Source organism: Rhinoderma darwinii, chromosome 10 (genome assembly GCF_050947455.1).
Source record: "Rhinoderma darwinii isolate aRhiDar2 chromosome 10, aRhiDar2.hap1, whole genome shotgun sequence".
NCBI lineage: Eukaryota > Metazoa > Chordata > Amphibia > Anura > Rhinodermatidae > Rhinoderma > Rhinoderma darwinii.
This window is the reverse complement of record NC_134696.1, coordinates 91,352,300-91,424,388: the sequence shown is the minus strand read 5'-3', so window position 1 is coordinate 91,424,388 and position 72,089 is coordinate 91,352,300. Positions and strand designations below refer to the sequence as shown.

The window sequence follows — 72,089 nt, the reverse complement described above, 5'->3', positions numbered from 1 at the left end:
CCTAAATAAATACAGACCCCAAATCAGACCCATTAATACCGACCCAGACCAAACTATTCCCTTATACAGACCTCAGACTGTATTACCATTTACAGACCTTAGACCAGGGGTCTCAAGCACGCGACCCAGCGGGACACAGAGCCGCTAGTACAGGCTCTGCTTCGGGACTCTGTGGAATTCCCTGACATCGCTGTCCATATATGGACAGTGTTGTCGGGGTGTTCCCCTGAGCGGAGTCCCGGGCAGAGCGCTAGTATAGGCTCTACTCCGGGACTCTGTTGTATTCCCTGACATCGCTGTCCATATATGGACAGTGTAGTCGGGGTCTTCCCCAGAGCGGAGTCCCGGGCAGAGCGCTAGTATAGGCTCTGCTCCGGGACTCTGGAAACCCCTGACATCGCTGTCCACATATGGACAGCGATGTCTGGGGCTTCCACAGAGCGGAGTCCCGGGCAGAGTGCTAGTATAGGCTCTGCTCCTGGACTCTGGGGAAGCCTCTGACATTGCTGTCCATTCATCGACAGTGATGTCAGGGGCTTCCCCAGAGCAGGAGTCCCAGTCATGTCATGGGCACAGCTGGAGTCCCAGGAAGAGCCTACTAGCACTCTGCCCGGGACTCCAGCTCTGTGGTTGCCCCTGACATCCATGTCCGTATATGGACAATGATGTCAGGAGCAGAGCTGGAATCCCAGGCAGAGTGCTAGAAGTGGCTCTGCTCCAGGACTCCAGCTCTGGGCATATATGGACACTGATGTCAGTGGCTTCCCCAGAGTTCCGGCGCATGGCCTATACTAGTGCTCTGCTTCAGGACATCGGCTCTGGGTTTGCCCCTGATATCACATTCCAGTCCAGGAGGATCCCCTGACGTCACTGTGTATAGACAGTGACGTCAGGGGCGCCAACAGAAGAGGAGTCCCCAGCCAAAGCGTCGGCAACTCTCTGGCTGGGGATTACACTCCTAGAGGGAGCCCCAATGGAGCTATCTACTTGGGGTGTGTGTGGCACTATCTGCAGAGGGCACTGTGGCAGCATCTACAGAGGGCACTGTGGCAGCATCTGCAGAGGGCACTGTGGCAGCATCTGCAGAGGGCACTGTGGCGGCATCTGCGGAGGGCAATGTGGCAGCATCTGCAGAGGGCAATGTGGCAGCATCTACGGAGGGCACTGTGGCAGCATCTACGAAGGACACTGTGGCAGCATCTACGGAGGGTACTGTGGCAGCATCTACAGAGGGCACTGTGGCATTATCTACAGAGGACTCTGTGGCACTATCTAAAAAGGGGCTGCCCAATCTTGACATGTGTGTCTGCCAAGCGCTGCCAACTGAGCTGCCAGACTGCATAAGGTGACACTTAAACTGGAAAACTGGATTGTTGAAATAAGCACGTGGCGAATTCTTTCAAATTTTAAACATAGCGGTATTATTGTAGTAATGTAGTATTATTATTATAGTAATATAGTGTTATAGTAGTTCAAATAACTAATTGATTAGCAATATTTTTGTATTATATCAAATTTGTAAGTAATGCGTCCCGTCAACTTCACATTTTTTCTATATGTGGCCCACTTACCCGGCCGAGTTTGAGACCCCTGCCTTAGACCAGACTTTTCCCTTATACAGACCCCAGACTAGACTATCCCCTTTAATATTGACCCCAGATCATACTATCCATTATATAGACCCCAAACCAGACTATCCCCTTAATAGACCCCAAACCAGACTATCCCCTATACAGACCCCATACCAGACTATCCTCTATACAGACACCAGACCAGACTTTCCCCTATACTGACCCCAGACCAGACTTACCCTTATACAGACCCCAGACTAAACTATCCCCATAATACAGACCCCCACACCAGACTATCCCCTTAATACTGACCCCAGATCTTACTATCAACTCTACAGACCCCAGACCAGACTGCTATCCCCTATACTGACCCCAGACCAGACTATCCCCATAATACAGACTCCATACCAGACTGCGATCCCTTTAATACTGACCCCAGACAAGACTATCCCCTATACAGACCCCAGACCAGACTACTATCCCCTATACAGACCCTAGACCAGACTACAATCCCTATACAGACCCCAGACCAGACTACTATCCCTATACAGACCCCAGACCAGACTACTATCCCCTATACAGACCCCAGACCAGACTACTATCCCCTATACAGACCCCAGACCAGACTACTATCCCCTTATACAGACCCCAGACCAGACTACTATCCCCTATACAGACCCCAGACCAGACTACTATCCCCTATACAGACCCCAGACCAGACTACTATCCCCTTATACAGACCCCAGACCAGACTACTATCCCCTATACAGACCCCAGACCAGACTACTATACTCTATACAGACCCCAGACCAGACTATTATCCCCTATACAAACCCCAGACCAGACTACTATCCCCTAAACAGACCCCAGACCAGACTACTATCCCCTATACAGACCCCAGACCAAACTACTATCCCCTATACAAACCCCAGACCAGACTACTATCCCCTATACAGACCCCAGTCCAGACTATCCCTTATAGAGACCCCAGACCAGACTACTATTCCCTATACAGACCCCAGACCAAACTACTATCCCCTCTACAAACCCCAGACCAGACTGCTATCCCCTATACAGACCCCAGTCCAGACTATCCCTTATAGAGACCCCAGACCAGACTACTATCTCCTATACAGACCCCAGACCAGACTATTCCCTATACAGACCCCTGATCAGACATATAGATACGCACCACTCCCCGTTCCTGCACTCCTCTTCACTCCCGGGCAAGTCCTGATGGTAGGATTAGCGTCAGGGCATTGTTTGCAGTAGCCGCTGGGAGAGCAGGGACAGGGAGAGATGAGTATATTTGGCGCCCGGGATATTTGGCATATACGGGTAAGAAGGAGTGTGTCGTTTATATTCCCATGTCCGGCATTCCGGCTGGCACTCTGCTTTCTTTCCACAGACTATAAATATACTGGCAGGTACTGACTGTAAAATTGGCTTCAGCACTGGAGCAGTCATTTTTTTTGCTACTATGATAACAAATAAGACGGGTGAGAACCCCCGGTGACAGGACAGACTGATGTGAATGACGTTCTCTGCACCCTGATGATGATTCGTTCCGACAAAAAATTACATTAAATTTCTTATAGTAAAAAAGAAAGATGGTGGTAACCTTGGCGGACTGACAGCGGTCTTGGCCCCAGGGCATTAAAGGTTATGGGCCCCTTAAGAACCCCTTTAACCATGATACACTTGTTTTGGGTAATAGCTCAGTTCAAAAATGAATGCTGCAATACCAGTCACAGCCTGTGGAGAAGAGTGGTGCTGTTGCTCTAAGAAAAAAAATCCATGTTTTTTTAATCTCATGCAACCCCTTTCATTAAATTCAAGTGTAGAGATGTAGCAGAGCTAAATTTGTCATTTAAACAGATTATGGAGCTATTTATTTTGAACGGAGGGAGACCACCAAGTAATTTATGGGACAACTGCTTTAAGTCTTTGGGAATTATCTTAACTATAAATTGTCCAGTCCAATATAAATAAAGCTTAATCACTGTATAATGAAATGTCTAAAATATTCTGAAATACTTTGAATTTTAAGTCCTCAGCATTTTAAGATTACTGCTTGTTGTCAGTGAATGAAAACATTCTTGTTTACATTTAAAGGCCGAAAACCTTACCTGACCTAAACTAGTTCTGCTCACACAGCTGCTTGGAGTGTAGGATTATCTACTGCTGCTATATTTCGTTAAAAAGGATTGTACTTGCTCCAAATTCACATTTCTAAATATCATACAATCCGCACCAGCAAAAGGACACTTTTTTTTTGTTATATAAATGTGCATCAAAGTACATTAAAAAGCTTCAAGTGAATGTTAATCTTTTAACAACATGTTATTTTTAGGTCCAAAAATATGTGCTGATTTATTTCAGAGCTCCAAATCCCCCCACATAGACATAAAGATAAACTGTAACATTCTGGCTGTTTCAGTCACCACTAGGGGGAGCTCCAAGTCCTATTGCACTAAGCTCCTCCTATTGGTAACAGCCAGAATTTTATCATTTAACTCTATCTCTATGCAAGGGATTTGGAGCTCTGTATCAGAAAAAAACAGACCCTTATAAAAAAAATATAAAAAATTAATCAGCACAAAATGTTGGACGGAAAAACGACAGTTATAAAAAGTGGACATTTCCTTTAAGCTTTATGTAGGTAAAATTGGACGACCCCTTTAAGGTAATGCAGCAGACTAATCTGCAATCCTATGGAAATCTACGGGTGAATTGTGCCAAATGACAAACACAGCTCTGCCACATCCGTACTTGCATAGTGAAATAATTATGGGGCTGCTTTTTAAAACATTGTCTCAATCGGTTACCTTTCCAGTTTCAGATAACGGTAAGAATGTGGAAATCTTATCATTTCTTAAAGGAACAGAAACTGATATAAATATACAATATGGTAGAAATGTGCCAAGTGATAAGCACATTCATGGAGACTGGGGAGGTTTATATACATATAAGGTCAGTTATAAGATGGGTGGGTCCCCTTGGCACGCCTGGCCACCCCTCCATGTACTCGCCCTCCCTCCCTCCTTCTATATTCTCCCTCTGTTCTCATTCTTCTTTCTTCTTTGGAATTCCAAAAATGTGATAAGAGATGCAAAAAACCGAAGCAACGAAATGCTCTTCACTCCAGGAGGGGGAAGGAATTAGAGAGTCAGTGAATTATCAACATGGAGTCTGCACCTGACCTGAAGTTCTTCAGCCGCACCGGGGGAGGCGTTCATACTCAGCATACAGTATACAGACTGCTTATGGCTGGCATTCCTTGTTACACTGCTTCTCATCATACCCTGGCATCTTATAAACACACGGGGGGCACTTGTATGAAAGTCTTTTTTGGCCGTCCGTTTCTTTTTACTTGTGGAATCAGTTGAGACATTATCGGACGCTCACAATATTCAACTAAATGGCACAATCACGTAGATGAATACAGAGCATGTACTTGACTTTTGACATAAACCCTCAAAAATCGTATAGGACAAAGAGGATTGGAAGTATTCCAACATTTATGGCGTATTCACAGGATCCTCAAGAACGAGGGTACCCGAAAAACCTGTCTCATGTGGGGAGTCAGCCGCCACATGTGGGTTAGGGGACCCTGTTCTCGGAATAGGTGTGGTACCCAGAAGTGGGACCACACCTATCATACATTTATGTCATATACAGAAGATATGCAATAATTCTCTATAGTGGGAATACCCCTTTAATTAGGGTACTAGGTATAGCAACCGCTATGGCGCCCGGTAGATGAGGTCACCAATCTGTACTCTTTAAATGGGTTGTCCACATAAACGACAAGCAAGTATCCTGGCAGTGAGTTGATTGCTTGGGAACATAATATTACATGGCATCACGGTCCACTGAAATCTTTTTTGTTGCTCCAATACAAAATTTTTGTTGCTCCAATACATCTAAAATAGAAAATTAAAACAAATTTGCATAGTTTTGATTAAAAATCCTTTTACCGTTTTGTGTCTATAGCTCCTATGCAGACCTATGTATCTCTATGGTAACAGACTACAAACAACCTGTGTAGTCTGATCCTGCAACTAAGTGTCATTTTTTTTCCATCTGCCCCTTTCTATTCTAACCTGCAGAGAGCAGCTGTGGGGGATGAGGCAGTGGAGTAACACATGACTGCAGGATCAGACTACACACTGAGTTTGTTTGTAGCCTGTAACCATGGAGACATACGGGTCAGCATTAGAGCTGTAGACACAGAATGGTAGGAGACTATTTGATACATTGTGTTTTGGATGCACTGGAGTAATAACTAAATGATTGTAGCATTTGGGCAATATGTTATTAACCTTGCTTTAATATAGAACAACTACACAGGGATTGTTTATAGTCTGAAACCATGGAGACACATAGGTCTGTATAGGGGCTGTATGCAGAAAACGGTTGGAGATTTTTCATCAAGATTATTTGCAAAGTTGCTATTTTTTTTAATTGTATTTTAGATGCATAGGAGCAATTTTAAAAAAATGCAAAAGTCTACATACCCTTTAATGAAGCCTAAATTGTTTATTATAAAGTGACTACGAAACAAATTACATTTTCTAGCAGAAACAACTCAAATTCTCTGAAAGGGCAACAATAAAAACCATCCATTAGCACCGCGTTATACATAAATCACAATATTCGGCTACCACAAGACGCAATAAACCATCACATGTTTTCCCACAAATGTCTCTATTAAACTAATGTATCTTCACGCCTTGTCACCAGCGACTGTACACAACCAGGCAGACGATATATTCAGCAGAGGCGTTAATTAACATAATTAAGATTTACTAATCAGCAGCTACTTCTCCTGCACAATGAAATATTCATGTAACAGAATTGGTAATGTTTCCGCATCGCTCCTCTGAATGTACTGATCAAAAAACATGATTATGTGTTTCTTGTATGGGGCACGACTGACGGCGACGATCATAGGGGACCTGTTCTACCTTACACACAGCGAAAGCTGCCATATTGTGTTCCAAATGGCCGTAATACAAGTGCATTTTAGTGCCTGTATTACGGAAGTAACAGCTGGACCACCCACGGTTCTACTAAACCAAACATAGATCATCATAGACTTCTCTAATATGTATTTAGGGCAGGTCTGGTCTTAGGGGTGTGTGACCGGTGCGTTCGCACAGGGCGCATCAGCTGTCCTTGCTGTAGAGGGTGCCACCAATAGCCCTGCACCCAAGGCTTCTGACCATTACAAATCTTTATTTAGACATAACTAGTATATAGCACTGTTACTGGATTACGTTATGTATGGAGCTGTTTTTTCGTCACTGTATGGTGGTGTTATTTGAACATTTTATGGTGGTATTGCTTGAGCACTGTATTTTGGTATTATTTGAGCACTGTATGGTGGTATTATTTGAGCATTGTATGTTAGTATTATTTGGGCACTAATGTGGTATTATTTGAGAACTTTATGGTGGTATTATTTCAGCACTGTATGGTGGTATTATTTGAACATTGTATGGTGATATTATTTGAGCACTGTATGGTGATATTATTTGAGCACTGAATGGTGGTATTATTTGAACATTGTATGGTGGTATTATTTGAGCACTGTATGGTGATATTATTTGAGCACTGAATGGTGGTATTATTTGGTCACTGTATGTTGGTATTATTTGAGCACTGTATGGTGATATTATTTGAGCACTGTATGTTGGTATTATTTGAGCACTGTATGTTGGTATTATTTGGGCACTGTATGGTTGTATTATTCAAGCCCTGTATGGTGGTATTATTTGAGAATTGTATGGTGGTTTATTAGAGTATTGTATGATAGAATTATTTGAGCACTGTGTGGTGGTATTATTTGGGCATTGTCTGGTGGTATTCTTTGAGCACTGTATGGTGGTATTACTTGAGCACTGTATGGTGGTATTACTAGAACGCTGCATGCTGGTATTATTTGAGAACTGTATAGTGGTATTTGCTTGGCATTGTGTGGCACTGCTACTGATTTAGAGTGAGATGAGTGTCAACAGAAGGTACTGCAAAGGGCACATTTTAATGTAGGGTTGGCACTGATATAGAGCAGTGGTGGTCAACCTGTCATTAAGGGGCCCCCGATTTATCTCTTGACGATATCTGGTACATTTAGTATCAATGTTTGCTGCAGAGAGGTTGGAGCACATGGACAATTACTGTCCATTATGGGTCAGGCACATGGCAATATGACGGATTTGTGTTATATGGATCCATACTACTGCATCTATAGAAATCTTTATTTCCATACTGTATCATTTATTTCATATGGAGGCATACTGAGGTTTTTCTCATGAGTTTATACACAGTCCATGAGAAAACAATGTGGCACGTTCCATCGGATGCTGTATTACAGAGATATTTCCCCTTGTTCCATTGCCTCTAAGGGAGGATACAGTGCTCTATATAGGCACCATACTATGGCACACAAAGTGTCTACGAATCTGTAGTACTAAACCATAGGGACTCCATGGGCTGCCATACAGGGTCTACGCAAAAAGGCTTTTCCTTGTACAAGGCTAACATCTTTAAATGGGTATTCCCAGAATCATAAATTATCACCTATATACAGTGAAGGAAATAAGTATTTGATCCCTTGCTGATTTTGTAAGTTTGCCCACTGTCAAAGACATGAACAGTCTAGAATTTTTAGGCTAGGTTAATTTTACCAGTGAGAGACAGATTATATATAAAAAAAAAAAAAGAAAATCACATTGTCAAAATTATATATATTTATTTGCATTGTGCACAGAGAAAAAAGTATTTGATCCCTTTGGCAAACAAGACTTAATACTTGGTGGCAAAACCCTTGTTGGCACGCACAGCAGTCAGACGTTTTTTGTAGTTGATGATGAGGTTTGCACACATGTTAGATGGAATTTTGGCCCACTCCTCTTTGCAGATCATCTGTAAATCATTAAGATTTTGAGGCTGTCGCTTGGCAACTCGGATCTTCAGCTCCCTCCATAAGTTTTCGATGGGATTAAGGTCTGGAGACTGGCTAGGCCACTCCATGACCTTAATGTGCTTCTTTTTGAGCCACTCCTTTGTTGCCTTGGCTGTATGTTTCATGTCATTGTTATGCTGGAAGACCCAGCCATGAGCCATTTTTAATGTCCTGGTGGAGGGAAGGAGGTTGTCACTCAGTATTTGACGGTACATGGCTCCATCCATTCTCCCATTGATGCGGTGAAGTAGTCCTGTGCCCTTAGCAGAGAAACACCCCCAAAACATAATGTTTCCACCTCCATGCTTGACAGTGGGGACGGTGTTCTTTGGGTCATAGGCAGCATTTCTCTTCCTCCAAAAACGGCGAGTTGAGTTAATGCCAAAGAGCTCAATTTTAGCCTCATCTGACCACAGCACCTTCTCCCAATCACTCTCAGAATCATCCAGATGTTCATTTGCAAACTTCAGACGGGCCTGTACATGTGCCTTCTTGAGCAGGGGAACCTTGCGGGCACTGCAGGATTTTAATCCATTACGGCGTAATGTGTTACCAATGGTTTTCTTGGTGACTGTGGTCCCAGCTGCCTTGAGATCATTAACAAGTTCCCCCCGTGTAGTTTTCGGCTGAGCTCTCACCTTCCTCAGGATCAAGGATACCCCACGAGGTGAGATTTTGCATGGAGCCCCAGATCGATGTCGATTGACAGTCATTTTGTATGTCTTCCATTTTCTTACTATTGCACCAACAGTTGTCTCCTTCTCACCCAGCGTCTTACTTATGGTTTTGTAGCCCATTCCAGCCTTGTGCAGGTCTATGATCTTGTCCCTGACATCCTTAGAAAGCTCTTTGGTCTTGCCCATGTTGTAGAGGTTAGAGTCAGACTGATTAATTGAGTCTGTGGACAGGAGTCTTTTATACAGGTGACCATGTAAGAGCTGTCTTTAATGCAGGCACCAAGTTGATTTGGAGCGTGTAACTGGTCTGGAGGAGGCTGAACTCTTAATGGTTGGTAGGGGATCAAATACTTATTTCTCTGTGCACAATGCAAATAAATATATATAATTTTGACAATGTGATTTTCTTTTTTTTTTTTTTATATAATCTATCTCTCACTGGTAAAATTAACCTAGCCTAAAAATTCTAGACTGTTCATGACTTTGATAGTGGGCAAACTTACAAAATCAGCAAGGGATCAAATACTTATTTCCTCCACTGTAGAGGACCCTCACCGATCGCAAGAACGGGGGTCCTGCTTGATTACAGTAAGGAGGACCTTGAATGGAGCGGCGGTCAAGCATGCACGCTGCCGCTCCATTTAAAGTCTATGGAAATTACGGAAACAATCGAGTACAGGATTATTTGGGCACTGTATGGTGGTGGTATTTGAGCACTGTATGTTGGTATTATTTGAGCACTGTATGGTGGTATTATTTGAGCACTGTATGTTGGTATTATTTGAGCACTGTATGGTGTTGTTTCCGTCAATCTTATAGACATTGAATGGAGTGGCGGGTACATACTAGACCGCCGCTCTATTCAAGCTCCTCACTACAGTGAGTGCAGTGAAGAGGATCCGGGGGTTTGGGACCCACGTTCTTGCGATCATTGGGGTCCCCAGGGGTGGGGCCCCATGTGATCAGGCAATTATCACTTTTCCTGTGGATAGGTGATAATGGTCGATTCTGGGACAACCAAATCTCTCATCCACTGTAAGGCTGGATTTACGCACAGCGTTTAGGTCAGGTTTTTTTGTGGTTGCTAAAAGTGCAGATATTTAATGATAGTCTGTAGTAGAATCTGAAGTTCTCCTACACGATAAAGGACATTTATCAAACTGGTGTAAAAGGAAAGTGGAGCATTTGCACAAATCAGGTCACTGCCTTCATTTTCTTGGATTAGTTGCTATGGGGAAACATTCCACACTCGACCCATTTCGATAAATCTCCCACAATAGGTTTTTGTTGTGTTCACTTTTTGGGCTCCAGTGGCGTTGTTTCCCTGAACACGGAAAAATACCATTAAACACCTAGAGTTTGCTATCTATAGACTTTAACAAAAACTGCACTGAACTGTGTTCTTACCACCTACCCGGAAAGGGCGATGGGACCAACCAATACTGGGCCCCCTCTCTCGAAGGGCCTCAGAGCAGTTGCATGGTCTGCCTCTATGATCGTCGAAACTTTGACCACCATAAATGACTATGTTTACGAAAAGGATTAGGTGCCAGCACATTAAAGGAGAGGGGGTTCAGGCTCCATATTCTCCAATATTAATTAAGGTGCCAGGGATCCAAATAATCTTAATATAGTCCTGCAGTCACCACAAAGTCTATCTCTGGTCCGCACCCGAAATATTGAGTAAATTCATCAGTCATAGCCCAAATGCTTCTAGATGTTCTTTATCAATCATGGAAAGACTACGTCATATGGATAGATCTTGGAAGAAAACCTGGAGTGCCAGGTTTTCTTCCAAAATTGTTAGGGATCTGCCAGGTACTTCATCTAGCTATACTCCTGGGATTAATCAATCCACACCTGAGGCCAGACCTGTTCGACTGACACCATCTCCCACCAACCAGGGTGGCAGGCTCAGGAGTGGGAGAGCCTATCGCGGCCTGGTCTCTCGGAGTTAGCTCCGCCCCCTGCCCTTTATTACCTGCCCTGTGCTCTCCCTCAGTGCTTGTAATTCTTTTGGATTCCTGGCCCCACTGCTGCTTGCTCCAGCCTGCTTCTGCCGTGCTTCTGCCTTGCTGCAGTTCTGCTTGACCTGCTTTGCTTGCCCTGGCTTGCTTCTGTCTCCGTGCCCGCTCGGGTGTACTCACTTCGTCCTGGTCCTGACTGTTCGTTCGCCGCCCCGTTTCCTCGTGGCGTTCCGTGGCTACTGCCCCTTCCCTTGCGTGTTCCCCGTTTGTCTTCCAGTGCACTTAGCCAGCGTAGGGACCGCCGCCCAGTTGTACCTCGTCGCCTAGGGCGGGTCGTTGCAAGTAGGCAGGGACAGGGCGGTGGGTAGATTAGGGCTCACTTTCCCTTCACCTCCTTCCTGCCATTACAAAAATACTACGGAGTTGAACCCTACCTGAGCACCTTTCTATACTGAGTGCCGTGGTTTCTTCGATAATACCGTAATATGGTTAGATCTGTAATCAATGTGATCAATGATAAGCGAATTGACCAGATTTCTCCCAACGGCCCATGAATATAAATGCATTTACACCTGTCAAAGCCTCAATCACTCAGATTTATTTTACTATTGTTCTATATTTGACCACAAAGTGGGATTTCATGATAGATTTCATTCTACAGACTGGGGAATAGGGACATACAAAAAATGCAATTCAGAATGGTTAAATCAGTGGCACAATAACATTTGGATCTACATGTAGTGGGAATAATGTAGATTTATGGATACGGTATATCTGACTTAGTACCCCCGACTATCAAAGAGGCCATATATAATGATAAACAGGATCTATAGTCATATATTGATGTCTACAATTGACAATTTCTATTTGACCCTCCACCTCTTACATCATCAGAACCCAAAAATACTTTGAATCTCACAAGGATGAATATACTATCAGTTTTATATTCCATAAAGTGGTTTGATAAACTACCAGAAAGGACCCATAAATGGAATCCCTCTCGAGAGTCAGGTCTAAAGCAGCTTCAAGAGGACCACGGATGTTCATTGAAAATAATATATACCCCTTTATATAAAAGAACACCCTGCGGTGCTTTGTTCTCCATGCTGCACTGATATCAGCTGATCCTGAGGGATCCCAGCAATGGGTCCACCAGCAGGTCTTAGGGGGACTGGCAAACGGATAAAGGGTCATCCAAACCAAAGTCAACTTTTAAAAAAAAAAAATCCTTTAAATGGCACCTTTTAAGAGTGCAGCACTTTGTAGGGGTTTTCCTACACCCTTTTTTATTGCAAATTGATAGGATATGATTGGAGGGGATCTGACCACTCCTTTGATCTTTAAAATGACAGACTGTGGCACACGTCCGACGGCTGACCTGGTGTTTCCCAAGTAGAGGAAAGATCAATCAATGGGAGCCAACGAAAAGTGTCCCTTTTTTAGCATTTGTGGGACCCATCAAACTGCACCATTTATACATATATAATATATCATATGAAAGTGGGAAACCCACATTGAGGCTATGTTCACAGGTAGCGGAATTCCTGCAGATTTTTATTTCGGATTTGCGAGAAAATCTGCAGCGTAATATAGGAACAGCAAAGTGACTGCAGCAGTCACGAGACGCAACGTCATCCCAGGAGGCCGGTTGCACAGACCAGCCGGGAGAAGTGACTCTTTGCTATGGGAACACCAGGGGAGGGGAGTATGGTCTTTTTAATTTTCATCCCCTCTGCTCTCCGCAGCGTCAAATCAGTCCAAAAATCTGCACCAAATTGAACACAATTTGGTGCAGAATTTAGTCCGGAATTTTCTGTAGTATCTGGTTCGGATTTGCATGGCGGCTGTGGGTACTTCTGTCCCGTTAGTGAGTTTACTTTACCAGTCTCCCACTATTACTTGAAACTTTCGGATTTCAGAAGGTCCAGCTGGGTTGTGATCGTTAAAGAGGAGGGGGATTCTACTACTAACTGTTGTGGCACATTGAAAAAATACAATATCTTGGTGGTACAAAAGTAAAAAAATAAGTGTCCTAGTCAGGAATTTTATGTTGATCCTACCTGGCATCAGGGGCTGGAGTGGAATTAAAATTCCTACAGGGATTATTACCCCGGCTCTCTGTAATATTGGAACCTTTTAATTCTACAGATTTTTATGGGGTTTATTTTATTTCATGACTTTAGTTTGTGCCCCCTGCCCCCTCATGTACTTTTTCCTTACTACATTCCATCTAATTCCTGGCTTACATCCCGACATTTTTAATTAGCTGCATATAATCTGACAGTGATGTTTATTTTCACTGACTTGGGATAGGACACTGGGGTTTAGGAAGGAGCTTTTTAATTTATTCCGGGGTTATATATATATCCGGTTGCCGGATGATTTAAAATAATTGCAAAAATCACAAATGAAGCTAAAAATAGGAAAAAACAGTTCAATAGAAGCAAGAAGTCATGTACAAGTTCACAGATCCAACTCTTTGGGAATAGCCTGCTTAACATGCAAACCCTTCCTAAACCACAACGCTGTGAGAACGTGATTATAATGCATCTGTCAGACAATTTCCTTAAAGGGAACTTCTCTTTTTCCAGCCATTGCATGGAAAATTTAGCAATAGATGCAGGGGCCACCAGAGCAGAGGTCACGGTCAAAGAGAAGTTCTCAGTTCTGGACCATAGAGGAGGGTCCTGAGCAAAGGACTCCCCTCTATGACGTCCATATGCCCTAATAGACCATATGGACAGGGGTTGTCGTTGTGAGTTACATCCTGTATTTTACTCCAGAGCCGCACTCACTATTCTGCTGGATAAGTCACGGTCTACATATATTACTTATCTTGTACTGATCCTATGTTACAGCCTGTATTCTACTCCAGAGCTGCATTCATAATTCTTCTGGTCATCATTGCAAACGGTCGGCAATATTTTTATCAGACACGTCCCTAACAGCATAGCGGAGCTTCTATAATGCATGGGGACACTTAGGTTTTCCTACATCAGTCTACTGTACAATGCCGGCTGTAAAGATGATGCTTCCCAGAGCACAAGTCACTAGAGAAAGCTCTGTGTAGATATTGAGCCAACAAGGAATGCTGGGAGATTTCAGCTCTGAAGAAATTATTTGGCTAATATGATTCCACAGAACAGTGTAAATGAATTATGGAAGGTGTGTCTAAATGCTTGAATCTCCCATACATACCATATTTACTGGGACCACCATGGCATTAAGACTACATAATTCTAGGGTTATTGTTGTGCATTCTGCAGTGTCCGTCAGCTGAACGAACTAGCATTGATTTCCCATGGAGTATTGCCTCACTAACTTTATTCATGCTAAATGTGCTACTCACTGGTATTCAGAGAATTCTCCCATGTGCCAACGACTCTCCAGAGGAAAAAAAATAATTTACTTAGAGGTGGATCTGGCATGTATCAAGTGTTGCAGGGGTATTGTTGAGCAAACAGGACCAATTAACAGAAGGATGCTCTATGTCACCAAAATCCAAAGACAATTTCTTTAGAAGTGGTATGTTTATTAAAGGAACACTGTTGTACCTAGTGCAGGATCTTCGGGGGAGGAGCATGATACAGTGATACTCTCATTGGTGTTCTGTGATTGCCTGTATCATGCTCCACCCCCTCAGTCCCTGTACTAGGCATAACACAGTGTATCAGCTTTGTTCCTTTAATACATCTGCCATCTCTATTGAGGTATGAACTCCAATGGCAAATAGCCCAAAACAGTCAAGGTCCAAACACCAAGATGACCAGCTAGCTGAACCCAAATCATAAAGGCAAATCTCAATTTTATGAACATCACTGAAACTTGATTGATCACACGAAAGAAAAGAATAAATGAGATCTTACAAGCATTTTAGGGGTCTGACCAGTGTAATGACCATCGAGAAATACATTATATACATACAGGCCAGACAGAAGCAGGCCAAGACCAGTGTAACAGTTTAAAGCCCACCAAGATCTGTTGCCCCCAAGGCATGCTGGAAAAACAGCTTCAAACAGTAGGACAAAGGAAATCATTTACATAATAACTTGGAAATTAAAAAAAAAAACAAGAAAAAAAAAACGGCAGGTAGAAAATGAGAAAAATTATATGCATAAAAACAAAAAACTGCAACAAATAAGGGTAACTGACTGAGGTCTGCGGTGGGCAATGCAGCAATGGCCTACCACCATTTAAGGCAACACTAGGTAGGGTAGTATACCCAATAACAGACCTTTGCGAGTGAACCTTAAAATGTTCTTCAAAAAAAATAAAAATAATAAAGGAATAAGACCCCAAATTAGAATAATGCATCCCCAAAAATCTTATTGGGAACTTGTGGGATCTTGATGTGTAAGCTCTTATATATTGAGTCCTTGCATTTTATTCTGTTGCAACTCTGTTTCAAGTGCAAGAAGTCATGAAAACTTTAATCCACAGGTTGGAGATGTCAGTTGACTTCCAGGTCACGTAAAGATGGTGCCGTCCATAGAACAGGAAAGCCCTCGGTCTCTGCTTGTTAACACTATGGAAATATAGAAAGGGAAACGGCATTAGAACAGCAAAGTCTTCTGGGTTAAGCAAAAAATAGAAAATATACACGTTGGATGAAGCACTGACCTCTGCCGCTGGGCCTCCTCCTCCTCCTCGAGAGCCCAATAACACACGTTGCTCATTTCGTTTCTCTGATTTTAACTCAACGGCAAGTTCAGCTGAAGCTGGATCCTGAGATCTGAAAAAGACAAGTCAGTAGACCGGCTCATTAAAGGTGAGATATCTCATGAGATCCGAATTTCTTCTTACAAAACAAAAAGTTAATTCAAAAAGTTACATACATAGTACGGTTGAAAAAAAGACACATGTCCATCAAGTTGAACCAACGGACGGGAAAAGGGAAGCAAAACATTTCTACACATAGGAGCTGATATTTTTTTGTTCTAGGGAATTATCTAACCCTTTTGTAAAGCCATCTACTGTCCCTGCTGTGACCCGCTCCTGCGGTGACTATTCCATAGATTCACAGTTCTCACAGTAAAGAAGACTTGTCGCCTCTGCAGGTTGAACCTTTTTTTCTCCAGACGGAGGGAGTGCCCCCTTGTCTTATGAGGGATTTTTACATGGAACAGGATTTCACCATATTTTTTGTATGTGCCATTCATATATTTATATAAGCTAATCATGTCCCCCCTTAGTCGTCTTTTTTCAAGGCTAAATAGATTTAATTATTTTAATCTTTACTCATAAGATCGTTGCTCTTCTTTTTATTTTTTCTAACTCCAGGGCATCCTTTCTATGAACTGGAGCCCAGAACTGAACTGCATATTCTAGATGAGGCCTCACTAATGCTTTGTAAAGTGGTAATATTACATCCCTGTCCCGTGAGTCCATGCCTCTTTTAACACACGACAATATCTTGCTGGCCTTAGAAGCAGCTGATTGACATTGCATGCTGTTATTTCGTTTATGATCTACAAGTACACCCAGATCCTTCTCAACAAGTGACTCCCCCAGTGTAGCTCCCCCTAGGACATATGATGCATGCAGGTTGTTGGTGCCCAGATGCATAACTTTACATTTATCTACATTAAACCTCATTTGCCAAGTGGATGCCCAAACACTCAGTGGTCCAAATCGGCTTGTAATTTATAAAAATCTTCCATAGACTGAACTATATTACATAGCTCGGTGTCATCTACAAAAATAGAAATAGTGCTATTAATCCCATCCTCTATATCATTAATAAATAAGTTGAATAATAATAAGTTGACCGGAGAACGTTGACGAGGAATCTCACAGCTATTGAGATCTACCACAGACATCAAAGATGGTAAACCATAAGACTACAAGGAATACGGCCTCCGTCCTACTGTAGTTTATTTATGCTTATGGTTTGTATCAGCTGACGGCTAACTAAATCAAAATCTAGTAGCGTGGACATGGCTGACAGGATCCAGCAGGTCCGATCAGATTTTTCCGCATCAATGTAATAAATCAGTAATCTCTTGTTAAAATGACGTGTACTATTCAGAACTATCTAATTTCCTGTTCATGACAATAGAGGCCATTGTGCTTGAAAATTTCATTAATGCAATACCTATAGAGATGTGATGTGGACCTACAACATGTGCATGTCAACCAGACCACGTGTAGTTACAAATAAGAAAAACACTTCAGTATTGTTGAAATAATAAAGTTCACCAATACTCCTTTTCTATTAGTCCTCATGGTATGTCAAATGTTAGAGCAGAAGTTTGTGCTCCAGAGCTGCTCTTCCAAATGTAATTGTATGTCCTGTTCAAAATGGTTGACAGATTTTTGGTGTTGCAGAAGGCGTGCCTTGATGTTACAAGATGAGAATAAATGTATTGCTCTATAGAATATTTTTTCATATCACATAATGGGGATATGCTGTGTGTGTAGATGGTGAATATGTGGTTTGACTGCTGCTTCCCTCTTCTCCGCGCAGTGCGGTACAGTGCCAACCGAGCTCTAAACTGGATACTTGAGTAATCATATGCCTCTTGCACACGACCGTTGTGCCACTCGGGCCGTTTTTGACGGCATCCGAGTAGCACCCGATCATCTTCACGGACCCATTCACTTTGACGGGTGAATCGGGTGCGTGAAAAATGTGTGCATGAGCCGATAGAGAATGGTTTCAATGCATAAACTGCCTAACAGCTAAATCCTTCTATATGGGGTTGTCAGGCAGCATGTCCATAGCAACCAGTACGTCCTATCTTCAATATGTATGACATTTTTACCAGATCTCTCACCTCTAGGATCCAAGCCTATCGGGAAATCGTGGTCAAGATAGGTGAAAGTGCCGGGCAAGAATGTTTTCATTCCAATAAGTGAGGGTCCTAAAGGAGGATATGCTATAAATGCCGAAGATGGAAATACCCCTTTAATTTAACCATGTTAATGTGTTTGTCTCAATTCAGATGACAAGTAAGGGGAGCTTCGCAGTATTCGACCCAGGTTTTTCTGTGCCTTACTGTCATATTAATCTTATATCTATTTTTTGGTAATCTCTTTATTCATTTTTTTGTTATAGTAACAACAAACGATACTCAAAGTTTGGATGCAAAAAAAGAACATCTGCCAAAACAGACCCTTAAAGGGGTTGCCTGCATTGTATATTCCCTTGTTGTTAGGAAGGTCCCATGTTGATAAGATAATCAAAGTTCTAGGATCCCCAGTGATCAGCAATAATCTGTGAAAAAAAACCAGCAGCAAGTGCTCAATTCCCTTGCAGCACCCCTGCAGGGGAAGTTAAGTACTACATAGCTCCTATTGAAATTAACAACCCCTCTGCTTAATGCATGGAGATGATGGGTCCCCCAGAGTGAGTGACACTCTTTATAACTGCTCCCCACACTGAACAGACCTCTCTATTATCTCAGTATTCCCTAATAGGGTATTTAAAAATGGGTTTTCTAAACCAGACAACCCCTATAGACTACACTAGACAAGCCTAAACTCAAAGACTGTCAAGGCTTTTGTATAACTGAATTAAACAGTGTAACAAAGTGTAGTCTATTTAAGTGTGGATTATAGTACTGCAAGATGGAATCTCTCAAATTATTTTAGTGAAAAAACTAACTCTGTGACTTAGATGGAATGTGTCATCGGAAAATTAGTTATTGTTTTAAAAGTTTTTATGCTTAAATATGTTTGGTGATTTTTGTTTTACATGTTCTATTTCATTATATAAAAACATTATCATAAAATCTTGCAGTTTTCACTCCGGTCACTGAGCCTCACAATTGAAAGACCCTTCCTGTTCTGTAGTGATCACTACTCAGCAGTCATCTCATTATCATCACAGGCAGGATTACACTGACAGGTAACACCTATATTTAGATAACACAGGCTACACCATTCATAATAGACTGAACCTTCCTGTTTTGTAGTGATCACTTCTCAGCAGTCATCTCATTATCATCACAGGCAGGATTAGGCTTCGTTCACATCTGCGTTAGGGTCCCGTTCCAACGTTCCGTTGGAGCTTTCTGTCGGAATGGGACCATGACTGACATAAACGGAAACCAAAGGTTGATTTCAATAGTGACGGATACGGTGCCAATGGTTTCCGTTTGTCTCAGTTGTGTAAGGGTTCAGTCGTTCTGACGGATTCAATAGTGTAGTGAAATCAATGGTGATGGATTTCCGTTTGATTTCCTTTGGTTTCCGTTTGTGTCAGTCAGGGTCCCGTTCCGACGGAAAGCTCCAATGGAACGCTCCAACGGTATGTCGGAACGGGACCCTAGCGCAGATGTGAACGAAGCATAATCCTGCCTGTGCTGATGAGATGACTGCTGAGAAGTGATTTCTACAGAACAGGAAGGGTCAGTCTATTACGAACGTCGGAACGGGACCCTAGAGCAGATATGAACGAAGCCTTACAACGACAGGTAACACAAATATAGAGATAACACAGGATCCACCATTCATAATAGACTGAACCTTCCTGTTTTGTAGTGATCACTTCTCAGCAGTCATCTCATTATCATCACAGGCAGGATTACACTGACAGGTAACACCTATATATAGATAACACAGGATCCACCATTCATAATAAACTGACCCTTCCTGTTCTGTAGAGATCACTTCTCAGCAGTCATCTCATTATCATCACAGGCAGGATTACACTGACAGGTAACACCTATATATAGAGAACACAGGATCCACCATTCATAATAGACTGACCCTTCCTGTTCTGTCGAGATCACTTCTCAGCAGTCATCTCATAATTATCACAGACAGGATTACACAGGTAACATCTATATAGATAACACAGGATCCACCATTGACAATAGGTGATGGACACAGCTCCCCTCCTCCCCCTCCCTGTACAATGACCTCTACACAGGTCACAGAGCATGCCTAGAAAACTTTCCCATAGAAGTCAATGTGTTCTTTCCTGTTCACAGGTTTCTATAGTCCATGTGGATGCTGTAAGGGTATGTTCGCACAGAGTTTTTTGCAGGTAGATTTTGACCTGCCTGCACGCTCTTTCCTGCATTTTTCTGGCGCGGCCATTGAGCGCCGTGGGCAAAAAACTCAGGAAAAAAATGTTTCTCTGCCTCCCATTGATGTCAATGGGAGGTCAGAGACGGAAACACCTGAAGAAAGAGCATGTCGCTTTTTTCCATGTCGCTCGTGGGACAAAATAGGCCTCCGCCTCATATTGAAATCAATAAGAGGCGATTTCGGCCGTTTTTTTTGGTGCGGTTTCGGACGTGGTTTCAGTGTCAAAAAACGTGCCAAAACACTCTGTGTGAACATACCCTAAAGCATATATCTCTAAATGGTGTTGACAGCAGCACAGACAAGATGGCTGCCCCCATAATCATGTACAGAGAATAGAATAAAAAAAATATCTAAAATAAAAACAGATTAGAAAAAAATTATGTTTCAATATCTGGTTTTAATTACGAAAAAAAATATATAGGTGATACATTTCCTTTAATTTCACAAAAATCGGCTTCATTTCATGAATAAAACCTGGCTCCTTATAATGGTCTAGGTCGGAGGACCTCTATAAAGTAAGGTTTCCTGGACAAGTCTAGGTGGTCACTTTGCATGGTCTTAATGCCTGGACGCGGATTCAGTTCGCATTGGATCGCAGGCTCTATGAGTTTCCGGAGAGGATGTTTAAAAATGCCAAACAAACAATATTTGACACAACTGAACTCTTTGAGGAAGCAGAGAACACGACGAGATTGCACTTTTCTTTATATACACAGTGGAGGCAATGTGCTAATCTCTGATTAGTCATCAGCTCGATGCGCTCATGGAGTGGACCACAACATAAAAGAATTTCTAAAATAATTGATTTGGCAAGTAAAGGGTAAATTCATTCTCCTGTGTATGTTCCAGGAGAATTTGTTTATGTCCGATCTCTCGGCAACAGATAATTTTAGCTCTTTGGGTCGGAAAGAATTGTATTTCCCTAGCTTTACGTAATGAAAGCAAAAAAATAAACAAATCTGACTTGGAAGCTGAAACTGGCCATAGACATGCGATTTAAAGTGACCATCGGAAACACGACCGATAGGTGGTCTGACTGCACCTATGGTCAATAGCATTAGAAACATTTATAATCACGGACAGTCAAAAAACACCCGATGCAGTAAAGACAGGGAAAAAAAATACCACTTTTTTCACAGCTATGTGGCCATCTGCTCTTTTTTTATCCAAACCTAGTTTTGGCTTAAACATACATGCAGCAAACAAGCTACAGGTTCTTTGTATATGTTCAGAAACCTTCCCAGTCTCCAAGAAATCTTCTAAATTGATATAGTAGATAGTAGGGGGGAAGGAGGGAGATGCAGCTGCAGTTTCTCACTCTCAGTGTCTGTGGGACTGCATGCTGTGAGAGGGGAGGAGGAGCAGAAATGGGAAGAAATCTGAATGGCTCAGAGTGTTCACCACAGCACTAGCATCACGCCAAAAATATCCGGCCCACCCAGCATGCATACAGATGTATGGAATAAGACTCAAAAACACAGGTTTGACACAATTTGGCTACAGTACATCTAACATATCTCTGCAGCTGCCTACAAAGTGATTGAAGTTTTAAGAGGTTATCAGTTTTTACTACAATTTCTAAATAGGTGATCTACACTAAAGATAATTTTTCTCTCAACCAGGATAGGAAAACAGGAAGACATATTCTCTAAGGGATGTGGTTCCTTCATGACAAAGAACGAAGCTGAGACTTCCTGACTTTGAATTTGACAATACTAAGCCAAATCTGGTGAAGCTTTTTCTCTAATAGTCAGGGAATATGTGAGGTCATTGTCCTCGGGCAGTCTGAAAATTTAAATCAGAATGGTTTGGGACGTCTGGAGATTCTGGCAGTGTAATATACTCTTAGTCTTATTAGGGTCAATTTTTGCATTAGAACATAATTGCACCTAAAATACAGAATTTCTACTGTTATTTTAAAGTCCAGCCATTCAAAGCTGGAATAAGACATTCATGAGATCCACCAGACTCACACAGCTAATCTACTAGATCAATGTCTCCCAAACTGTGGGTCGTGACACCCTGGGGGGGGGGTCATGTGAAGACCTTCGGGTGTTCGCAAGCCATTCACTGATGTCCAGGTTTCAACTGTATCTGCATCTTTAGGACACATACAGTTGAAACCAATGCTGGAGCAGGGAGCTGACGGCTCCTCCCTCAAAAATTTACTATGTAATGCTTGCCATGAGCGGCTTGGAGCAGAGAGGCACAATGTAGAGACGTCATCGCGCCTGTCTGTGCCGAGCCACACACTGCACAGACCGGAGGAGCAGAGGGATCTCATCTACTCATTGTGGGAACGGGGATAGGTGAGTAATTATTTTACTATTTTTTTTTATTAGGCAATAAGGGGGCATTATACTGGGTTAGGGGGGGTTGCTATGGGGCAATATACTGTATGGAGGCAGCTATGGGGGGCAGCTGTGGGGGCATTATACTGTGTGGGGGCAGCTATTGGGGGATTATACTGTGTGGGAGGCACTAAGGGGTCATTATACTGTGTGGGGGAAGTAAGGGTCATTATACTGTGCGGGGGCATTATTCTGTATGGGGGGCATCTTTATGGGCGTTATACTGTGTGGGGAGGCACTAAGTTATCATTATGCTGTGTGGGGGCAGCTATAAGGGCATTATACTGTGTAGGGGCAGCTATAGGGACAATATTCTGTGTGAAGGCAGCTATAGGGGCATTATCCCCTGTAGGATGTGTAGAACTGTGTGTGGGGCCCACTCAGATGTAAACCGCTAGCGAAGCCTCTGATGGCCAATGATGGACAAGTCGGGTCGACCCACCATCAACGGCCATAGTCGGTCCTCAACAATGCACAGCAGCAGGATACCTTGAGCCTGCCCCTTCCCCCACCTGCACAATTCTCGCTGTTTTCGAAGTAGCAGGGGCTTAATTTTTTAATGGTGCTAAGTACCGGCATCTAACTACGAATGATGTTGACATACGTCAGATGAAATGGGGCTAAGTCCGGGAGTTCCAAACAAAAGCCTCTGTCAAAAGTGGGTCAGAAAATTTGGGAACCACTGGATGAGTTATATCAGCTGTGACATTGCTCTCCTCTTGCGGAGTTCCTCCCCCGAGATCCATTAAACAAAATCTTTTAAATGTCCTGTAATATTTAGGTGATGATATCACCAAATATGCTGCTCACTTTTCTAAGGATCATTAAGATTAATTTAGGCACAGGTGTAGCTTGCCATAAAAATGTTGTTGTTCAGCTGATAGCTATTCTTCCTGACCTTTCCATACACGAGTGCGTGTTCTCAATGGGGGCAAGGGGAACAAGCTGGTGCCCGACACCTCAGCCGGCGGCTTATCTCCCTTGAGAAAAAAGGATCGAGCATATTCAAATTCAACGAGCCCAATCATTTTTGTCCCTCACATCTGCCGAATAAACATTAGACAAACATCGAATACACATTAGACGGTCGTCTGGTCCCCCCAAAAAATAGGCGGGTCCAGACAATGTTAGTCTAGTATAAATAACTCCCTTTAGTCTATACTGCATGATCTTTTAATTGCCTAGCAACCACTTGTGTTATTGTCTTGGTGACTAACAATATGTTTTGTTCACAATTATATATGTGTGTTTAATAAAGAAGTGTGTGGGCCCTAGTGGGGTACAATGAAGGGAGAAGGTCCCATAACAATAGATCAAAATAGACACCCATTATGGCGCCGGGTTTTTCTATGAACCTTGGGCCAGTTCTCCACCCCCTTGTTCATCTGGAGAGGGAAGTCCAACACAGGTTCTCGCCGCCCAATAGTAGAGGATGGGGCTAACCAGGGCTGAACCTGGTCTCTTTGAAGGCCCCATAGCAGACGCATGGTCTACCTCTATGTTGGCCTTCGGGTAGGGTGGCATTTTGTTCCACCCTACCAGTAAAATCGTGAACCATTATATTTGCCCTCTTTGGCCTTTATACATTACTGAGAAATGCATTGTCTGAACTTGGTTGCATCACTACGATCATTATGCAAATGGCTAGAACAACGGGAGTTGCTCGGTTAGTAAGTGGAGCTTTGCCGGGATGGTGAGCACTAGGAAAAATGTATTCCTGTTTCAACTACAATAGCAACTTGCTACATATGTACGCATCAGAGGTGATTGCAGAATACTTGATTATATGTAGGAAGTCATTGCGACATGGAAACAGAAAACATTGGTCGGAGCCTTGAGGAACTAGATTAGCTGTCCCCAAGATGATGGTGAGAGATTTCTAGAACTGATTCTCTGACACTGTGTTTTGTCGGATGTGCCATTGATTTCAATTGTATCCAGCCGTTGGACTCAAAAAGGCTTCCAAAAACAGGAACCCTGACCAGCGCCAAAGGGGTTCAGACTGTGCCTACTTTCTGGGAATAGGTGAGGAACCCTGATCACAAGCCTCCACTCATGCTCTCTTCTGATCTGTCTACATTTAAGGTCAGAAGACCCTTAGAAAGTGATAAAAGGTTGAGTGAACGTTGACAAGGTATTGTACATATAGACCTCTATAATCCAGCAGGACTGGTATAATATGACAACTATGTGTAGCTATTCTCAAGAATCGACCTTATCAAAAGCTTCTTGCATTCCAATATGTGTGGAAATCTGCAATCCTTCAACAGTCGTACTTCAGTCTACATACTCTTAAACTTAGGCTTTGAAGTCTGAAGATTGTTTTCTGTAGGTAGGAGGCATGCTTTTTTGATAAATCAACCTAGATACATAAGGCCAAGGTTATTTTCAGATTTCCTTTCTAGCCTCAGACACAGATTGACTTTACGGCACCCAAGGGAGACGTACCGTACAAGAGTTATATTCTCCACAACATAGGTTTACAACTACTAGGGCAATCATTGAAACAGGATAGCCATCAATCCATCATAATATCTGGCAATAATTGAAACAAATATATTCTGTATAGTACTAGTCTCGATTCAAGGTGGTCATGGAAGGTGCCAAATTGACTCAACTCCTAGTTTTGGCACAGACTGTAGGTCAACTCCTAATATCTTTTTGCTCTTGTATGTGGGAAGAAAAGTGATAATACTTATAGGTACCACTAGATAGATATCTCTCTTTTAGCCCCTTGATGCTACATGGGGGTGGGGGTTCAGGGGGTCAAAGGCCGACTGATGTAACTCCATACTCCAATAATTTATGTTTATTTCTCTTGTAACAGCCACTCTAAAAGGTGTCCATACACCTTCCACGGTTGTCGTCCGAACGCTTGTTTGGCCAAAAAGTTCTCCTCCTTCCCATACACGTGCATATGATTTCAATGGGGAGAGGGGAATAAACTGGTGCCAGACACCTCTGGCAACGGCTTGTTTTACTTGAGAGCAAAGGATCGGGCATATTGAAATTCAAAATGCCCGATTTTCTTTTCCTGACATCTGCTGAACAAACATTGGACAAACATCTAACACACCCTAGATGGTCGTCCTGTCCCGCCTAAATCGGCATGTTTAGTCGACGTTAATCTAATGCATATGGCCCCCTTTAGTTAATATTTGATAATTTTATAATTGTCTAGCAAACACTTGTCTCCTGTCTTGGTGACTAAAGCTCCTTTAACAACGGCCAATATGGGTAGCGAAAACAAGCGGCGATCAACGAGATCTGCGCTCCTTTGCTCCTTTCACAAGGAGCAATGATTGGTTATGTATGGCAACAAGCGATCGATACTACGATCACTCGTCCCCATAAATTTCCATTATGTCGGCAGAACATCTCCCTGTTTCCAACGATAATATGTACTGCTGCATAAGCTAAACTATCAGCCGATGAACAAGCGGGCAATGATCGGAACAAGCGTTCATACGAGCGCTTGTTTGCCCTATCATTGGCCCATGTAAAAGACTACAAATTACAGCTGATCGCTGGGGGGTACCAAAAGCGGGAATCTCCATTGACCAGCTTAACGTCAGGGAAAAACAACATTATTCAAAGTGGACAACCCATGAATCTGGTCAAAGAAGACCATATATATCACCAGTACGACTGTTGGCGAGATATCTGCCCGCCTTCTGGAACCCCTACTTGGGTTGTGGGCAGTCCCTTATTCATAGGCTGCTATTTTTCACGTCCGAGGTGGACCCGTGCGCGATGCGTGGTCACAGATCCCCCTCAGACTACAGTCCATGGAGAAATGCGTGACATGCAGCAAAATAGGACATGTCCTATTTTTCAACGGACCGTTTATAGGCTCCGTTGAAACAAAGGTCATGTGAACGTCCCCATTGAAATACATGAGTCCGTGTGATGGCCGTTGTTTTAGCGGCCATCACACGGACGAGATTCATGTGTGAATGAGCCCTTAGGAGAAGTGGAAAAGGTTGTTTCAATCTCTCGGAGAGCTACAACATGTTTAAATCTCTTTTTATAATGAGACTTTCCATTTAGTAGCCAGAATGTCAAACTGGCCAAAAAAATCTTCCCATGGGCGGCCACTTTCATTTTTAGTGCAATTTAAGGCAACAATATTTCATATCTTCCATAAAAAAGGGTATCTCAATTTTCACAAAAAAGGTCGGTAAGTAGCTAACACAAACGTCAATGTCCCGGAGCCTAATATGGGATTTACATTTCATAGCAGTCAATTATTCTCCGTTAATCTCAAAAAAGCTCATAAACCATTGGAATTGTGGCTTTTTTTAAACAGATGGGCTGGGAATTATAGCTTTAGGCGGGGTGATGCCACATCTTAAGTGTTCTGTGGTTCATAAGGATAAATATGCTAAAGTTCATTTGAAACACAAAGTCTTTCTTCTGGGAAACATGCATTAATTTCTGTAAAACTTAGGATGCATTTCAGAAATACCGGAGCTGGCCGCAGATATAAATATAATAGTTGCCGAAAACATCACAAAAATAACCATCTTTGATTCTCCAACTTGCTCAGCGGGAAAGAGACAACCTCTCCAAGACTTTATTAGCCCCCCCCCCCCTCCCCAAAGATGGCTATGGTTAGCTAAAAAAAGAATCCCCCATCTGAACTCTCGATCGTGGAGGGTCATAAGGAGGAGCAAACCCCTAATAGGGCATATGGACATCAAAGATGGGGTCACCCTCCAGCCCGTGAATTAAATGGTCAGCCACTCATTTTAATAGCGGGCATGTAATACTATATTTGATCCACAGGGGCCATGGCTTGCTGCCGGTTAGCGGCTGACTTCTATTTTAATAGGGGTTGTCTTCCTGAGACCACCACTTTTAAAGACAACCTGTGACCTCCCCTGACAGGTCTATTAAAGTAAACTGTATTCCCCATAAAATAACGATTCTGGATCATCTTTTCTTAGAACTCTGCATTGTGCTGTTCCTCTGATATTCCTCCTAAAAATGTATGAATAAATTGACATCTGGGTGTCAGGGAGACGTGTCCCTACACTGTCTCACTCTGTCAGCACTGATTGGACATTGTCAGTTTGTGTATTGACACGCCCCCAACTAGTTACACCCAGTTGTCAATATATTCATAAATTTATAGGAGGAATAACAGAGGAATGGTATAGTGCAGAGTTCTAAGAAAAGTTGTTCCAGAATTGTTATTTTATGGGGAATACAGGTAATTATTGAATGGATCTGCAGGGTCAATAGATTCTGTGAGCCTTTTAAAGACATTACTTTGACCAGTTACCACTTTGGTCCCTCAATGGGACAACTAAATCAAAACGCCCGTGTGAAAACTGTTGTTTCTAAGCTTTGGATGGAGTTATCCCATAAATACTATATACATAAAAACACAATCAGATTCTCAATGTCTCGCTGCACGATGTTTGGCATAGCCATTCAAAATCTGCATGCCCATTATGTCGGATGGAAGAGTACGGGAAACGTAGCAGTGCACGCTTCAAGTGAATGGACAGGGAAATGACGTCACAGACATGATTATATCATTGGCAGTACATGATGGAAGAAAACAGATGCGCACAATTTAATTCTGGCGAATATATTGGCAGCGAGTCACCAAGCACAGCTGTTGACTGGCAGAAAAATAAAATGGTGAGAGCTGCCAAATAGCAAGTCCGGCATTTACGCTATGCAAGGCATTGTAAGCGATCTGCTCGTAAAACATCAAAATCTCCAAACTCCAGCACTCCCAAGAAACAACGTTTAATTAAAGGAGAACTCTGCCCCAAAAGATAACACATTACGTGTACACAATTGTGACAATTATTGGAGTATGGCCACACCACATAGGCAGCTGCTATAGGGCCTATGAATGAAGGGGGCCCCAGTTCAGGTTGATCACCTCCTGGTTTCCAATGGGTGATGTGACAGTAAATAACACAACCCCTCTCCACGGGCACAGTAGGGTTAGCATAAAAGGGCAAAAAAACAGAGGATCAGGTAGAATGAGGGGTGGTAAGGTGCTAAACAAACACCAGGTCTTGATGCCCTGGATGGCGGTGTGGGGGTGGAAGTGTAAATGAACACAAGTGGGCCCACGTTAGTTTTTTTTTTTTTATATGGCCCTCTCTTCTACATCACTGTCATTGCCAAATCCCCTGCTTAGACAAAGAGTCAAATTATACATTTCTGTCTGCCTGCCACTACCACTAGGGGGAGCAAACTGCATACATGTATAAATAGCATGCAATAACAGCACATTGGGCATTCACTTTCTTTAAGATATAGTTGTCGATTTAACATTTTAATTCCAGTCCACCCCAATTTACAAGCACGCTTCATCCAATTCACTTACAGGGGCTGTTTTTCTGATCGACCACACGCCAACTTTCCTTTTTTCTGTAAGAAGTAGAAAAGAGCGACCACCAGTAGAAGGAGAAGTACACAGACAACCACGGCGATGATGGCTGTGCTGCTGCCACCGCTTTGCTCTGTAAGAGACGACATTAATAAATCAGTCACATGAGCGGTATAGTACTGCAAAATTAAAATAAAATAGGGAGGGGGTATGAAGCATGGGGCGATTTTAACTCTTTAATGGCATTACATGGATACCATTATCTAAAGTGCAATATATGCATCGCCTATACATAACTAAGATACTGTGATATATATATATGTAGATATACCTTGGGCAGGCGCTGTGCTTGTGACCACCATGTTTGCTGTAAAAACAAAAAGAAACATAGCATGTATATTGTGATCCACATTATGATTCTAAATGAATACGTACATATAACATTGGGTTATTGACCAGTAAGAATATCCCTATCAAATAGATATAGGACTTGTAGGCACGAAGAATCCCTTTATGAAACATGCTTTTTAGGTTCTACGTGGTTAAAGCAGCATAGAAAGACAAAGGTGGAGTTTCCCTTTAATTAAAGTGACAGCGACCTCGGAATTGGGTGTTTTCCTGATGCTACAAGTTATCACCTATCCTCTAGATAGGTGATAACGAATAGATCAGTGGGGGTCTGACTGCTGAGACCCCACCGATCGCTAGAATAGGGGTCCCGAGCCCCCTGTTCCGTCCACCTGCAAGCCCAAATCTAGGAAGAGTTGAATAAAGTGGTGGTCCTCGCGATTTGGTGATCATTTGGGGTCCCAGTGGTCAGACACACAACGAGCCGATTAGTTATGACCTATCCAGTGAATAGGGCATAACTTGTAGTAACCGGAATACCCCTTTAGCTATATCAAGAGAGAGATCTATATGCTACACGTAACATTTTATTTAAAATCTTAATGTAAAAACAAACTCTATATTATATATTCAGGTCCTTGGCATGATGTTACCACCCCCATCATCTTATATATATTGTTTAGGGAGGGAATTAACACAACCAACCTATTGCAGAAATAGAGGCAGTACAAACAATGATCTGCTATGCAAGCTCAGGAGCTTACTGCATACTGTTTACACATTCAAGGTAATAATAAAACAGTATGCAATAAGCTCCTAGGCTCCCCCTAGTGGTGGCTACCGGCAGGTCGAATTTTATGATTTAAAAATAAGTAGGGGATTTGGAGCTCTGTACTTAACTACAACTACTATAAACATATATTTTTTCATTCCCCAAGATATAAGCCCATGATTCCCTAAAACAGACTTACAGTTGCTGAACTTGAATTTTTTTTCTTTGGATCCATGTTGATTTTTTGCAGTGCATGAAATTTCATTAATAAGCTTGGAAGTGACCTTCACCACGACCTCGCTTTTTACGCTCAAGCCAGAAACGGTCTGGTTAGGCTGAAAAGAGAAATATAACAATCAATGTATACAAGCCGTGGAATGAGTGAGGAATCTGACAACAATGACCATTGTTAGGGTGGAATTAGTCAAGTGAAGACCGCAAAACCCGCTGGACACGTTAAAAAGGACCATGGGACTCAAAACTAGAGAGTCATCATTGATCACATACGTCCTATTCATTGATAGAGCCAGAGGTGTAGAGTGAATTGTGCTCTCGAAACAAAGAATCTTCCATGGTGTTGACTCAAGTGAGTTTTTCCAAAAAGTACAAGGGTGCAGTGGATATACAAGGATTCAACACTGTGCCCATTGTATTGACTTGATCAAAATGATGGTCGAATGGCCAGATTAGAGGATGTGAATTATCTAAGTAGGTGACGTTAAGTTTGCTAGGTCTCCATTGCAGCCGGAGAAGCGGAAGAGTCTAAGCCCCGCCCCGTTTTTCAAACTTCCTGTTCCACATGCACAAGGACTGGAGGGGGAGAAGGAGGGGAAGACAAAATAGATGTTCCCTGGGAAATTTACTTGGTAATTATTTTTTGTTTAATTTTTCCTTTTGATTTCCCTTTAGGCCGGGTTCCCACGGGTCGGATAAGCTGTGTAAAACCTGGCAAGCGTAACCGACCTGGAACCCGCAGCACATTCTGTCCGAAAAATCGCACCATATTGTGGTGCGTTATTTTAGACGGAATTTCTGCTGCGTAAAAAAAGCGCTCATACAGACCCCCTCTCCTCCTTTAACGTCCCCCCCCCGCCTCCTACGATGACGTTGCAGGCCATGTGACGCTGCAGCCTGTGATTGGCTGCAGTGGCCACATGGGATGAAACATCATCCCAGGAGGTCGGACTGCAGGAAGAAGGAGGGCGTCCTGGGTAAATGGTTTTCTTTTTCCGGAGTTGCGTTTTTTGCGGCGTAATTGCTGCGATTACTCCGCAAAAGTGGCAACACTTGGCTTTCCGTTGCGGGTTTTGCATCCCCATTGAATTCAATGGCGAAAACTCGCAACAGAAAATCAACAAAAACACAGCATAAATTGACATGTTGCGGAATTAAATTCTGCACCGCGGGTCAATTTATTAACGTTTCCGCTGCGTTTTTTTTCCACAGCGTGGGCATGAGATTTACTAAATCTCATCCCCTTTGCTGCTACTCTAATGATGCGGAATTTCCGCATAGAATTCCCAGCGTTTACGCTACATGGGAACCCGGCCTTAAAGCAACATGAACAACAAGCAAATTACACAACGAAGGGATCGGCATGATGTATGACAGTAATAATAACATTATAAAGAATAGACAGGGCTGACGCCGGAAACTGAAGAAGGGACTACCCTACCCATGGTGCCTTTATAGTATAATCTAAATGTGCCATGGCATGATAGAGGTAGATGCTAACCTTCAGCTCTGGTGGATGCCAGCTTATCTCCGGTTCTGGGTATCCTGTCGCTGAACAAGATAAGGTTGCCATGTGCCCCTCAGGTAATTCAACCGATTCACTCTCAGGTCCAAGATTTGGGGGTCCTAAAAATAAAAGAACAGTTCTTATGATTGGCAACAATGGAATAATCGGCCACCTACGCACAATGCCCTTTCCATGTTGGTAATGAATGCTTGTTTTATCTGTGCAGCCCTATACTAAACAAAATGGTGTTCCACTTTAGAGACAAACTAAAGCCGAATTCAGATGAACGTGGGGAAACTCAGATGTGAAAAACGGCCGTTTTTTCACGTCCGAGTTGCCCCGTGCGGGTCCCGTTTTCACGGATCCCCATAGACTTGAGTGTATCGAGGGATACGTGAAAACGGAAGAAAATAGGACATGTTCTATTTTTCAACAGACCCTTCACACGGTACGTTGAAACAACGGCCGTGTGAACGCCCCCATTGAAATACATGGGTCCGTGTGACGGATGTTGTTTTAACGGCCGACACATGAACGTATACCACGGTCACCTGAATTTGGCCATACATGGACGCATGTATTTCAATGCCATTGTTGTTTCAATGGACCATGTGAAGGGTCCGTTGAAAAATAGGACATGTCCTATTTTGGTCCGTTTTCACAGTTCCCTCGACAGACTCAAGTCTATGGGGATCCTTGAAAACGGGACCCGCACGGGGCAACTCGGACGAGAAAAACTGCAGTTTTTCACTTCCGAGTTTCCCCACGTTCGTCTGAATTCGGCCTAACTCTAAGGTGCACTATGGGCATTGGGTTTTCCAGGGCCAATTAAAGAACTCTACAGTTTGCCTGTCCACAGCTGCAGTGTCTGATAACAAAGAACAAAAAATTGTAGATTTAAAGAAGACCTGTCACCCCTCCAGAATTGTTTATTTTAGTAAATACTTGTAATTCCCATAAAATAAATATTCTGGAACATATTTTATTCATCTCAGCATTGTACCGTTACTCTCTTATTCCTCCTAGAAATGAATGAATAAATTGACAACTGGGTGTTACCATTCCCCTTGTCAAAGGGGCGTGTCCCTACACAGTCTCACATAGTCAGCAGTGATAGGACAGTGTCAGTCTGTGTAGAGACACACCCCCAACTGGTAACACCCAGTTGTTAATTTATTCATACATTTGTAGGAGGAATAACACAGGATCGGCACAATGTAGAGTTGTAAGAAAAGAAGCTCATGAAAATGTATTTCATGGGCAATAAAATTATTTACTAAAACAGACATGTCAGGAGAGGTGACAGATTCTCTTTAAGACTTTATTGTCTCTTCAATGCTATAAATTAGGAGTCACTGCACATTAATGGGGTTGTATGAGATTTAAAAAAAGGGCCTGTTTTTTTTCATCAAAAACAGTGCCATTTTTCTCCATTGGCTGTATCTGGTATTGCAGTTCAACCTCATTGAAAAGAATGGGGCTGAACTGTAATACCAGATACGGCCAATCTTCGAAGATGGCACTGTTCCTGGGGAAATAGGGCAAACCCTTATTTCTAAGCTCAATCAACCCCTTCAAGTACAGTGGATCTGGAGTCCATTTGGGTTGCCACATACTGGCCTACAAGTTTGCTCTTACCCTGCACAACGATTGTGAAACTCTCTTCCTTGTGCAATCCTGGCACCGTGGGCACTGTAGCTTCACAAGTATAAACCCCAGAATCAGCATATGTTAAATTACGCAAGCGATGCCTGTTGCTGCTAGAGAGAAGAACACCCCCCTGTAACAGAAGATTGTGCGAAATTAATACAAGCTCCTAAATTACTACAAGGTGATAGATATGACAGCGCTAGGCGGGAGCAGGGGCAGTTTTACCTTCTTCCAGATCAAGTTGGCGATTTCCGAGCCATCACCCAAGCAAGAGAGCGGAAGATCCTCCCCAACAAAGGGCTGGACTTTTTCAGATGGGATGAGAGTTAGAGGATTAAGGTCTGTGGGAGAATAATGGGAGACGGTCGTGATAAGGAAGAGAAAAAGTTATTCTGCAAAAAATCCTAAAATGAACGGAGCCTCTGGAGACTGGAATTTATATGTCCCAACTGGGCTAATGAGAAACTCATTTAAAGGGGTAATCTGATGCAGACCACAACTTTATGCCCTATTTGGGCACATTGAGCTAAAAGGGGAGTGGCCTGCCCCCCCCCACGATCAAAGGGATTGTAGGAGATTAGACAAACTTGGTTACTTTCTTCCAGAAACAGCGCCCCTCTTGTTCATTGGTTGTGCTCAGTATTGCAGCTCAGCCACATTAAAATATATACTGCAATACCAGACAGCCTCCATGGGCGCTGTTTCTGGAAGTAAGCAGCTTTGTTTTTTCTAATCTCATACAGTAACTAAATTTTTCAAAAACTTTTGACACGTCAAAGTGACATGTTAGAAGTTTTGATCAGTGGGGGTCTGAACACTGAGACCTCCACCGAAGCGGGAGAAAGTCTATGAGCCCAAACACCGCTTGATCCGCTTTCTGAGGAAAGCTGATCAGATACAAAGCGGCACAGCGCTTCTGCCGCTTCGTTTCAGCGATCGGTGGGAGTCTCAGTGCTCGGACCTCCAACAATCAAAATTTCGAAATGACATGTCAAAAGTTTTTCAAAAGTTTTGTTTCCCTTTGACTAAAGCCAAGCGCTGTGTTATTTTAGATTGTAAGCTCCAGAGTCCCTTTGCCTTTCTGTTAGCAAACGTACATTATTTTCTTAATATTTGGCAATTGTATGGTTATTTCCTTACCTAAATGAAGTATGTTGGTACCGTATAATCAAAGGGTACTGCTATTTAATAAAGAAGGTTTCTGAGTGTGAGATCTCCTTCAATTTGTTAAACACAAAACAAAAAAAACATGGCTGCTTTTTTTTCCCCCAAAAACAGCGCCACACTTATCCACAGGTTGTGTGTGGTGAAGTTTCATAAGGAAAGCAGCCATGTTTTTCTAATCCTGGACAACCCCTTTAATAGTGGCAGAAAAGAAGGTGAGATTGCCCCTTTAAATTTGGATACGAGTAAAGGTAGAACTACATGGTGGACAGTGCAAGAAAGATAATCGACATAGAGCACACTTACAATGAATTTCGATTTCTATCTGCTTTTTAAGCACAATTTCACCAGGGCTGTCAAAATCCAGAGCTTCACAGAAGTAAGTCCCACTATCCTCTCTGGAGATGTTTTGGAAAATGTAAACTCCATCTGAACCAGAATTCAACTCATCCTCCTCACCGCCAGTCTGAAATATGGACAATGATGAACAATAGATGCTTTAGCAGCTGCTGCTTGACATTGAGTACTACTGCTTAGCTTATTTGTAACCAGAATACACGGGTGCTTCTCTTGTTCCATTATCCCCAGTTTTATTCCATTTAATGTATATGCATTAGAACAATATGCAAGTAGAATATAAAATGATATGCAAGTAGAATATAAAACAATATGCAAGTAGAATATAAAACAATATGCAAGTAGAATATAAAAAACAACCTGGAAGATGTTAAAGGGGTAGCGTAAGATTAGAAAAACATGGCTGCTTTCTTCTAGAAACAGCACCACTCTTGTCCATGGGCTGTGTCTGGTATTGCAGCTCAGTCTCATTCACTGCAATGGGGCTGAGCTGCAATACCAAACACTGCCCATGAAAAATAGTGGCAGTATTCCTGGAGGGAAGCAGCCATATCTTTCCAATCTCATACAGCCCCTTTACCCAAAATTACAATTCGTCAAGTCAAAATACCTTCAGCTTATGGAACAAGTAAGTAGGGGCCGGGTTTCCATCTCCTTCACAACGTAGAGTCACTTTATCTCCTTCCTTAAGGGGCTGATCAGGTGACACGGTTAACTTCACATTTTCAGTGTAATCTAGAAATAAAATGTAAAAAAGGGTATTAAAATGTTTACCAAGATGTGGTTGGTGACAGGTACCATTAGTCTTACTTACAGTGGAGAGACAGTTTGAATTCCTTTGACTCCATGTTACTGGTGGCGCCCCCTGGTAGGGGAAAAACAGCCTTGCAGGAAAATATTGCATCAACGTCTGCTTTGGTGGGCTTCAGGTAGAGAATACTGGAGACCGTGTACAAACCAGATGCCTCAGTGGTTGTGCGGGGTAAAGCATATAAATCTGTAGGTGGAAGGATATTTTATATAAGAAGTCGCCCTGTTTTTTACAAACCTGGGTGACAACCAATTCGGGGGCGTTATTAGGGGTTGTCACCTAAAAGATAAATCTGTCTATTTACAAAAATGACACCAGAGAAAGTAAATGTAGTCCAGCTACGTAGGCTGAAAAAAGACACAAGTTCAACCTTTCTTAATAAATTACCCATCATGCATTGCTGGATTAGTTATAACCTTCAATGCCATTTGTCAGTAAATAATCATCTCGACATAGTATCTGCCATTACTACCTTTTGGGGTAGGGCATTCCATAGTTTGATTACTCTAACTGTAGAGAACCCTTTCCTATCTTGATGTCTGAAATGTCTTTCATCCATACACAATTCTAGTTCTTTGTATTGACCACACTGTCTCGATGACGTGGATGAAGGGGCTGGCTGCCTGGCTCAATTCATCAGCTAAGCCGCCCCTTACTCAGTCTCTGAATGAGCCCCTTCATCCGTGTCATCGACAGACAGAGGAGCAGGAGCTCCTTATCCCGGAGCCTGCGTCAACGCATCACAGCAAGAACGGCAGCTGCAAACTTCCGGGTCCACGCGACGGGGACTAAAAACCGGTGATCCGCGTGGGTTTGAAAGATAAAATATATTAATAAATAGTTTCTCTTTTCGTCGGGGAACCCCTTTAATGTTGCTTATTCTATTCATATAATTCATTCCACTTTACCGGATGTTTTTTCAACTCCTGCATTTAGAAGAACTTGATTTTTGTACCACTGGATGGTTGGTGCCGGGTATGAGTTTCTACTGCTGCAAGTTCCAACCTTAGGTATAAAAGAGAGGAAAAAAACTGATCATCAGCCCAAAAGTACAACAAAGTAACGACTGGATACATTGTACAGGGAAGGAGCGTCCAATGGAATCGACAGAATAAGAATGCGTTATAATATATTAGATTACCTCTGCTGCAATAGCTTCTGTGATGGATAATACTCGGGTGCTCACAGATAGTTCTGGGGGTGTCGGTGATACTGAAAGAATAGAAAATAATAAGTAAAAAACATACAGTATATTATATTGCAATATTACATTATATTATATTACATACCATTATACACTATTATTTTATATATTATACTGTATTATATATTTCATTACATTGTATTATATTGTACACTATTATATTATACTGTATTATATTATATTACATTGCATTATACACTATTATTTTACATAGCATATTATTCTGTATTATATATTACCTTACACTGTATTATAGTTTACTGTACACTATTATCTATTATACTGTATATTATATTACATAGCATTATACACTATTATTTTATATATTATACTGTACTATATATTTCATTACATTGTATTATATTGTACACTATTATATTATATTACATTGCATTATACACTATTATTTTACATAGCATATTATTCTGTATTATATATATTACCTTACATTGTATTATATTTTACACTATTATTATATGTTATATTATACTATATTATATAATATTATACACTATTATTTTATATATTATACTGTATTATATATTATCTTACATTGTATTATAGTTTACTGTACACTATTATCTATTATACTGTATATTATATTACATAGCATTATACACTATTATTTTATATAGCATATTATACTGTATTATATTTATGTTATACTCTATTATTTTAAGTAACATTATACACTATTATTTGATATAATATATAATACTGTATTATATTTTACATTTTATTATAATTTACAGCATTATTTAATATACATTAGATTATATGACATTGCACTATATTATACAGTATTTTTGTCATATTATATTGTATTATTTGATATTATACTTGGCATATCGTACCCCTCCAACTGTAAATTCTCAGAATATAAGAAGTCACCAAGGAGTCCTGTATCCATAGGGTCATGGCCGTAGTAGGAATACAGATTTTTGTTTTTCTAATAAAGCCTTAGCTGCTACAAAACAAGGAAGCTAGAGCTTCATGTCAATCAGTGACTGATTTATCCTCTTCAAAATGACGTTCTGCAGCAGCTGATACCAAATACTGTATAAATCAAACTCCAGCTGCTGCAGAACCTCTTTCTAAAAAGTAAAGCGGAGCATTATATCAGTCAGTCAATGACTAACATTAACCCCTTCCACTTCGCCCATAGGTGTTTAGATTATACAGGAGAGTGCCCGGCCAATCAGATCTTCGTTTCTTTCCAATGGCAGATATCGGGGGGCTCGAGGGATTGTCGGAGGATCCTGGCAAATGTCCAGTGCCCAATAAGTAAACATCTAATGTCTGGGGTCAGCTATAATATATGAGAGATAATGGCGGCTAGTGCTAGCCAACAATACGTATGAATTATTTACAAGTGCCAGATGTTTGTACTCACCATAAACCTTCAGCTGAGTGCTGCCCTCACCCGTCCCCTCACTCCCTGCAGTCACTCTGCAAGTAAATTCACTTTCATCCTTTACCCGGATATCATTTATGACTAGACTGTTGTCACTCCTGATGGCCGCTCGGCTGGTGAAGTCCGTGCCCGGCTCCACTGATGTCTTCCCATCACTGAAGGTTGCGATACGATTCCTTTGTCCCTCCTGGCCGGTCTGTATGGGGCAAAGATGTGGATAAAGGACCATTTACATGACGCAATAGTCAAACAGCGATCGTCGATCACCAGGTCCATGATCTTCTGATCGGTAAGAGATACATGTGAGGAGAGGACATTGGTGAAGTCCTTGATCTCAGACCACCATTGATTTCCAGAATGAAAAGGATCTATAGAGGGATCAAACCCCTTTGGCACTGCTAAGATATTTCTCTTACTGGGGATCTGACAACGGTGACTTTAAAGGGAATGTATCACCTGTATATATTATTTCCTGATTAAAACCAGATAATTATTTTTTGAATCTGTTTTTATTTTTTGATTGTACATTTTTGTATTCTATGTTGTCTACATGAAAATTGGGACAGCCATCTTGCCTGAGCTGTTAACAACATTTAAAGATATGCGTTACAGAAGCCACATGGACCATAGGAACCGCTGAACAGGAGGGGAACCATTGACTTCTGTAGGAGAGTGTAGTGGGCATGCTCTGTGACAAATGCAAAGGTCATTGTGCAGGGACGGGGAGGAGGGGAGCTGCGTGCATCATCTATTGTCAATGATGGATACGGTGTTATCTATATATAGGTGTTACCGGTCATTGTAATACTGCCCGTGATGATAATGAGATGACAGCTGAGAAGTGATGTCTACAGAACAGGAAGGATTATTAATGGTGGATCCTGTATTATCTATATATAGGTGTTACCTGTCAGTGTAATCCTCCCTGTGATAATAACGAGGTGTTTGCTTAGACGTGATCTCTACAGAACAGGAAGGGTGGATTATAAATGGTGGATCCTGTGTTATCTATATAGAAGTGATACCTGTCATTGTAATACTGCCTGTGATGATAATGACTGCTGAGAAGTGATCTCTACAGAACAGGAAGGGTCAGTCTATTATGAGGCTCAGTGGCCAGAGTGAAACTGCAAGATTTTAGGATAATTTGTTAATATAGATAATGACCAAAAAAAAAAAAAAAATCACCAAAAATTCTTAAACAATACTTTCAACATAAAAACTTGATTTGAACAATAGGTCATTTGATGACACATTCTCTTTAAGTATTAGAAATCTCTGGGCAGTGGCAAAAGGGCTAGATCTCTCTATAGATCCCTTTTATTCTGGAAATCAGTGGTGGTCTGAGATGACAGACTTTACCAATGTCATCTCATCACATGTATCTATGTCTTTTGTCTGGATTTTTTTTATTGTTTGGTAATCCAATCCACATTTCGATTCAAATTCGATTCCTACCCATAAATACTATGTGTATAGGAAACTGAATGCCAAAAATGTACAAAACTTTTTATCTTACTTTGCAGTTAAAAGAATATTACATCTAACGCTGATCTCTCTAATGCAAACTTTTGTTTTCTGTTATGAGCCATGTTAGAATGAATTGGGGCTGACTGGACTATTAATAGAAAAAAACCTGCACCTGTGGTCACTATCTCACCTATCTCCCATTTTGAGAACCAGCAGATATTTGTGTATGATATTATCTTATAAAATTGCAATGTAAAAAGTCCAGATAACCCATTAATCATATTGACACCCTCCCTTTTCCAGTTGCCATAACAATGATCTGCTGACAGTAAAGGGCCTTACGTCAATCGGCCGATGCAGCGAACGCCGATCAACAAGACATCGTTGATCGGCGCTCGTTTGCTTCTGTCACACGGAGCTATGGATGAGGACAAGCGGTCGTTACTCTGATCGCTCGTCCCCATACATCATCATGTCGGCAGCGCGTCTCCACGCTTACACCGGGAGATGTGCTGCCAACAACGATAATATTTCGCTTTTTGAACACGATACGATCAGAAGATGATGGAGCGTTTGCTCGTTTATCTGCTGATCGTTCCCCTGTTTACACAGGGCAATTATCTGCAAGGAGCGTTCTATCAATGCTCGTCTGCCCGATAATCGCCCAGTGTAAAAGGGCCTTAAGAATCCCAGAACAATGGAATATTGAGACTTGTGGTTCCAGCAAAAGAAAAAATTAAGTACCGGCTCTTTAAATCTTTCTACACAATACACGGCTTATCACCCTGCAGGCGCCCTGCGGCCCTTCCATTCTTATTGCAAGTAACCCCCAAAGAGATACTACAATACTTAAAGGGGCAATCCCATTCTATGTATCAGGTCTGCTGGTGATTAGCAGATTGTGGGGGTCCCACTGCTAGGACCCTCCCCCCAGATCAGATATGATTGGTAAAAAAAAAAATACCCCTGTAAACAAACGGCACCTCCTCTGGTCTAGTCTGGTTTGTACAATTAGTCGCCCCCCCCTGATGATTGCTGTTATTGGCAGGGGAACCTACCACTCAATGCCGTCTTTTAATTAATGAATTGATTGATTGATTGATTGTTTTTTTTCCCATTGAAACCAATGAGATGTCTGATGGTTTCATTAAAGGTTTTACAGGTCGTGGTCAAAATGTGTCGAAATGCAATTCGTGGAAAAAATTTGCCATTTTCCCGCAAATTGAAATGTCACAGATTTGTAGCAGCCAAAAAAAATGCATTTTGGCTGCAACATATGAATCCAGCCTTAGGCGCAGGTTCCCCAGCGAAAGAGGCTAATAAAGGGGGGATCCAGATCAGAAGAGCCCCCAGACCTGTCCGTATTGCATAAATAATGCATCCGTATTTACAGATCCACTAAAAAATAGGAAGGAATCCAGGGTAATCCCCTGATGCACATACGTAGCCATCCGTAATTACGTAAGCGCCAATAGACTTCTATAGGGAGTCCGTGACGTAATTACGGACAAAAAAAGGACATGTTCTATCATTTCTACGGCACGGACACCCATCCGTAAAAATTCAGAAAGGTGTCCGTTGCCCATAGAATTGAATGTGTCCGTAATTATGGATGAAAAATGTGCATGGCGCCTAAGGGGTTATATTCGCATGGGTTGCTTTTTGATAATCACGACAAAATTACAGCCTTTTTTTCTACAACAATGGCGCAGTTTTGCACTTTTTACAGATTGGCCAAAAATGTGACATAAACTACAAAGAAAACGACTCTACCCTAACAAGCTGTATACGACTATTGGCTGACAACCTGTAGGTTGTCAGCCGGCTATAGAGGTAGCCAACTAGCTTTTCTAAAGTCTTCAATGGCCAATCTTCTCTCGGTTTACATTCAGGAGTCTGGGAAAGCTGAATGACTATCGCTGAGGGCGATGAAACACAAGTCTTATTGGTTGTCACCCAGCTTTCCCAGACACAGATATAGCTATGAGACAACTTCTGAATAGATTTTAACAACTTTTTTTTTGTATTTTCGTAGATGGACACAACTTGGTCAGACATTCGACCTTCTAGGTCTCTCTCTACTTACGTAGGACCACTCCACGCTGTATTTCGGAGATCCGCTGAAACTCGGCTTACACATGATGACGACCTCATGACCAAATACAGCCTCAACTTTTGGTGGGACAGTGACGGTCACTGCGCAGAGACAGCCTGCAAGAGAAGCAATCAGGTCATCAGTAAAGAGGTTCGCGTTCCATATCATACCTAGAATCTCAGCGTAGACTCCAGCCGCGGGGCACATACAGTAACATTCCTTTAATCCAGCATTTGATAGTCCAGAAATTCTAATAGTCCGGCACGTGTTTTTGACATAGACAGAATAAAGTGCATATATTACGTTTTCATGTCGCCCTGGAGGTTTATATACTTTTCTCTGACCATTCAATAAGATCTAATATTTTATAATCAGGTTCCATTAAACAAAACTGGCCTAGGAAATAAGATTGGCTGACAATCGAGGCCTTCAGACAGACCCCGGACATCTGGGATTGAAGATATATATATATATATATATATATATTTTAAGATAAGCGGCGCCCGATTTACATAATTGCCGCTTATCTCCTTAGCTTTATTAAAATAACAAGAACGGCAGAGAGGGTGTTGGGCCACTGATCTTTCAACCTTGAATTTCTATGGACAGGTTACTAGTGGAATTTCATGGTCCTCGTTAAAAAAAAAAAATGGCTGCCCTATAATGCTGCTGTTAAGGAGAGGGCATAGATCTCCATCAAGCAAGGTCGGGGTACAAGATCATTTACATAAAGCATGCTACATATTCGGCATACGAGTCCAATTTACTAAGGTCAGTAGATACATATCTCCCAGTCTTGAAGATTTGACCGGCTCCTAACAGTATTTATTCAATCTCTGACCTCCAAGTCATCCGATATCACCCAATGGGACAAACATATCTCCAAGACATAAGCGAAAATTGGATACTGAAAAGCAATGCATAAAAATAGACGAAGCAAAATGGAGACTTGTAAGACTCTTGCATTGGGCATCGCATGGCACAAGTCACATGATACGTTTAAAGTCACGTTACGTGTTTCGTTCCGTCATGGCGGTCTTCTGTATATGGGCTGACGGCTGATTTGTAAGAAAGCTTGTATCACCATTCCACCCTCCGCATGCTTCGGAAGTTTTAGTCATATCATTGTCCGACTTAATACAATGGTACAGGATTTGGCATGGCATGGCACACGCTGTGCCCAACCCTGCCCTGACCCCAGGATTGTCCTTTGTCTTTAATTACTGACATACATAAAACGCAATATTCAGTTCCTGTCCTGATTTTCTGAATATAGAGAACATTTCTCCTTAAAGGGGTATTCCGGTTACAAGTTACCCCGTTATCCGTAGGGTAGGGAGTAACTTGCTGATCGGTGGGTGTCCGACAGCTGGGACCCCCACCGTATGGGGATGCCGAACCCCTCGTTTAAACCGAGTGGGAGTGCCGCTCCATTCATTCTCTATGGCAGCGCCGGAAAGAGCCGAACGCTGTACTCGGCAACCCACCGATCAGCAAGTTACCCCTTACTCTACGGATAGAGGGTAAATGGTCTTAAGCGGAATACCCCTTTGAAGAGGATCTGTCGCCTCTCCTGACATGTCCTGTTTTAGTAAATACTTGTATTCCCCATGAAATAACAATTATGGAGAATCTTTTCTTAAAACTCTGTGCCGTTCCTCTGTTATTCCTCCTAGAACTTTTTAATAAATTGACAACTGGGTGTTACCAGTTGGGGTTGTGTCCTTATACAACTGACACTGTCCAATCACTGCTGACTTAAAGTCCTATTACACCGACCGATTTTGGCCCGTGCAGCGAGCGCCGATCAACGAGAAAGCTCGTTGATCGGCGCTCGTCTTCCTCTGTCACAAGGAGCTATATATGGGGACGAGCGGTCCGATCGCTCGTCCCCATACGTTATTATCAGGTCGGCAGCGCGTCTCCCGGTTTACACAGGGAGATTTGCTGCCGACAACAATCATATTTGACACGTTTAAAACGATCCGATCCGCAGATGAACGATCGTTTGCCTGATAATTTCCCAGTGTAAAACCCCCTTAAGTGAGACTGTGTAGGGACATGCCCCTTTAACATGGGAAATGTTCAGGAGAGGGGACAGGTCCTGGTTAAAAAAAAGATATTCAAGCATTAGGAAAACCCCTGTCCATATGATCTATTAGAGTCTTTTCAGCCGTTTTTGGTTAAGCGTGTGAACATACCCTAACAAAGAATGGTTCCCACCCTGAAGGACTTTGCACAACCATAGATGGCAATTGAATGAGCGCCATGTAATACCATATTTCTCCTGAAGTGGGCGCTGCATAAGAAATGTGAGGCTGCACTCAACTTCCCCTTTCGACTCCTTATTTAGAGACGAGGAAGGGAATGTCCAGAGGAGACTGCCCCTTTAAATAAATCTGTGCCTGGGAAAGCTGGGTGTAAATGAATATACTGGCAATTACACACTTAGGGCATGCCCCCACGTGGCGGATTTCCTCCGCAACTGTCCACATCAATGCCGCACCTAATCCGGGTTGCGGATTACGGCTGCGGATCTGCCCAAAATGTGCAGTAAATTGATGCGGACTAGCTGCTGCGGACTGCGGTAAAAGTGCTTCCCTTCTCTCTATTATCAGTGCAGGATAGAGAGAAGGGCCAGCACTTTCCCTAGTGAAGGTAAACAAATTTCATACTTACCGGCCGTTGTCTTGGTGACGCGTCCCTCTTTCGGCATCCAGCCCGACCTCCCTGGATGACGCGGCAGTCCATGTGACCGCTGCAGCCTGTGATTGGCCTGTGATTGGCTGCAGCCTGTGATTGGCCTGTGATTGGCTGCAGCCGTCACTTAGACTGAAACGTCATCCTGAGAAGCCGGACTGGAGACAGAAGCAGGGAGTTCTCGGTAAGTATGAATTTCTATTTTTTTGACAGGTTGCTGTATATTGGGATCGGTAGTCACTGTCCAGGGGGCAGAAACAGTTACTGCCGATCGCTTAACTCTTTCAGCACCCTGGACAGTTACTATTTACAGACGTCTCCTAGCAACGCTCCCGTCATTACGGGAGCCCCATTGACTTCCTCAGTCTGGCTGTAGACCTAGAAATACATAGGTCCAGCCAGAATGAAGAAATGTCATGTCAAAAAAGCAAGACGCATCCGCAGCACACATAACATGTGCATGACAGCTGCGGACTTCATTGCGGAATTTAGAATCTCCATTGAAGTCAATGGAGAAATTCCGCCATGAGTCCGCAACCAGTCCGCCACTGCTCCGCAACAGACGGAGCATGCTGCGGACACCAAATTCCGCTCCGCAGCCTTTGCTCCGCAGCGGAATTTTACGCATCGTCTAAACGAACACTGATAAATTAAAGTGGAAGTCAATGGAGAAACGGCTCCGCTGCGGATTAACGCTGCGGAGTGTCCGCAGCGGAATTCAAGTGAAATTCCGCCACGTGTGAACCCAACCTTAAACGGGGGATGTGACTCTGCTTTTCTAGACTCCTGAATGGCAAATGTATCTAGCTTTGCTGAGCTACAACAGCAGAGAAAGTAAGTGGAGAGGTCAATGTCAGCCATATGGATCGCCACCCAGCTTTCCCAGAAACAGATGTAGCTAAATATATAGAAAATAGTGGAGTTCAATTATAGTTGATATTTATTTTAAGAGGAAATACTATTTAATAAACAGTCAAAGAGAATATATATAAAACATGTAAATAAATGATACGTCACACTGTAACAAATCTTCTAAATATGTGGGAAAATACAGGTGGAGCAGAGATCATTTTCTCATTTAATTTCTCGGGCTGTGTTATATTTTATTGGCAATGCGATAATACAATGGGTTAAGGTCAGACAGAAGGTTTTCCTGTAGTCCTATGTGAAACAACAGATGTCAGAATGAGTTGTGCCAAATGACATACTCAGCTCTGCTACATTTACAGTATATGGCTGTTACACTGTCCCAGGGACATAGATATGAAACATGTGATGTCTGTGCATCCTATTAAAAATTAAGAACTTTCCCAGGTCCCGCAACTTCTAAAGGCAGTCCCTGAAGTCTTGAGAATGAAGTCCATATGATCGGGACGGGCATTTCCTCGCACAGAAGCTCCTGTTACCGCCTCCCTGGAGTTTTGGAATGATGAATATTACACTGTAAAGGTCATGTTATCCAACTGGAACCTGCTGCAGGACTGAGCAATGTGAGAACTCGAGAGAAGGGAATGTATCACATACAATGCACCAAATCATCCTCATAGAAAGGAAAATACATAAATATACTAGTATATATAGGGTAACTGGAGACAAAAATGGAAATTTCACCTGCCTCCAGTCACTGACAGCAAGCAGAGATCTTTTAAAAAGTTACATATTTCCTTGTACAATAAGTACAGTGCAGGTTTTAGTAAATAATTGTATTTCCCCATGTAGAATCAGGTCTTAAAACTCTGTGTTGTGCGGTTCCTCTGTTATTCCTCCTCAAAATTTATGAATAAATTGACAACTGGGTGTTACCAGTTGGGGGTGTGTCCCTACACAGACTGACAATGACCAATCAGTGCTGACAGAGTGAGTCTGTGTAGGGACACGCCCATTTGACAAGGAGAATGGTCACACCCAGTTCTTTATTTCTAGGAGGAATAAAAGAGGAATGGCATGGAAAATAGAATACAAGCATTTACTAAATCAGACATGTCAGGAGAGGGAATAGATAAGGGCCGACTATTGTTCCCTGTTATCTCTTGCTGTACCCCCCCCCCCCCTCCACAGCTCCCCTATTCTATTTGTGTACCATCTATTCTGTCATATTTACACCCCAGGGTCTCAGACCACAATCTATTAATGATCCATTGCGGACGTGTTTTTGGGGTGTGGACATCTTTAGCCCCATTAAAAAATACGATATCAGAGTGATTGCAGATATGGAGGATGCAAGGCATTAAATAAAATGTGTGGCCCACAGATAGTCAATAGTCAAGGGCCACATCTGCGACTTTATGTTCTAGGTTGGCCACAACTGTCATACTGATTGTTTCCCTTTTCCTCTGGATCAACACCTGCAGGGTGATGGGCTGAACTGAATGGACTTGGGACTTTTCTTACAATGTTCCATATTAGAAATACTGCAGCGCCCAAAAATGTGCCAGGACAGTCCCTTTTAATGTTATATTATAAGGCTGGGTTCACACACACTATTTACGTCCGAAATTACGGCTTGAATGCGTTGACAAACATCTACCCATTGAAAGCAATGGGCTGACGTTTGTCTGTTCACACGAGGCGTATATTTACGCGCCGCTGTCAAAAGACGGCGCGTAAATAGACGCCCGCGTCAAAGAAGTGTCCTGTCACTTCTTGGGGCGTAATTGGAGCCGTTATTCATTGACTCCAATGAAAAGCAGCGCCAATTGCGTCCGTAATCGGCGCGGCGTTCAAGCACCTGCACATGCCGTTACGGCTGAAATGACGGGGCTGTTTTCTCCCGAAAAAAGCCCCGTAATTTCGGCCGTTACGGACGCTGTCGTGTGCACATACCCTAAGGGTATGTGCACACGATGAGAGGCTTTTACATCTGAAAAGACAGACTGTTTTCAGGAGAAAACAGCTCCGTCGTTTCAGACGTAATTGCTCGCATTTTGCGAGGCGTCATTGACGCCGGTAATCTTGAACTGTTCTTCATTGAATTCAATGACAAACGGCTCAAATTACGTCCAAAGAAGTGTCCCGCATATAATGTATTGAAGTGTCCCGCATATAATGTATATAAGTGTCCCGCATATAATGTATATAAGTGTCCCGCATATAATGTATATAAGTGTCCTGCATATAATGTATATAAGTGTCCCGCATATAATGTATATAAGTGTCCCGCATATAATGTATAGAAGTGTCCCGCATATAATGTATAGAAGTGTCCCGCATATAATGTATAGAAGTGTCCCGCATATAATGTATAGAAGTGTCCCGCATATAATGTATATAAGTGTCCTGCATATAATGTATATAAGTGTCCTGCATATAATGTATATAAGTGTCCCGCATATAATGTATAGAAGTGTCCCGCATATAATGTATAGAAGTGTCCCGCATATAATGTATAGAAGTGTCCCGCATGTAATGTATATAAGTGTCCCGCATATAATGTATATAAGTGTCCCGCATGTAATGTATATAAGTGTCCCGCATATAATGTATAGAAGTGTCCCGCATATAATGTATAGAAGTGTCCCGCATATAATGTATAGAAGTGTCCCGCATATAATGTATATAAGTGTCCCGCATATAATGTATATAAGTGTCCCGCATATAATGTATATAAGTGTCCCGCATATAATGTATAGAAGTGTCCCGCATATAATGTATAGAAGTGTCCCGCATATAATGTATAGAAGTGTCCCGCATATAATGTATATAAGTGTCCTGCATATAATGTATATAAGTGTCCTGCATATAATGTATATAAGTGTCCCGCATATAATGTATATAAGTGTCCTGCATATAATGTATAGAAGTGTCCCGCATATAATGTATATAAGTGTCCCGCATATAATGTATATAAGTGTCCCGCATATAATGTATATAAGTGTCCCGCATATAATGTATATAAGTGTCCCGCATATAATGTATAGAAGTGTCCCGCATATAATGTATATACGTGTCCCGCATATAATGTATATACGTGTCCCGCATATAATGTATATACGTGTCCCGCATATAATGTATATACGTGTCCCGCATATAATGTATATAAGTGTCCCGCATATAATGTATATACGTGTCCCGCATATAATGTATATACGTGTCCCGCATATAATGTATATAAGTGTCCCGCATATAATGTATATAAGTGTCCCGCATATAATGTATATAAGTGTCCCGCATATAATGTATATAAGTGTCCTGCATATAATGTATAGAAGTGTCCCGCATATAATGTATATAAGTGTCCCGCATATAATGTATAGAAGTGTCCCGCATATAATGTATATAAGTGTCCTGCATATAATGTATAGAAGTGCCCCGCATATAATGTATATAAGTGTCCTGCATATAATGTATATAAGTGTCCCGCATATAATGTATATAAGTGTCCCGCATATAATGTATAGAAGTGTCCCGCATATAATGTATATAAGTGTCCTGCATATAATGTATATAAGTGTCCCGCATATAATGTATATAAGTGTCCCGCATATAATGTATATAAGTGTCCCGCATATAATGTATATAAGTGTCCCGCATATAATGTATATAAGTGTCCCGCATATAATGTATAGAAGTGTCCCGCATATAATGTATATAAGTGTCCCGCATATAATGTATATAAGTGTCCTGCATATAATGTATAGAAGTGTCCCGCATATAATGTATATAAGTGTCCCGCATATAATGTATATAAGTGTCCTGCATATAATGTATATAAGTGTCCTGCATATAATGTATATAAGTGTCCTGCATATAATGTATATAAGTGTCCCGCATATAATGTATAGAAGTGTCCCGCATATAATGTATATAAGTGTCCCGCATATAATGTATATAAGTGTCCTGCATATAATGTATATAAGTGTCCTGCATATAATGTATAGAAGTGTCCCGCATATAATGTATAGAAGTGTCCCGCATATAATGTATATGTGTCCTGCATATAATGTATAGAAGTGTCCCGCATATAATGTATATAAGTGTCCCGCATATAATGTATATAAGTGTCCCTGCATATAATGTATAGAAGTGTCCCGCATATAATGTATATAAGTGTCCCGCATATAATGTATATAAGTGTCCTGCATATAATGTATATAAGTGTCCCGCATATAATGTATATAAGTGTCCCGCATATAATGTATATAAGTGTCCCGCATGTAATGTATATAAGTGTCCTGCATATAATGTATATAAGTGTCCCGCATATAATGTATAGAAGTGTCCCGCATATAATGTATATAAGTGTCCCGCATATAATGTATATAAGTGTCCCGCATATAATGTATATAAGTGTCCCGCATATAATGTATATAAGTGCCCCGCATATAATGTATATAAGTGTCCCGCATATAATGTATATAAGTGTCCCGCATATAATGTATATAAGTGTCCTGCATATAATGTATAGAAGTGTCCCGCATATAATGTATATAAGTGTCCCGCATATAATGTATATAAGTGTCCCGCATATAATGTATATAAGTGTCCCTGCATATAATGTATATAAGTGTCCTGCATATAATGTATAGAAGTGTCCCGCATATAATGTATATAAGTGTCCTGCATATAATGTATAGAAGTGTCCCGCATATAATGTATATAAGTGTCCCGCATATAATGTATATAAGTGTCCCGCATATAATGTATATAAGTGTCCTGCATATAATGTATATAAGTGTCCCGCATATAATGTATATAAGTGTCCCGCATATAATGTATAGAAGTGTCCCGCATATAATGTATATAAGTGTCCCGCATATAATGTATATAAGTGTCCCGCATATAATGTATATAAGTGTCCTGCATATAATGTATATAAGTGTCCTGCATATAATGTATATAAGTGTCCTGCATATAATGTATATAAGTGTCCTGCATATAATGTATAGAAGTGTCCCGCATATAATGTATATAAGTGTCCCGCATATAATGTATATAAGTGTCCTGCATATAATGTATATAAGTGTCCTGCATATAATGTATAGAAGTGTCCCGCATATAATGTATAGAAGTGTCCCGCATATAATGTATATGTGTCCTGCATATAATGTATAGAAGTGTCCCGCATATAATGTATATAAGTGTCCCGCATATAATGTATATAAGTGTCCCTGCATATAATGTATAGAAGTGTCCCGCATATAATGTATATAAGTGTCCTGCATATAATGTATAGAAGTGTCCCGCATATAATGTATATAAGTGTCCCGCATATAATGTATATAAGTGTCCCGCATATAATGTATATAAGTGTCCCTGCATATAATGTATATAAGTGTCCTGCATATAATGTATAGAAGTGTCCCGCATATAATGTATATAAGTGTCCTGCATATAATGTATAGAAGTGTCCCGCATATAATGTATATAAGTGTCCCGCATATAATGTATATAAGTGTCCCGCATATAATGTATATAAGTGTCCTGCATATAATGTATATAAGTGTCCCGCATATAATGTATATAAGTGTCCTGCATATAATGTATAGAAGTGTCCCGCATATAATGTATATAAGTGTCCCGCATATAATGTATATAAGTGTCCCGCATATAATGTATATAAGTGTCCTGCATATAATGTATATAAGTGTCCTGCATATAATGTATATAAGTGTCCTGCATATAATGTATATAAGTGTCCTGCATATAATGTATAGAAGTGTCCCGCATATAATGTATAGAAGTGTCCCGCATATAATGTATATAAGTGTCCTGCATATAATGTATATAAGTGTCCTGCATATAATGTATAGAAGTGTCCCGCATATAATGTATAGAAGTGTCCCGCATATAATGTATATAAGTGTCCTGCATATAATGTATAGAAGTGTCCCGCATATAATGTATATAAGTGTCCCGCATATAATGTATATAAGTGTCCCTGCATATAATGTATAGAAGTGTCCCGCATATAATGTATATAAGTGTCCTGCATATAATGTATAGAAGTGTCCCGCATATAATGTATATAAGTGTCCCGCATATAATGTATATAAGTGTCCCGCATATAATGTATATAAGTGTCCCTGCATATAATGTATATAAGTGTCCTGCATATAATGTATAGAAGTGTCCCGCATATAATGTATATAAGTGTCCTGCACTTCTTTGACGAGGCAGTCATTTTATGCGTCGCTTGACAGCTGTCAAACGACGACGCGTAAATGACAGGTCGTCTGCACAGTACGTCGGCAAACCCATTCAAATGAATGGGCAGATGTTTGCCGATTATTGGAGCCCTATTTTCAGGTGTAAATCGAGGCATAATACGCCTCGTTTACGCCTGAAAATAGGTCGTGTGAACCCAGCCTAACACAGTCCACTCTGCAGAATGGAAATGATCGGCAGACACAGTCCCTGCTGTATGTAGTGAATGACAAGACACAGACATATCCCACGAAAAAGTTTCACGGTCTCACCCGATGCGGCTATTTCTAACTTTAAATATTTGACTATTTCTGGCGCTGTGGGAAACGGAAAATGAGCCAGATCCGTCCTCTCTATGTCGGTATATACATGTGCTGCCTTATTTTATCTATTCCCAAATTGTAGCAGCATTTCTTCACTTGGAGCAAATATTAAGTTTCCCCCTTCCCCCTACTGACACACAAAGGTGTCACACCCATAAAATGTAACGTACAACACATACATGGTACAGCGATACCGCACACGATACCATACAAATATATAGAACTGATTTATGATGCACACATACATGCATTGCTTTTACACACAAATAAATTGTGTATACAAAGAATACACACATACACACACACACACACACACACACACACACAATACAATACACATATATTCATACACATTACACACACACATGGGCATTCACATACATTACACACATAATAGTGCAAACATACAACAACATTACACTCACATACATACACACACATTACACACATACTGTATACACATTACACACACACATAAGTACATACATACATATACATTACGCACCCACTCAAATACATATTACACACATACATATGCATTACAAACACACACACACTACACAAATACATACATATCACACACACACACACACACACACACACACACACCAACAGGAAAGGTCCTAGGATCTGGGAGGTGGGATCTGCTTATCTTGACCCACTGCCAGTGAAAAGGCAGAATTGCAACCAATAGTTCAGTTCTTAAATGGCTGCTGGTCCCCCTAATTAACTCCTAATATACAATCCCGTAAATATACCACACTCTCCCTTCTGTTGTCTGGCATTCACTGAACCATGAACTTTTAGAACAATTGTACCTCATGTTGCTGCCGATGCTTAATTAGAAACCAAATAATTACAGGTTTCAAGGATAAATGTTATTTTATACAGAACGCTGTCAGACAATTAAATCCGGGTTAATCAGCAACCATTGTCAGACAGGGGTCAGTGTATTCAGATCAAGAGTAATGTCTAGTGGTGCCTGAGCTGGTGTAACTGTGGTGGCAGTGTGAGAATGACCTGGGGAAATCCTAAATCATTCTCACACCATAGTAAACCGTATGGCCTGGGGACATTATATTCAGGTGTTGTGTCATCGGGGGTTATGTACATGGGTAACCCTAAATCATTCTTACACCATAGTCAGGTGTTATGGGACCTGAGGTAGGTCATTCTCACACATTAGTGAGGGTAATCCTAGATCAATCTCAGACCATAGATACATGTAATAATCCCAAATCAATCTCAGACCATAGATACATGTAATAATCCCAAATCAATCTCACACCATAGATACATGTAATAATCCCAAATCAATCTCACACCATAGATACATGGGATAATCCCGAATTAATCTCACACCATAGATACATGTAATAATCCCAAATTAATCTCACACCATAGATACATGTAATAATCCCAAATTAATCTCACACCATAGATAAATGTAATAATCCCAAATTAATCTCACATTTTAGTTTCAGGCTGTAGTTGTTTTTTTATTATAAAATTGTGAATATGGCTTTATATTACAATATAGTATTTTGTAAACTTGGGTGATTCAGTTTTTAGGATTCTCTTGGTTGGTGTAAAAGGAGATGTTTTAAGAACTCCCGTTCATTATACATATGTAGCACAGACTCTTTTAACTATAAACGACATCCTTACCAAAAGCCCGGGTGATACCATGAGGACCCTTCAAGTGGTTTTATCCGGGCAGATTATCTTCCGGGAAACGAGCGCCAAATCGACAATACAGCATTTAAACGGTGCAATGACAATTGCTAATATGATTGTTCGTCCCCAAAACATTTGCTTCTGGTCTGCAGCACATCCCCGGTTCACACAGGGAGATGTACTGCAGACAGGTGACTGTTTTAGGCGCAGCATAAAAGATCAGTCGAGCGTTTTCTCGTTTGCCGGCTGATCGCCGCCCTGTTTGTACAGGGCAATGATCGGGAATGAGCACTCATTCGCCCGATACTTGGCTTGTGTAAAATGGTCTTTAGACCGGAAGGGTAAGGCCGTACAGAGCGGCAATGACACGACCATGATTGATGGCCGTGCAGTGTGGCAGAGAAAGCAGTTGGTTACCAGCAAAATTGTGCGGTCATGAAAGAATAGACCCTTATGGCCGCACGATGCGGGTAACCAGCAGTTATACTGCGCGGCCATCAACAAGCGATCCACAACAGCGCCCATAACTGTATTATTCGGTCCTATATATTGACTACATAGCAGCGCACACCGCTATTTATAACTATAAGTTACACAACGGTACTTCCCGATCATTGAGTGATTGCCTGCAGGGACACTTTGCTGCACTTATTTAAGTGTCATACCCCTTCTAAGGACAATAAAAAGAAAGATGTCGGAGCTGTTGGAAGGTTCTCAGTAAATGGCGTCACTCATTGATCTCTCTCTCTCTTCTATCTCCAGGACTTCTCTTGTGCTGCACCTATCCTCCGGAACTATTTCCTCATATACCATTAGACCGACTCCTAACATCCACACCTTTATTACGGCTTCAGCCTTAGCCAATGGCTCACGTAAGATGTTACCTGGTCCCAGACACCTCTGCTGTACCCTCGTTGTGTCATTATGCACGTCATATACTGGATGAGAGATTGGTTCATGCCACGGCGCTCACTTGGTTTTTCCATATTTTCCCATCAGTCACGCACACGGCAAACTCTCCATCAAGAACAGCAACTGAGGCATCCCCGTTCATGGGATCATGAGGGTCCCAGCGGTTAGACCCCTATCAATCAGACATTCTTGGCATATCAAAGTTTAGTCGGGGGGGTGACGATATAAGTGTCAGGCAGGAAGTCAATACCAGTACATGGCAGAGGTAGTAAAAACAAGAGACATCATTGAATAATAGGGGGGTCCCAGGGTAGATTGCGTCCACGTTACGGCATGTACACATGAATATAATATATATTTATTGCGGCAGTAGGATATACCGTACAGAATGGCGGGCTGGCAATACATTCTAGTGTTATTCCGGTAGTACCATGCCTGTAAGCCACGGTTGGCTCCGGAGAGTACACAGGGTTTGGTCTCGAAACAACAAGGGAATTAGCTACTTGATAAAGACGGAGGAATTTTTGGATTACGTCTAAGTACCTGGATGAGGAATGTTTTGCAGGATTGCAGGGTTTATTAACCTCTTGGTGGTGGTGGTTTTTAAGGGTGGCGTCTAAAGGTGGCTGAAAACGCAGCCTGCTCTAGGTATGACGGGTTGTTTTTTTTTCCCCATAGGCTTCACTATAGAACTTCAAAAACAACACCTGTACAAAATGACACTAAATACAAAAATGCATGTAAAAAACGCGAGGTAACGACTGACCCATCACTCTCCCACAGGCACTAGATCGTCGGCAAATCCCACCATAGTCATCAGGATCTGCTGGAAAAAGATCTAAACTTTACGATATATTTTTTCAGGCATCTATAATGGAACAAGAGAGGTAACAAAGGAAAGACTGATAATCCCGACCTGCCACGTTTTGCCACCTGAGGGAAGGGAATCACCTTATCGCACAGCATCGATACCCTATTCCAAATTCGAGACCCATATAAGAAATAAGAGGGTCACATCTGCTCGGCCTCAGACAACATCATATGTCCTATTAAAGACCGATAAGAAATGTCCGCAAAAAAAGATGAATGTCTCATACACCTGGATAAAACCCGAGCAGCTGTGTCCACATTAGACGCGGTGTAACGTGAAGGGCTCATTAATCTCTAAGGCTCCGTTCACACCACGTTCATCCAGCGCATACAATGAGAGAATCTCCCAACATACAACTCAGACGTATGGAACTATATGGCAAATGTCTGCCGCAGACTCCCATTGTCTCCCGTAGACCGCCCTAAAAAAACAAAGTATACCAATGCATCCTGGGCAGACATATGACACTCTTTTGACAGTCGTACACACAGAACCCGGTTAGAACCAAACCTATAGGCTCAGTTCAATCCCTAAGTTAGGCCTTATTCACACCTACGTGTTATACGTCCGTATGACAGCCGTTAAAACAACGACCGTCACACGGACCTATGTAATTCAATGTGGCCGTTCACACGGCCGTTGTTTCAAAGGGAGCCTGTGAAGGGTCCATGAGAAAAAACGGACATGTCCTATCTTTTTGCCCATCACGCATCCCTCCATAGACTCTAGTCTACGGGGGATGCATGATAACGCGACCCGCAGCGTACAGCATGGCTGCACCTCGGACGTGAAATACTGCAATTTTGCGTTCGTGTGAATCCGGCCTTATACAGAGACGTAGTACGGGACCCATAGCCGTCTATAGGGCCAATGCTGTACTTCAAGACCCCGGAGTGCGGCATATAATCAAGTGAGCAAGTTTTCCATGGGTCGGTTTCAGTGTGAATTCACATAAGAATGGCAAAATCTGGAGATCGGAGCGCGTCGAACGAGGCATTGTCATCAGGACCAGTATATCAAAAACGGCCAACCTCGCTGTAGACCATCTCTGGTTTATAGATAATGGCGACCAATGGGGGATTTCCCACTATTAACTCAATGCTCCCTAATAGGGTATTCGATATTGTTTTTTTAAACCAGACACAAAAACATAACTGATTGTGGTACTAAAATGGTCCAAGGAGCCGAGAACAAGAGTTCTCATCAATAGTCAAACCCTCATAGCCCCGAAGAGGTAAAAAAACTAATTCAGCTCTGCTACATCTGCATCTATATAGAGACTGATAGTAAGCAGAACACACTGTCAGCACAAGAAGGTGTGAAGGGTCTATCTATGAATAGTCTGGAGCCTCCCCACCAGAAATCATGGGTCTTTGTTATCGTGGACTGTGGGAATCTCTACAAACTGGGGGAGGGGAATGTGCGGAATCTGTCAAAAACAAAAATATTGGGATCCACAAGAAAAAAGGGGAGTCTGGTTACTCGACCTGGGGGTCACGGGAATTCTTGTGACTGATATTGGAGAAAGTTTTGCAGATCTCTCCTCTGGATGGAGGAAGGGAAGAGAAATGAGGGGGATTAAAGATTAACAGGTGCAGAGAGATCAGGCTGCAGAAACCAACAGAGGGGGGTAGAGAGCGGGAGGAGGGGCTGCCAATCTAATGGGGGGCACAGTCAGATGGAGAAAATTGACAGGGAAGTGCAATGGAGCAGAGGGAGTGAAGATAATGAGGCTGGTGCTAGAGGGGGCACCTAGTGAGAGTACAGGGAAATGAGATGGAAGGGGGGAGGGGCAGCGGAGGCATCGCAGTATGTGGCGAAAGCAATTTGGAAACCAAAAGTTCTGCAGACAACAATGCAATGGCACAAAAAAAAAATCTGATTCATAATGTCAGGAAAGAGATAGCATCAGCGACTACCAAATAATCTAAATGTAGCAAAGTAGAAGAGAAGAGTTTATTGGGCACAACCCATGGTGATATGAAAATGTGATATCTGTGGTTTTACCCAGGACTGTATGTAAACCTACCACATGACAAATTCAGCTCTGCTGCATCTGTATAAGTGGGAATGAACTGAGGAGGGGCACCGATGTATAAAGACAGCAGTACTGGAGGAGGGCATAAAAGAAGAGGGCATACAGAGGGTTACACAGGGAGGGCACGGAATTGGAATGAAAAAGCGAAGGGGAGAAGGGTGGGGGGGAGCAGGATCCTCGGAGTCACTACACAATAAGAGTGTCTCATAGGCCGTCACATGGGCTATTGTTGAATTCTAAACACTTCACCGAAGCCTGAGACGCAGGGGGGTGAGGGGAAATGAGAAAGAAAGAGAAGATAGATTGCTCGTTAAAGTGGCGAGAGAGGAAGAAAAAAAAAATATTTGTCGTCGATAATTCTGTATCAAATTGAAACAAATTAATCGGAACGAGGACAATTTCTCGTGAAGACAGGATTAAAAAAAAACAACAAATTAAATTACAAATTTGAAGATTTTTTATTATATTTAAAGCTCAAAACCAATTTTGCATATTGTACTTTCCAACGTGTGAATAAGGCCTCAAGCACTCGGCCGGATCTGTGTTTTGTACGGATCCGTGATACTCTGCCTGTCGACTGCCATCTACCACTGCTTGCTTTATACAGCAGCATACCAAATATTTCCTGCCTAGAAGACAGCCCGTCAGTATTAGGCCATGTTCGGACGTGGCAGAATTTTTCCGCTGCAAATGTTGGTGCAGATTTGGGGCAATTACGCAATGAATCTGCACCAACATTTGCATATTTGACAGGTAATTCAGACGTTGCGGATATCACAGCGGACTTGCCACAGATTTCAGTTTTTGCATTGCAGAGGCTGAAATACGCAGTGAAATTCCACTTCTTCTCCGCAACGTCATGAGGATGCTGCGGAGGGAAAAATCTGCACCGCAGCCTGATTTCCGCACAGTTATTTTTTCCGCAACGTCTGAACTAACTTTCCTAAAAATGTATAGAAAGAAATGAAAAAAACGGCCGCTGGAGAATTCCACTGTGGACTGTCCGCAGCGCAACACAACAGCAATTCCGCCAGGTGTGAATGTGCCCGTTGGCCTCTTTCAGATGAGCGTATTTTACAGCCGTATTCCGTCCGTTTTTTGCGGATGGTAATATGGAGCTAATGTTAATCAATGAGTAATTACATTGGCGTATAAAATATGTGCGTATTTTAAAAACGCAGAATTCACTACTTTCATACATATTGCTGATTGAAAACGCCCATAGAAGTCTATGGAGAGTGATTATACTGCGGACGCATCCATCCGTATTACATCCGTTTTTCAAAGATACTGTCTTTATGTCATGCAATTTTCTCCCTAGAAGACAGCCAATCAGTAAGGCATCATTTACACGAGCGTAAAATACGCACGTGCGACGCGCGTGCTTTTCACGCGGGTCGTACGCACCTATATTACTCTATGGGGCATGCATACAGTCCGTGGGTTTTGCGCAGTGTGAGTGCGCTGCGTAAAACTCACGACATGTTCTATATTTCAGCGTTTTTCGCGCATCACGCACCCATTGAAGTCAATGGGTGCGTGAAAACCACGCAGGTCGCACCGAAGCACTTCCGTGCGAACTGCGTGATTCGCGCAACAGCTGTCAAACTCTGAATGTAAACAGAAAAGCACCACGTGCTTTTCTGTTTACAAACATCCAAACGGAGTGTCAAAATGATGGCGGCTGCGAGAAAATCACGCAACCACGCATCATACACTGATGACACACGCAGCTGCTAAGTGCCTTTTGCGCACGCAAAACGCAGCGTTTTTTGCGTGCGCAAAAACGCAACGTTCGTCTGAATCTGCCCTAATACTGATCTGTAATACTGAAGAAATACTGACGACAAACTGATGCAATCTTATCCGTAATACGTCCAGATCTGAGAAAACCTGGCCTTATTCTTAAAAATAAAATGAAGGATATGGTGGAGATTGGGAGCAGCTTCCATTTTTCTCCTGAACGAACCTTAAAAAATCTCCACAATTCAAAATAAAAAAAATAGCAAAATTCACAGTCTGATCAAATTCTGAGAAGTGTCATTTATTAAGAAATTTTGGCAAAATTGTCAATTTACAATAGAAGGATGGATCACCCCCTCACCCAAAAATACTGGACAAAATACTATCCTAAAATAGAAGCCTTGTTTGTTTTCCTAATAGGTTTCTAAATATTTTTTGGATAAAAAATAAACACAAAAATAATAATAAATAAATGTTAAAAAAAACAGTGTAGAAAAAAAAAATGTGAAAACAGATGAAAAAACTGGAAAACAATTTTTGCAAAGGAACGAAAAAAAAAAAATTGGGTCATTTATGGAAACTAGGGCAGACCAAAAATTGCGTTACCTTCCAATCAGCTCCTATTTTTCACTTGGGAAATTAAAGTGACGGCGAGTATGAGAACAGCGTGATACACGCGCTGCTGGATTACCAGTGCCGGGCACTGGGTATAGAGGAATATTTTCGAAAATTACTATAAAGGTAGAAATCAATGTGAGCGGCTTTCAAGATGAGGGCTGTCATTTAATTGGTTGCTATGGCAACGTCTGCGTTTTTCTCCCATTTACAATCATTTTCAAAAATACCCCCTGATGTGCGCAGACCGCGGAATACTTATTGCTTCAATTCAGGACACTCAGACCTGAAATCTTCCGTCTCTGCTGAGACATTTTTCGAGACATTTTAAAAATCAGTCAATTATAACCAGTCCAATGCCATGAGGCATAAGAACGGCATGGTCTAATAGGTGGCACACAGAATCCTGGTAATTGGCACCAGTAAGAAATCGGGGTAACATTATGTAGAAAGAAATTATGTAAATATAAACGTAATAATTATCTAGAGCATCGCACATCATAGCTGATGAATAAAATGCCAGAACTGCAGTAAAGACCGACACATACCCAATCCTTGGTTTTACTCCCTCAACTGAATATCAGACTTTACACATGAGGACAACACCGGGATTAATATTGGATTCTTTAGCTTGACTTTCAAGGGGGGGGGGGGGGGATGCCTGGTGGTCGATTGTCCTTGGGTTGTCTTCTTCTAAGTTGTTACAAATTCTATTCAGCCACTTCTTTTGTTATATCCATTTCAGGAAAAGCGAAGTAAAAAAAACCCAATGTGAGCGCAATTATAGCTCCCATAAAGATTGTCACCCAGCTTTCCCTGGCTCCTGACCAGCCTAGGTATACAATGATACATATAGCTTCATAATGACACAAAAAAATGAAGTATTGAAAAAAACCAGGCATCAAATAATGACGTTTCGTCCAGATATTTCAAATATCTGAATAGAATAGCGCCACCTATGGTCTAATTTATCATAAAAAAACTATTACATATTACAGTATTAAGATGACAACAATGACATGGCTATGTCTTACATAGAAAGAAGAGACGTCAGGACTGGATTTTACTACGATGTATGAATATTCGGTATAGTGCCCCTTGAATTTAGCCTCCACCCCACGGGTCTCTGTTGGGGGGGGGGGGGGGGGGTCACATCACCATTCATTCCAGTTAATGCATAAACAATGGCTGATTCAATGACAGGCAAACACAATGTCATAATGTCCACAATGCCACTAAGCCCTGGTTAAACAGACCCTAAAAGGACCACTCCTCTCAGAGCATAGGTCAATATGAAACACTGAGACAACCACAGGGCTTGGGGAGGGGGCATCTGAGGTGTCCAGGCTGCGGGGGGGGGGGGGGGGGGGGGATGGAGAGGAGATACAAAGAGATGATAATAAGGTGAATATTGAGGACGGGTCTGACGAGGAGGTAATACATCGTTTGTAGGGCATCTTGTGTGTAGGGCATCAAGGCGGAATGGCTTGCTGGCATCCCCCACCCAGGGCACTTGTTGCCCCCCAGCTACGACCCTGTGTTTCTGAGTAAGCTGGGTGGCAATAATGGTTGCTATACTGTCACACAGCTTCCTTGATGTGCAAAAACTACGACCAAAACTGGCTACTTTCCAGCATTGAGGTGGGGGCGGGGGGTCAAAAAAGTCTGATAAAGACATTGGTGAGGGTCTGGGATGCCTAATTTTGCCCTAAATGCTCCCCCCCCCCCCCACACACACATCACACACACACACCACACACACACACACACACACCACACATGCCTCCATTCATTTGATTTTGTACTTGGCTATGACGGAAATGCTAGGCGTCGATCAGCGCTTGGGGGCTTTTACTGACTGGCAGCCCCTGATCTCCTAACAATTTAACCTAATTTCAGTTGGGGAAGAAATAAAGTAACTCGTGATCTGCCGTTTTTCTTTAATATCATTTTGAAATATATTTAGTAGAAAACGTTGCGGTGTACACAAAAACACTCCCAACCAGGCAATCCTTCTGTAGAAAAAAAGATAAGGAGACAGAGACTCTGTCACCACAAGGCCTCATGCACACGACCGTAAAAAACCTCCACAAAAACGGAGCCATTCACTTTCATTGAACACTGACACCTTTCCGTAGCACTACAGAAGGGTGTCAGTGCCGTGGAAATGTTCCGGGAATTATGGAACATGTCCGTTCTTTCGCATTTTGCGGGCCGTGCTCCCATACTTTGTATGGGAGCACGGCCCGAAAATGCGGCTGTCAGTCAGCGGCCGGCCGTGCCCGCAATCGCGGGCCGTGATTGCGGGCACGGTCGTGTGAATGGGGCCTAAGTGGCCTATCTCCTACATAAGGAGATTGGCGCTATAATGTAGGTGACAGCCTTAAAAAAAATCGATCTATTTTTACCACGTTATGAGCAATTTTAAATTTATGCTAATGACTTTCTTAATGCCCAAGTGGGCGTGTTTTTACTTTAGACCAAGTGGGCGTTGTACAGAGGAGTGTATGACGCTGACCAATCAGTGACCAATCAGCATCATGCACTCCTCTCCATTAATTTAGTCAGCGCATAGTGACACTGCGTTGTTCGCTATGTGCTGTCTTATACTGACACATTAACGTTACTGAAGTGTTTAGACAGTGAATAGACATTCCTTCCAGCTAGGACGGGATGTCTATTCACAATCCCGGAACTTCGGTAACGTTTCTGTGGTACTTACAGCAGAGAGTGTAATCTCGCGAGATCACGCTGTAAATGACAGTTTACAGAGAGATTACGCTTTGCTCTGCTGTAACTACCACAGAAACGTTACCGAAGTGCCGGGATTGTGAATGGACATCGCGTCCTGGCTGGAAGGAATGTCTATTCACTGTCTAAACACTTCAGTAATGTTAATGTGTCAGTATAAGACAGCACATAGTGAACAACGCAGTGTCACTATGCGCTGACTAAATCAATGGAGAGAAGTGCATGACGCTGATTGGTCACTGATTGGTCAGCGTAATACACTTCTCTCCACAACGCCCACTTGGTCTAAAGTAAAAACACGCCCACTTGGGCATTAAGAAAGTCATTAGCATAAATCTAAAATCGCTCATAACGTGGTAAAAATAGATCGTTTTTCTAATGCTGTCATCTACATTATAGCGCCAATCTCCTTATGTAGGAGATAGGGCACTTATAATGTGGTGACAGAGTCTCTTTAAAGAGATAATCCGGGCATTTTATATTGATGGCCTATCCTCAGTATAGGTCATCAATATCAGATCAGTGGAGGTCTGACTCCTGGCACCCCCACCGTCCGATTAGCTGATTGAAGGATCTGCGGCCTCTTCACAACTTACCAGGCACAGTGCCGCACACCTGTAGTGGCTGTGCCTAGGATTGCAGTTCTGGTCCCTTACAAGTAAATAAGACCAGGCGCTGTACAGCCGCTACGAGTGTGTATGGTGCCTTGTCTGCGTGGTGACCCTCTAGTCAGCTGATCGGTGGAGGTTTCCGGTAGACGGACCTCCACCGATCTGATATTGAGGACCTATCCTAAGCGTCCTATTACACCGCCCGATATGGGCAGTGAAAACTAGCGCCGAACAGTGGCACAGATCGTTGATCGGCACTGGTTTACTCCTTTCACAAGGAGCAATGATCGGTTATGTATCGTTACTCCAATCTCTTGCCCTCATACATTTCCATCATGTCGGCGGCGATCAGTCGATAAACGGGGAAACGCTCGTTCGGTCTAACGGAACCTGATCGCTGATGTGAACAGGCCCTTATCCACATCACAGTGAGTAATAGATCTGAAGAATCCTTGAGAAGAATTTCAATCCCATTAACGAAACGTCCATTAACCCTTTCGTCCTACATCTATTTACTCCGGCCTCTCGTGCTCAGAGTTAAAGCGACACTCCGATCTTATGAACTTTTTACAAGCCAATGATCTATGGGTAGTGGCCGCCCATACCTGTCCTAATCAGATAGGGCAGCCGCTTTTCCGCCTGTCCTGTAGCGGAAAGATTCAAAGCATGCGATAAGTCTGAATTCCTTGTGTCATGTTTGGCAGTACCGGCATATAGATGTCACATGGACTACAAGTCTCATCATGCCCTGTTCTGAGCATACCCAAGGCAAGGGGGTATTCAGCTAATGATCGCTCCTCTTCAAGGCATCCCTATGCCAAATAGCTTGCGTTTATGGACAACTTGTCGACTACATTTATGGCAGCCTGTACTCTGCCAATGGGAGAGTAGACACAGGCTGCCATAAAACAGCCTATAATAAGCTCCTGATTTTTACAACACAGATTATGGAATTGCTGTACACGCAGATTTCTAATATACGAACATAGGATTCCCTGCGGACTACCAAAGGTGAACCTAAATGTTAAAACGGGGGCATGTGCGGTGGGCACCAACAAGCCACTGTGTCTATGCCAGGGTAATTAGATACAAGGCTAGGGCAACAGGCTGAATCTTTGCTCAGGGTGATGGAAAGTCTAGATACAACACCTGGAAACCCCCTTGTTCACACAGTGCAGATTTGCTGCAGATTTTGCATACATTTTTTTAAGCCAAACCCAGAATTGGATCCAGCAGAGCAGACCTATAAGGGGGAGTTCACATGGCGTGTCTGGTCTGGCAGAAAAAAAAATCGGCCACAAATTTCCTATGGAAATTTTAGGCCAGGTCTTGAAATGCCAGCGTTTTTTTAAGCTTCTTTTTCTCATGTTTTTCGCTCCAAACAAGCGCCACTGTCCGGGAAAAAAATACCTCCGCCTCCCAATGAAATCAATGAGGGCCGTTTTGGGATGTTTCTTGGCGCGAATTCTGACTTGTTTTCCACGTCAATATCAGCACCAAAAAAACACTGTGTGAACTGACCCTAAGGCTGGGTTCACACACACTATTTACGCACGTAATTCGGGCGTTTTAGCCCTGAATTACGTTCGAAAATACGCCTCAAAAGCGTCGGCACACATCTGCCCATTCATTTGAATGGGTCTTACGATGTTCTGTGCCGACGGTCATTTTTTTTACGTGCCGCTGTCAAAGGGTAGCGCGTAAAAAAGACGCCCGCATTAAAGAAGTGCCTGTCACTTCTTCATACGTAAATGGAGCCGTTTTTCCATGGACTCCATGGAAAAACAGCTCCATTTACGTCCGTAATGGACGCAGCGAAAGACGCCTGCACATGCCATTACGGCTGAAATTACGGTGCGGTTTTCTCCTGAAAACAGCACCGTAATTTCAGCCGTAACGGACGCTGCCATGTGAACATACCCTAAGGCCGAATTCAGACTGTTGTATACATCCGTGTGACGGCCATTAAAACAACGGCGCATGTATCTCAATGGGGCCGTTCACACAGCCGTTGTTTTAACAGACCGTGCGAAGGGTCCGTTGAAAAATAGAACATGTTCTATTTTCGTCCGTTTTCACGGATCACTCGATACACTCAAGTCTATGAGGATCCGTGAAAACGGGACCCGCACGGGTCTAACTCGGGCGTGAAAAACAGCTGTCTTTCACGTCCCAGTTTGCACTCTTTCGTGTGAATCTGGCCTAAGGCTTTTCCTTTATATATCTCTTCTGTTTAGGTTCCCTTCTTGGTTTTGGCTTGAAAAATACATGCGTAATCTGCAGCAAATCTGCACTGTGTGAACAAGGCTTTAGACAAACAATGCGGCATTTGATGCAGAAAATCTGCATCAAAACTGCAGATAAATCCAGGTAATTCTGTAGGTAAAACTCGCACCTAATATTGCGTTTTGATGCGATTTTTGGGTGCGGATATTATATTTTGATGCGACAATAGGTGAAGATTTTATGCTGCGGAATTTGGTGTTTTGTTTTTTTTTTTATAAACTTGTACAATACAATTCTGAGATGAAAATGCAAGATATACCGACACGCTGCAGATTTATAAAATCGGCACCGCAGGTCAATTTACGTGCGGAAATATTCTGCAACGTCTAGATGAGATTACTTGCGGATTTGCCTGCGGGAAAATACGAGCGGCAAATCCGCACGTAATACGCATGGTGTGCACGTGCTCTGAGGAAGAGGGGGCAGAAGGTTGGCAGGATGACAGGAGGAGCTGGTGCCATGCTGCTCTCTATGAATCACCTTAGATTCCAAACATCAGTGAGAGCGCGGTTCACACCTGTCTGCATATTTGACTGTGGGCGGGGGGCGTGCGCGTCCCTTTGTTGTTTAGAGGGGGGGCACAGTGTGCTTTTGTGGTGGGGAAGGGTGATGTTTTGCCATGTCTGGAATGTGGGAATTTGCTGTGAAATAACCGAATACACAGAGCCTGTCCCAACCTGTTCACCGCGCACCCACCAGGATGCAATAGTCTGCAACAACACGGGCTTTGTCTTCGGCAGGTAAAGTCGCCTCCAATAACAATAGCATAGCCCCCAATACAGGGAAACAATGGCGCACACATATCAACATAGGTCAAATGATCTACCTGGGCAAGTGGCGCTGTCAGTTGTCTGTTAAACGGCGCATGCCATGCACATGGCACAACAGCCAGGATTTTATTTTGTTGTATATGGCGCCCATGTTCCTCCTGTTCGAACTTTTCTATTTTATGCGGCATTTAAACACAAAAGAGTCGATTTTCCGCATCCAAACGGTGTCAGATGATCAACAACAGAATTTACGAGAATTTACGTTGTCTGTAAGAAATACTAACAGATAGCGATAAATACCAGCGCCATCCACTGCCATATCTGTACCATACAGTGAATATATAAGTACCACATAGTGCCAATTCAACCCTATAACATATAACAGTGCCATATAGTGCCAATTTTCCACATATCAGTGCCATATAGTGCCAATTTTCCAAATATCAGTGACATATAATGCCAATTCACCCCTATCACATATAATAGTGCCATATAGAGCCAATTTCGCCCTATAACATATAACAGTGCCATATAGTGCCAATTTTCCAAATATCAGTGACATATATCAGTGACATATAGTACCAATTCACCCCTATCACATATAATAGTGCCATATAGTGTCAATTTCCCCCTATAATATATAACAGTGCCATATAGTGCCAATTTTCCACATATCAGTGCCATGTAGTGCCAATTCCCCTATAACATAACAGTGCCATATAGTGCCAATTCCCCTATAACATAACAGTGCTATATTATGCCAATTTTACCCGTATAATAGTGCCATATAGTGAAAATCTGCCCCTATAACATATAACAGTGCCATATAGAAACAATTTGCCCCTATAACATAACAGTGCCATAAAGTGCCAATTTTACCCATGTAAGTGTCATATAGTGCCAATTTGACCTTACAACATATAACAGTGCCATATAGTGCCAATTTGATCCTATAACATAACAGTGCCGTATAGAGACAATTTGACGCGATTACATATAACAGTGCCATATAGTGCCAATTTGACCCTATAACATGAAATAGTGCCGTATAAAGACAATTTGCCCCTATAACATATAACAGCGCCATGTATTGCTAATTTGGCCGCTATCTGACCAGTGTTCCCAATAAATTTCATTATTGGGGTTCTGGTTGTTAAAGGGGCAGACATTGCAACTTACAGGAAAAAGTAAGAATATGTTGTGCCCTAATTATGCCACATGTAACAACGCAGAATGAATACAGAGTCTCAACACTTCATTACTGAATTTAACCATTTATTCAGACCAGGATTAATATAAGCCTTAAAGGTACACTACACCAGAAATCTCCATTTGCCGTTTAATTCAATCTATTGTTCCCTGCTATCAGCCATCTTGGACTGGGCAGATGCAGGGGGTGACTGTTACCTCTTAGATCTCCAGCGCTGAGAACATATATAGGTGTGGATGATATTCGGAGCTCGTCTGGTAACGCTGCTGCACTGTTATAGGGTGCCAATTTTAGGTTTAGCACTTTAATCCTGTGCCAGGCTTATAATATCTGGCATAAGCCTTGGCACCATCTTAGAAGGCAGCTCTATAGTCACCAGAGCTTCTCAAGGATGAAAATGCAGCAACCAGCGTGTAAAATGTGCCAGTAATTGAGTCAAGATCCATTCAGCCTGTAGCGTCTATCTCTGGAAAGCTGGGTGACTGCTGATATGACCACAATTATAGGCCGTCACCCAGCTTTACCAGAATCCTGAATGGCTAATCTGCTAAATTACAACCACCGCCCTCATGTCCCTCCATAACATAATAGATTTGCCATTCAGGTCCACTGGAAAGCTGGGTGACAAGCCCTGTGGAAGCGGAAATAGCAGCCATATGGGATGCCACCCAACTTTCCCAGAAACAGATAGCATTTTTGACACCTTGACATGATAGAACTACACAAGAAGACTCCAGGTTCTTCATGAGTGTCTGCTGAATGTGATGCCATCACCTTACAAAGACAAATCTACAACTCTCCAGCCCATGCAGAAGTAATACAGATGCAGCAGTGCTGAGTTTGTCAGCCGCAGCAGCTCGGAGTTCTCAGATTTATCAGAGATGAACTTCTCAGATGCAGCAGAGCTAAGTTTTCCAGATTTAAGAGGACCGAGAGTCTCAGATGTATCGAAGATAAGCTTCTCGGGACTTAGAGGGCTAAAATTCCAAGATGTAGCAGAGCAGAGTTACTCAGTTGTAGCGGAGATGCGTTTCTCAGGTGTAAGAAGGCTGAGATTCTTAGATGTAGCAGAGCTGAGATTCTTAGATGTAGCAGAGCTGAGATTCTTAGATGTAGCAAAGCTGAGTTTGTCAGGTGGAACCAAGTTGTGTTTGTCTTGTGCATATCAGATTTGAGTCTCTCTGATGTAGTACAGTAGAGTATGTCATCTAGCTCACCTCATAGTTATAGCCTGTTGTCTTGTCATCTGTGGGTTTCCTTAGAACTGCATTTATGACGACCATATTATCTTGGCTCAGTAAAGTTATAATAATGCACAAATGTGCTATATGACAAAATCAGCTCTGCTACATCTGTACACATCCTGAAGCCTTGGCTTCATGGAGACGTCTGATAACATACACGGAGGTGTTGGATTATTAAACTACTACCCCTTGGTAAATACTAATGTGGTAGAAGAAGCCTGAAGACAATCAATAATGGATGGAAGAAGAATGTGATGATAATAAAACAGGGTCTCCAGGGCCGGCAGGACGCAATATACAGATATGTATCACCACTGACCATGACGGTGCAATATACTGTGTGCCAGGTATATATATATATATACATACACACACACCAGCCTTATACACCCAACTGCAATGCAAAGCATTACCAGACCCACCCCAAAATGATGCATATAAACTAATAGATCTGTGTACAGTACACCCAGTGATGCTGTATACTCTGTATACTCTGCCCCTCACAAGTCTGCAGCAATATATACATCAATAAGATAGATAGCGATAGTGACAGTTGTGTCTTTATGCATGGAACTGCTCATATGGAAGTGGCAGGTATAATATATACTGTGTGATATACTATGATGTATGATATGTATAGTGTGTGATATATACGATGTATAATATATATAAGGTGTGATATATATGTATGCTATTTATATGATGTGTGATGAATGACAGATATATATATATATGATGTATAAGATATGTATTTGGTGTGTGATATATAAGATATATGATGTATTTGGTGTGTGATATATATGATGTATTTGGTGTGTGATATATATGATGTGTGATATATAAGATATATGATATATATGGTGTGTGATATATATGATATATGATGTATTTGGTGTGTGATATATATGATGTATTTGGTGTGTGATATATAAGATATATGATGTATTTGGTGTGTGATATATAATGTATTTGGTGTGTGATATATATGATATATTTGGTGTGTGATATATATGATATATGATATATTTGGTGTGTGATATATATGATATATGATATATTTGGTGTGTGATATATATGATATATGATATATTTGGTGTGTGATATATATGATATATGATATATTTGGTGTGTGATATATATGATATATGATATATTTGGTGTGTGATATATATGATATAAGATGTATTTGGTGTGTGATATATACGATATATGATATATTTGGTGTGTGATATGATACACGCCGGCAGTGCAGGTGCCCGGGATCGGACATGTGGGCAGCAGGTGGGCACAGTGTGGCACTTCTCTCTCACCTGGCAGCAGGGCTAGGAGCAGCAGTATATCCATGATAGTCCCGTATACAACACACGCCCGCGGGCTGACTGACACTGAGCTGTGGGGTCCTTCCCCGGGGATACGTCTGGAGCTCTGAGCGGCTGCAGGTGTCTGTCCCGGGTGTTGTCCGCAGCCCCTGTCCCGGCTGTCTCTGGTGCAGGGAGGTCTCTTTCTAGCTGCTCCGGCCCCTTGGAGAGAATAAAAGGGACAGAGACAGAGCCGCCTCCATCGTCAGAAGAGACACCCCCTCAAGCGCAAGAGACCTCCCTGCTGTATAATATCCACTGCCTGATTATAATGAGACCGCTCCCCCCAGGACGGAGCCCTCCACACCCCTCATATATAATGGAACAGAGGGGGACCCCCTCCCTGAATAATATATACATATAATACACCCGCATAATGCAGGACTCACTGCTTCTGAGGGATGGGTGCTACAGAAATGCAAATATTATGTTATATTATGTTATTTTATGTTATTTTATATTATGTTCTTTTATATTATATTATGTTATTTTATGTTATATTTTATTATTTTATGTTTTATTTTATGTTATATTATGTTATATTTTATGTTATATTATGTTGTTATTTTATGTTATATGTTACATTATATTGTTATGTTCTATTATATTATTTATATGTTATATTATATTATGTTTTAATATGTTATATTATGTTCTATTATGTTTTACATTATACTATGTTTTATTATATTATATGCTACATTATATTGTTATATTATGTTGTTATGTGTTCTATTATATTATATTATGTTATATTATGTTATATTGCGTTATATGTTACATTATATTATGTTTTATTATATTATATGTTACATTATGTTATGTTCTATTATGTTATATTATAGAATTATATATCACTATGTTTGAGGCTGTGAAGAGGAGAAATCTTAGAATTGATAGCCAGCAGGGGTATATATAATAAAGAGGGTCTCCATATGTTAAATAGGGCCCCACTGACTGCAAGACCACTACTCTGCAATCCCTTCACATCCACTATAAGGGTATGTTCACACGGAGTGTTTTCGGACGTTTTTCGGGCCGTTGGAAAATCGGAAGCAGACGGGGTTTTTTTTTAAGGTTTTTCAAAACGGCCGCGTTAAAAAAAAAAAAAAAACGGTCGCGAAAAAGAAGTGCATGTCACTCCTTCAGCCGTTTTTGGAGCAGTTTTTCCATAGACTAAAAAAACTGCTCCAAAAACGGCCGTTAAAAACCCAGTGAAAAAACGCTTGAAAAGAGCTCCGTATTTTTCAGACGTTTTTTATTTTGTGTGTGCACAGACCCTTACAGAGAACAGTGATAGGAATAAAGGGAAAGCCCCACTCGCACAAGAGCCGCGGCCCCTTCAAAATTGCTGAACGGCAGAGAATTGGACCCCGACCGATTAGATATTGATAGCCTATCCGAAGGACAGGTCATCAATTTCTTCTAACTAGAAGAAGGGTAATGCCTGCATCCCTGGTGGTCTAGAATGGGGAAAGGGTTAATGCTAGCCTCCCTGGTGGTCTAGGATAATGAAGGGGTTATTGCCAGCATCCGTGGTGGTCTAGCGCTCCACTTGGCTGGCAGCTTCCACATGTGAGTCCATATAGAATGGACAGCCCTGAGTGTGACCATCAGACTGGTTCCCCAATCTTTTATTGGTCAACATTTGGGGAGCATTGGTTTAAACTGCCCAATAAGAAAGTTTGATCCTGCAGCAATTACTTGGTTGTTCTAAGATTTACTACCCTGAGATTTCTATCAGTGTTTGCGGAACGTTCTTAAAGGGGTTTTCCAGCCAATAAAAATTGATGGCCTATCCTCAGGATAGGCCATCAATAGCTGATGGGTCGGGGTCCGACTCCTGGGACCCCCGCTGATAATCTGTTTTGAACTCGTATG

At 42.0% G+C, this 72,089-nt stretch overlaps 1 protein-coding gene across 1 annotated transcript; it reads right to left on the bottom strand.

Annotated features, from left to right (window-relative positions):
* Window positions 1-15,056: 15,056 nt before the first annotated feature.
* BCAM (basal cell adhesion molecule (Lutheran blood group)) lies at window positions 15,057-70,373 on the bottom strand. Its single transcript, XM_075840255.1, has 16 exons — window positions 70,161-70,373; window positions 41,948-42,072; window positions 38,371-38,587; window positions 36,915-36,985; window positions 36,682-36,778; window positions 35,777-35,959; window positions 35,573-35,697; window positions 34,912-35,071; window positions 33,667-33,782; window positions 33,430-33,571; window positions 31,786-31,910; window positions 30,250-30,385; window positions 29,262-29,297; window positions 28,928-29,063; window positions 15,806-15,917; window positions 15,057-15,710 (listed from the first exon to the last, which is right to left on the bottom strand). The coding sequence occupies exons 1-16, from the start codon at window positions 70,192-70,194 to the stop codon at window positions 15,705-15,707; spliced, it is 1,821 nt and encodes a 606-aa protein (XP_075696370.1). The 5' UTR covers window positions 70,195-70,373; the 3' UTR covers window positions 15,057-15,704.
* Window positions 70,374-72,089: the final 1,716 nt, after the last annotated feature.

Excerpts from the sequence above, each read along its gene's own strand:
- BCAM (XM_075840255.1), bottom strand. The coding sequence starts at position 70,194 with ATGGATATACTGCTGCTCCTAGCCCTGCTGCCAG. Across the intron at positions 42,073-70,160 it reads GCTCCTAGCCCTGCTGCCAG|GCTGTCTCTGCGCAGTGACC; the intron begins GTGAGAGAGAAG and ends CTTCTCTTGCAG. Across the intron at positions 29,064-29,261 it reads AAGCACAGCGCCTGCCCAAG|AGCAAAGCGGTGGCAGCAGC; the intron begins GTATATCTACAT and ends CGTCTCTTACAG.